The 72,089-nt window shown below is 37.5% G+C and overlaps 2 protein-coding genes across 2 annotated transcripts; one reads left to right on the forward strand and one right to left on the reverse strand.

Annotated features, from left to right (window-relative positions):
- The first annotated feature begins 19,038 nt into the window (after nt 1–19,038).
- On the forward strand, nt 19,039–57,194 carry LOC149829072 (tryptophan synthase alpha chain-like). The gene is made up of 9 exons (XM_090017889.1): nt 19,039–19,256; nt 43,990–44,136; nt 44,219–44,284; nt 45,314–45,422; nt 50,990–51,066; nt 53,465–53,542; nt 53,838–53,915; nt 55,319–55,378; nt 56,687–57,194. Exons 1-9 carry the CDS (start codon nt 19,062–19,064, stop codon nt 56,819–56,821), a joined length of 945 nt encoding a protein of 314 aa, XP_089874015.1. The 5' UTR covers nt 19,039–19,061; the 3' UTR covers nt 56,822–57,194.
- A 78-nt stretch (nt 57,195–57,272) lies between these two features.
- LOC149829073 (pentatricopeptide repeat-containing protein At4g02750-like) lies at nt 57,273–58,251 on the reverse strand. Its single transcript, XM_090017204.1, has 4 exons — nt 58,016–58,251; nt 57,803–57,926; nt 57,635–57,704; nt 57,273–57,541 (listed from the first exon to the last, which is right to left on the reverse strand). Exons 1-4 carry the CDS (start codon nt 58,249–58,251, stop codon nt 57,273–57,275), a joined length of 699 nt encoding a protein of 232 aa, XP_089873330.1.
- Between the last annotated feature and the right edge of the window lie 13,838 nt (nt 58,252–72,089).

The following is a 72,089-nucleotide window of genomic DNA, read 5'->3' on the forward strand; positions in this document are numbered from 1 at the left end:
AAACATGCCTATAACTTTTCTAATTTTTTTAATTTATAATAAGATTTTTCTCTCACTGAGAAAATCCTGATAACGAGATCTCTGACTGGATAGAAGTCGAACTTCAAGTTTTCTTTTTTCACAATTGACAGAAAAGAAGGTGAGCCTTATTGTAAATTCTAAAAACCTTTTCATGATCTGAAAATAAGGATAAAAGTGTTGTACTTGATATGATTTTTTTTTTCGACCTCTAACTCCTGTCATTCGCACAAAACTGCCAACCAAAAACAAAAATAAAAATAAAAATAAAAATATAAATATAAATAAAAATAAAAAGCGTGAAACCATGGGCACTCGTAACGTACGCGTCCTCCATCATGTCTACTATATGCTTCTAGAAGACACTGGCCACGCGCAAAGTAATCAAACCAACGGTCCAACGGGGTTTTGTCACTTTTGTACCCACGCCACTGTATTTTGTCCAGGGCCGTTGCACTGTCACTGTCCTTCCCTGTCCCACAACGGACAACGGAAACCCGGACAGGTATGATGTACCTTTAGAACGAAGGGATGAAGAGAATGGATCAGGTCGGGAAGCTTAGGACCATTCACCTCCAAAAAGAACAGTTCTTATTGATGAACCGAAGGTGGCCAGGCTATAGATGAAAATGGAGATGAGGTGGTACCCACACCTCAACAAGATTTCAAAAGGATGGGATTAGGTTAGGATTTAAGCATCACTGGATCTGACCTAATTGGATCTAGCATAATCTGGGTCGGATGGAGATCAGCTATTCGGAATCCGGGTCCAACTAGCTTAAAATAGACGGTTGCATCCCCAAATGTAAAATTTTAATTTTAATCCCGTTTTATTTACGTAACATTTTTTAGTATTTTTTATTATGGTAATTATGATTTTTGAAGTTATTATTGATCGAGTGTCTCTTGCAATGTTGTCAGTATCGGTATCAGCCCTGAATTGTTTCGCTCGCCACCGATTCAGTTGTATCGGCCCCCGATACCAATCCTCAAGTGAATCGTTTCTGTACCGGCCAAAAAATAACAAAAAACATTGTGTTAATAATAATGTGGAACATGTTAAAACCATTAAAATAATATTAAAAACTATTTTTTAATATTTTTTGCGTTTATTAAAAAATGTTCAATTCAAGAGTAAAGCGCATAGTTTGAAAGGGTTAGTGAAAAGGCAAGGGCGGATTTGCAAAAATGGCATAAGGCAGAAAGTATTTTGCATATTGGTCATAAGGCAGCGACCGATTTGCAAAAAACTTTTTGTTTTTCAGCGAAATGTTGGTTGGGTGTGAACTAATAAAAAAAAAAAAGCGGTCACCTGTTAATTTCCAACCATCAACCATATAATTGAAAAAACTATCAGAAAACCTAATTTTTTCTCTCTGTTTTCGATTTGGGCTGGGAAGGAGTCCGAATCAGGTGCAATATGATTGCACAAATATTTGTGCATTAATTTCTTATGCGGCGTCGCTACATGCTTAGCATGCAGCTCCACTTGTGCTAACCATCCATCACAGCATTTCTAGAGATCGACCCCAAACCCATCTCAAGAAATGTAGAAATGGGTGGCTGCCAGATACGTCACTGCGACGCTGCATGTAATGTGATGGCATGTTGGGAAATCAAAACGACCATTGCATGAAAGCTGAGATTCCATAATGGAAATATGGTATTCAATGGGATGGATGTTGTGACACTTGAATGATAGCGATCAAGTGAGTTTCACAAAGATTGTTGTAGGTGTCTACAATTTTGGATCCACTCCCATTCATGACCTGGCCCAAAATATTCCGGTGACCTTACAATGTGGATTTTCAATGAGGGTTTGTGGTGATGCCGAGGGACTCTGAGACCTGACTAGTTTTATAATTTTTTCTTCTTGTATCGACTAGGGTTTTATGCCCTTTGTTATGTTTATAGCCACCTACTTTTGAGAGTTGTGTATGAGAGTTTTGGGTGTATTAGGGATTAGGGATTTGAGACATGCATCTCCTCGCATTTGCTAGTGAATTTTGTGCTCCTCTTTCGCCTATGGACATAGGACTTAGTGCCAAATCATGTAAATCTTGTGTTTTATTTTTATTCTTTTTCTCTTTTATCTTGTGGTTTACTTCGTTTTCGTTGTGGTTTGTATAACAAAATGACGTTAGGGTGGTTTTACGATTAGGGATTCAACAATGAACACAACGAAGTATGATATTGAGAAATTTGATGGTGTCATCAGCTTCAGCTTATGGCAAGTGAGGATGCCTGTTGTTCTGACTCGAACGGGTTTGAAGAATGCGGTGTTTGGAAAGGCGAAAAAGATTTCCACCATGAGCTATGATGACCGAAATGAGTTGGATGACAAAGCCCTAACCGTTATTCAGCTTTGTTGATCTTTGAAAGAGGTTAGCAAAACTTTATTTAACGAAATCTCTCACAAATGATTGGTCTTGAAGCAGCCATTGTATATACTTTGTATGATTGAAGGTACACCTGTTAAATCTCACATCAATGAGTTTATCTCTATTATTATGGAAATAAAGAATATAGATGTTAAGATTTATGATGATGACCAAACTCTTTTTGTTGTTGTGTTTCATACATAAGAACTTTAAAGACACTATGATTTATGGAAGAGAATCCAGAATGATGGAGTAAAAGCCAAAATGACTAAAGTGAGGATCGTTCGATAGGCTTGGTTGTTAGGAGTACTAAGGAGAGTGATGTGAATACTAACAAACATAAGTCAAGACCAAAGTTGAAGCATAAGAAATTAACTATTGTCACAATAAAGGCCACATCAAGTCTAAATGCTCTAAGTTGAAGAATAAGAGTAGAAAGGATGATAGCAAATTTCAAAAAAAGAATGACATAACTGCATAAGCTAGTATTGCACAACAAGAGGATGAGGTTGGTGTTCTCTTAGTGACAAGAGATAAAAGTGGGTCTAAGGATGAGTGTATTCTCAATTCTGGTTGTTCATTTCATGTGTCCCAATAGTGGTTGGTTCTCTACATATGAATGTTGATTGTGAAGCTGTATTGATGAGCAACAATGCATCTTGTAAAGTTGCTAGTAAAGGATCAATTCGGATTAAGATGCATATAGTAAGAACTCTAATTGATGTTAGATATGTTTCGAATTTAAGGAAGAATATTTTCTTTATGCACTCTTGATGCAAATGGGTGTAAGCATTCAGCTTAAAGTAGAGTAATGAAAATCAATAAAGGTATTCTGGTTGTGATGAAAGGTAGAAAGCTTGGGAGCCTGTATGTATTGCAAGGTACTACTATTGCAGGTTCAATTACAATTTATTTATCAACTTTGTGTGATTTAAATGTTACCAAGTTATGTCATATGAGACTAGGTCATATGAGCTAGAGAGACTTGACTATCCTAAATAAGAGAATTTTTTTTTTGCTAGAGTACATGAAAGATGGAGTTTTTTGAACATTGTTTTTTCAAAGTAGAAAAGGGTTAATTTTAGTATTGCAATTCACAAGACAAGGGCACTTTAGATTATATTCATACAAACCTGTGGAGGCCTGCACAGGTTACCTCTAAAGGTGGTGCTCTTTATTTGACTACCCTTATTGATGATTATTCTAAAAAGGTTTGGGTTTCACTTTTTGAAGTATAAAAGTGAAGTATTTAAGACCTTTAAACAGTAAATCTTTGCTGAAAAGAAAATCGAAAAGTAAATCAAGAGGCTCATAATGGATAATGATTTGGAATTCTGTAATGAAAATTTTAATAGGTTTTGCAAGAATGAAGGGATTTTAAGGCACTACACAATTTGAAGACACCACAACATAATGTGGTTGCAAAACACATTGAACATAACCCTATTAGAGAGAGTTAGACAAAGAGTTTTGGGAAGAAGCAATTAATATGACATGTCATTTGGTGAATCGATATGCATCAACAGCCATACAATGCAAAACTGCAAAAGAGGTATGATATGGTAGCCCTGTTGACTATTCAAATATAAAAATATTTGGTTATCAAGCATATTCTCATATAAATGAGGGTAAACTTGAACCTAGTTGGTTATCAAGCATATTCTCATATAAATGAGGGTAAACTTGAACCTAGAGCTAAGAAATGTATCATCTTTGCTTATGCATAAGTGTAAAGGATTATAGATTGTGGTGTTCTGATTTGAAGTTTTATAGTTAGTAGAGATGTGACTTTTGATGAGACTTTTATGTTACACCCAAAAGGAGAATTCTCTTTTTGCTTTTAGAAAATGCGCAAAACATACAAAATTCAGTAGAAAAGCTGGAGTTGGAGATTGGTGATAGTAGACCCAAGCATGTTACTCCACCATATCACTTGTCTTCAATCCAATTGCCCTTGGACATTAAAGTAGAAGAAACTCCTCAAGAGGAGTAGGTGGAGCAATATACTATTGCCAAAGAGACAGATGAGAGATATTAGACCACCTCAAAGATATCGTTATACAGATATAGTTACCTATTCCTTATCAATTACAAAAACAATTGATATTGGTAAGACATCATCATATTCAAAGGCTATTTCTTATGAAGAGGCTGAATCTTTTCATAAGAATAAAATCTAAGAGCTTGTGAAGCCTCCTAAAGGAAAGAAAATTGTTTGTTGCAAATGGGTTTAAAAAAAAAAGAAGGTATCTCTTGATTTGAAGATGCAAGATATAAAGCATGATTAGTTGTGAAGGGCTATAGTCAAGTGAAAGGAGTTGATTTTAATGATGTATTCTCTCATGTTGTGAAGCATAGTTGTATTCATATTTTGCTTGCTCAAGTCGCTATGTATGACTTGGAATTAAAGTAACTTGATGTTAAAATAACTTTCTTTCATGGTGACTTGAAAAAATAGATTTATATAAATCAACCTGAGGGTTTTGAGGTTGAGGGTAAAGAAGAAGTCCTTGTATGGCTTAAAGCGGTTATAAGAAGTTTGACTCCTCTATGACTAGTTTTGGTTATTACAAAAGCAATAATGATAATTGTGTCTACTGTTGAAAGTTTCATTATGGTTCCTTTATTTATTAGTTTCTTTATGTCACTGACATATTGATTGCAATGAATGCCATTTGAAATTAAGAAATTGAAGACAGTTGAGCAATAAGTTTCAAAGGAAGGATTTTGGACTAGCCAATGAGATCCTTGGTATGTCAATTGAGAGGGATCAAAAAGCAGAAAGATGCCAAGCCTGTGAGTACCACTTTTGCTTCTCATTTCAAGCTTTCAATTGCTTTATCACTCCAGACATATGAAGAGGTAGAATATATGTCAAATGTGCCCTATTGTAGTGCAGTTGATAGTATTATGTATATTATGATTTGCAACATTTTACATGCGGTTAGTATAGTGAGTAGATACTTCATGTCAAGGAAAGACTCATTGGCAAGCAGTGAAATGGATTCTCAAGTGTTTTGAAGGGTACTTTATACGGTTGTTTGGAGTTTTGGAGGACTGATGATGGTCTGGATAGATATGTTGACTCAGATTATGCTAGAAGGAGATACTTACTGGTTATGTGTTTTCTCTTAGTGGTTTGTGCAGTTAGTTGAAAAGTCACTTTGCAGTTTACATGCTGTCTACTGAAGTGGCTGCTACAGTGGCTGAATATATATAGCAGTAACTAAGGCAGTGAAACAGGCTATTTGGTTGAGAAGTATATTTGGTGAGCTTAGCTTAGGTCAAGGGTTTATTGTTGTTTATTGTGATAGTCAGGGTGCTATTCACTTGACTAAGGATCAGTACCATGAGAGGACAAAACATATCAAATGCAAACAATTCAGCTGATATGTTGACAAAGACTCTCCCAATTACCAAGTTCAAGCATTGCTTTGAGTTGATTGGTGTTTGCTGCTCTTGGAGTGTTGAGTCATTTATGAGTGTGGAGTAACTTTGTTGACTGTGTGAGAATTTGATGAAATTCAAGCCCAGGTTGAGATTTGTTGTGGGTGTCTTGAGTTTTGGACCCGGTCCCAAATATTTTGGTGACTGTACAATATGGGTTTCTAATGAGAGTTTGTAGTGGTGCGAGGGACCGAGCCGTTATGCCTGTCACCGGAGTAGTTTTGTAATTTACTCTTCTTGTACTTACTAGAGTTTTATGCCTTTCGTTATGTTTATAGCCACTTACTTTTGATAGTTGGGTACGAGAGTTTTGGGTGTATTGGGGATTAGGGTTTTGAGAGCTTTGTGTCGCCTTTGCATTTGTTAGTGCATTTTTTTTTCATCCTGCCCATGGACGTAGACCTGAGGGACGAACCAAGTAAATCCTGAGTTTTATCTTGTTCTTTTTCTTGTGGTTTGCTTCATTTTCTTTGTGGTTTGCACAACCAAGTTGAAATCATCACGGCACCTCAATTAATACAGATGCAATTGATTATACAACTCATGTGGGAAGAACCTATCACACTTCAAAGTGGGCATGGGGCCAGGTACCTGGGAAGAACTCATCATACTTAAGCATGGGCATAGGGTCGGGTAAGGGTTACCCAGCCCAGGATGAGCCAGGTTTAGGCTCCATTGTGCAGCCTGAGGCATGATGAGCCAACCATCTTGGCTAGTAAATAGACTGGCTACTGAGAAGAGATAGCCCAACCTGTTTTATTGAGTTTAAACAGGTCGGCCTGGACCAACTGACTTGGAACCCAACTCAATGAGACTTGTCCCTGGTCCAAACCCAACAAGAGTTGGGTCGGGCTCTCCATGAGTCTGGACTTGGGTCAGGCCCATCAGGCCCTAACAGACCCCAGGTCAGTCCGGGCCGACCCAAAGTGGCAAAAATTCTATTTAGATATTCAGAGATGAACAAGAGAGAGCAAAGTATGATCAAACTCAAGGGCAGGGCTGAAAACAAGAGGTAGAGAATGATCTAGAGACTCTAAAGTTTTAACTTGTAATTATTAATGTAAACTATAATTTAGTATTTTTAATTTGCTACAGATTGAACAGGACACAGACATAGAGGGTAGGAGATAGATGTTAGGCTCCAAGTTTTTTCATTGTAATTAAGATTCAAGAAGCATTGTTGGTGATTTAGGAATTATTATTGACATCATCCCTTATTTGGTAAGAATTCTATTTAAATGCTGTTTTGATGCCGTATTGCACTATCAGAAGAAATACAATACAACTTGCTATTATTGGATTTTCATCTCTCTCTCTCTCTCTCTCTCTCTCTCTCTCTCTCTCTCTCTCTCTCTCTCTCTCTCTCTCTCTCTCTCTCTCTCTCTCTCTCGGGGCAAAAAGGAAAACCGGTAAGCTTCAATCTCCTGGGGTACTCTTTTGGTAGCATTTTGGAAAAATTCAGATATTTGAAAATTGATTTTGGACAAAGCACCTTGAGGGTGGAGGATTGAAGAAAGATGATTAAGGTGGTTTTGGAATTTTGAAGAGAGGATTTTTCTTCTTCACCACTGAAAACAAATCATTGCAAACTTCCCTTTGATTGGAAAGAAACCAGCCAATTTTTTGTTTCCATATCCATGTGCTCCCAAGCTCTGGACTATCCACACAAGGCCTTCTAAAATCCACCAACATTAAGCGTGTATGCACACACACACACACACACAGGATAATGAAGACTATACAAAAGCTAGCAGAAGGCTTCCACCTTGAATCCCATAATCTAACCACCTGTGTGTTACGCCCATATCACTGAGTTAAATTTGACCATGATCCTGATCGTGAGATTCCTCTAGAGCAAGAAAGATCATGCATTTGATCTGCCACATGCACTGGTACAAACATAATTAGAACTGAGACAGATAAGAGCTTATAAACTTGGGTAGAGTCCCCTCAATACACAAACCTCTCAAAATCTTATATATGGTTAGTTTGTGCACCACGGACAGCCTGCCACTCTTAAGCTCGAAGAAAGAACCAGTCAGAAATTGAGAGGGGGGGAGGAGAGAAGAACCTATGCAATCCATTCCCAATCCTTATAAAGAATTTCTTCATAGAATAGGTCTAGTGAAATAACAGTACCATTTGTTTAGACAAGGCCCTAGCATCAACAGCTAACAACAATACATATTAAAAAAATTCCAGCGAAAATACTAGATCAATCAACCAAAAAATGCAACAAGAGATGACATAAAGAGGCAGAGAATAGACAAAAGGGATGGCTGAAAGCAAACCATTCAAAGTGAAACCATATTTGCGATCCAGATCAAATAAATATAACTGCAGCTTGATGGATTAGAGAGCTCAGGAAAACCAAAAAAAACAGATGATAAACGAAGATAGATAAGATTCATATATTAGCAAAATTCTTTAGTATGATCTTTTTATAGCACATTGAAGACACGAACTGATTACCATTTTGTGATGCAAATAATGGACCCAAAGGAACCATGTAATGTATCAACTTACATCTTTGCAAAAGGAACTTTATGACCACAGAGCATTTCACACATGGCACGTTTAAACATGATACATAACTTCACAAGTATTGGTAGCTGGGCATCAGGTTGCAGCCTAATGGGTTAAGGCAATCTGGCTCATGTAGAACTGAGCTCAAGCCATATTTTTAGACCCAAGTACAATAAGATCCAGGCCAAAAGTCAGTGTGTTTATTAGACCAAACAAGTTAACAGTCAAACCCAGCCTCACTACCCTTTAGTAAGTCAAACAAGTGGGTCACGGGCCTTGCTTTTTCAACCCAAAACCCAGCATTAAACCTGACCTATTAACAAACTCAAATAACCTAACATGGAACAAACTATGCATTCTACAAGTGTATTTAGAATTGTAATGATAAACACTTATATTTTAATACTTATAGTGATATGCACCAGCAATTATGATAAAATAAGTAGTATTTCTCTTAAACATGAACCAGAATGCACGTTAGGAGGTTTGAATGGATAATCACTTGGAAATGTGATGTCCAAGAAAAACACACCACCTTCATATGGTGAGCCTACAAATGGAAAAATGGAGCCAATAAGCTATAGCAATATACACAATTTTGTAATATGGCCCTCGGAAGAATAATACTCCGATTCCAATTTAAGTAATTCTTTAGAACACGAAAAGTACTAAAAAACCTCTCAAGTTTTTATTATAGTTTAATATATAACGTTCCAAGAGAAGTACCAGCAAATAAAAGACCACAGTTTCCACGACTATCCCATTACAGTACTGTTATAGTGATGGACGATTTATGAACAAAACATGAAAAATTACTGGATGTTGCTCTTTAGAGTACCAACAAGGTCCAAAAGATCATTAAGAATAAAGCAAGATACAAATCATGTATATCACCAAATTAACCAACCCAAGCCTGATACTACCACCACAATCCATGTTCAAAGTAAGTGTATTTAAGCAGCTAAATAATTTTTGCTGAAAGTAGAAGTAAACATGAATTAACAATGCATCGAATATTTTAAGCAGCCAAATCTTTCTTGATGTGCATACAGGTTTCAAAAGGAATCTAAGAATCTTCAGCCTACAATGCACAAAAACTTCATGACAAAAAAAAAAGATTTTTACATCTACACCATTTGATCAAATCCATGTTTCTGACTAGACCAGCCATTACAAACACATCTATAGGGTCTAATTGACTAAATAAAACATTCAACCATGACTCTCTACAGAGAGTGTGAATCGCACAAGAGAACCAGAGTAAGTACCCTCCCCCCGCCACACACACACGTGTATATTTATTTATATTTATATTTATATCAGAACCAATTAAATTCATTTGAAGCCTGCCTGAAAAAACCATCCAATCATGTTTGCCTTATAATTTATTGAATAGATTTCCTAACACCAAAACAGTCATCATTCCAAACTTCTGATTTGGTTCTCCTGGAACAATATGGATTTTCATGTTAATCTAATCCTTTATGGTTTGGCATCCATATCTGATTCATGTGATGGTAACATGGGCTGGCCCCAAGCATTCCTAACTATTGGGCTCTTCCCACATTTCATGTCTTGGACATCACAAGAGAGAACCTACAACCCATGGAGTCAACCAGTCTCTGGCAACTTAATGGCATGTCCTTTACTCAAGGGAGGGGAGGGGGTGGAGGAGAGGGATAGCGACCATGTGGTTCGAACCCAAGGCCCCTCGAATATGACAATGCTGACTTAACCATCCAGCTATATCATTCGATCCCATGACCTATATACTGTACTTATTTTCCGCCAACCACATGTAGTTGGGATGCTTGATGATAGATGATATTAATGATGATGATACTCATGGACTATGCTATTAGCCCAGGTTAGCCTTGGGCTCAGCTTATTGTTATCTACACCAATCTTCATGAACCTATAGCATTATATAAGTTATACATACGATTATATTCTTGTAAAGTATGCACTACAACCAACCAAAGCAGTAAAACATAATTTGGTAAGCAATGTGGTCGCTGCGCAAAGGGGAACTATGTGATTGCCTACAAAGGAAAGACACCATTGTGCGATGGCAAATGAGCAAGAGAGCAGTGCAAATCTTGGATGCCACTCGATGAACATGGAGGATACATCCAACAGACACGAGGCTTGGTGTCATCTTTAACAAACATGATTGAGCATGATGCCAGATACCATTTGAAGTTGAAATATACTACTATCTACCATTCAAGAGCCAAAGAAAGAGGACCCAGAACAGCCCAAGTGGGCAATCAGTACTAATTGGCAAAATTGATTGACAATCATCAGTTTTTTTCATACTTCTTATTGGGAGAGGAGAATTGAGGGGAGAATGGTTATATGGCTTACCCTGAGGGCCTAGAATGATGGAGACCCACTGGTAGAGGTTGTCGCCCTTGGGTCCTGAGCAAATCGAGAGGAGGGTCGGCGTTGAACTCGAACATCTCCTTCTGTATCCTCTTCCCCGACGCGGAAACCGACGTCGTCGACGGCCACGACCGAACTCCGCCTCCCCCTCATCCTCATCCTCCCGCTCCCCTTGAGCCACAACTGTTGGTTGGCCCCACCATTCTCTCTCTCTCTCTCTCTTGAACCTGTTTCGTAATGTTGGTTATAGTTCGGCTCTCTCTCTCTCTCTCTCTCTCTCTCTCTCTCTATATATATATATATATATATATATATATATATATATATATATACCGTATTTGCTGAATATTATCAGTATCAGTGCGTATCGTCCTGAATCAGACGATATGTATCGTATCCTTAGATTTTCAATACGATACAAGCTCTTGAATTGGACCATTCAAAAATCGGCCGATTCGGTCCTGCTGAATCGGCCTCTTTCACAGTTTTCATTTTCGTTCGCGGTTCGCCCTTTCAGTTCCGCTTCCGCCGCGGCGCCGCCCCCTACTCGCTACCGCCTACCCCTCCTCCACTGCTGATTCATGCCGATACACCATCGATCGTCAGTAACCTCTCTCTCTCTCTTTCTCTCTCTTTGCTTCAAACTTTCAAACTGTTGGAACAGGGCAGGATGGCCCTTTTCCGACCAGTTAGAGAAGGGCTTGTACTGACCCTTATGTTATTTACCTGGTAAGGGTGGATTAGGGGTGTCAACGGGCTGGACCGACCCAAACCAAATCCTATAGGTTCCAGGTACGGTGATAAATAAGAAGACCCGATTAAGACCCGGGTTTGGACCCAAAAGTCCGATTAATACATGGGCCCGAGTATAGTTTATGAAATTTTATACTAGATCTGAACCTGACCGAGTTCTGATTAAGAGCCACAAATTTTAAATGTAAAAATGATAAAAAATATGATTTTACCCAGTATGGCCTGGGTCTGGTTTACGCAGTTCTTATCAGATTCAGGTATGGTTTTTCTTATAGTAGACCCGATACCATACTCAAAAATCAGGTTCAAGTCGATTCTACCTAGAACCAAGCCCAACCTGATGATAACCATAGGGTAAATGTTATCAGCATGATTGCAATGAACATTAATGGCATTGGCTTGTTGACTTACTCGCACATTCTCTACATAGATCCTCTGATCATTTACAATATTCATTGTTTGTGTAAGTTGATTATTGCCTTCATGTACAACATCTATATCCCTAATTGGTCGGGACAACTGCATGTCCCCTACATGCATATTAAGAACAACCATATTGTCAACTGTTTAGGAGAATTGAATGTTTGTCACATGATTGTTCTCAACAAATATTGTCTGAGATAAATGTTGATTCTTTATGTGTTTAGGAGAATTGAATGTTCGTCGCATTATTGCTTTCAATAAATATTGTCTGAGATAAATGCATATTCTTTCTGTGTTCTTCATTATCGTTTGATGCATTGCTTATTCAGTGGCTATTTTGTTCATCAACTATTTCTTGAAAATCACTTTCAACTGTTTTTTATTTAACTTTATCATATAGTATGGTGAAGACAATTAAATAAACATCACTACTACATAACATATTATCAACATCATCATCCATAATGAGTATCAATCTTTGTTGTCTTTCTACATCTACATAATAACTATATCAAAAATTAAATACTTTTCGTTATATCCAGTTTTACAAGACACCAAAACCATAAATTCTTTAAAGCTAATATTTTTTAACACCATTATAGATATCCAATGAAGGTCGGTTGTAATACGGTAGTATATTTTAACTATTTATGATGCCATCATTAAGTACTTACATCAACCACACAACATATTATGCATCAAATAAAAACAGTACGTAGCAAAAAACTATTTATCTAACCTTAATATATTCAATTAACACAACTGCATATACCAACTATAGTTGTTGTCTCACAATAAAAAACATTTAGTTCAACCATAACCTCATTACCCAAATTGAATGCTTGTGCATAGTTAACTTTAACCCCATTACCCCCAAAACAAATAAACCATAAACACACAAACGAGTGGCAAATATTAAATAAAATATAAGCAAGCAAACATAAATTATCAACGATAACAACCAAACACAAGTACTATAATACCAACAAATTTATATATCTATAAAAGAACCTTAATCCAACAATAAAACATATGAAACTCACTTTAAGTCATAAGTTTTTGGGGGTTGAAAGACGAAAAATGTAACAACCCTAAATTGACCCTTGAAAATATTATAATTTTTTTAAACAAATAAATAATTTTAAAACATTGTGAAAAGATATCCAAAAGATCTGGAGTACAATATAGATTTAATTTACACAACCCAACATACATTCCACACATAGAATAAATCAAACCATAAATTTAAATTAAATTAAATTAAATATAATAGTCATCATTTAAGTTCAACAAGTTTTCCCAAAACAATAACCTCTCAACTATATCAGAATCTGGGCTACCGTATCATAAGCTTCGCTCTCTTCAACAAATTGATCCCTTCATCACTGAGCCTCAGTACCTAAAGAAGGTTTTTAAAAATGAAATTAGAGCCAAAGTTCTCGTACGAGATCCTTTCAAAATTCAACAGTAAGAAAATTAACATAAATAAAATAAAAAATAAGTTTAAGAGGACTCATCAAACATCACATATTTAGAACAAACTTTCAACATGAGCGGTTCAATTCAATTAACCAACAATCTCATGCTAAATTAACCATTTAGAGATGTATGAATGACTTTTTAACTTTAATTAACAGCATTAATTTTGCATGCATGTGCTACTTAAATGCAACACAATTAAATTTTTACTTATATAAAACCCATGAATATTCAAAATGAGCCAAATTCTCGAGGTTCAAGGCAGTTTTCAGTGGTATCTTAATACATAATTTATATTTTATTAACTGGGTCTCACATATGTCTCTCAACTGATGTTAAGAATCAACACTATCAATCAGAACATTAAGAATCAACACCTAATGTCGAGATGACAAAAAAATCAGCATTCATTGATACAACTTTCTCGGTAATCCAATAACTGCAGTTGAGTCTAACACCACCACCCTCAGGCAAAGTGACAGGAGTTCCCTACAACCGTGGTTGAGAACATGAACTACACATCAAGTTATTAGGAAAATTGTTTAGTGGTTCACACAAAACCACTAAACAATTTAATAAAATTTAAATAGCATTGCAAATATGCTATGACAATCACACATAGATATTCAAATGTGTGTTTACGGTACAACAACAATGCATATTCATAGCAATCAAATTTGTGTTCACTGTATAACAACAATGCATATTCATAGCAAATAAATGAATGCACATTGAACCAAACAATTCAGTTTTACCGTACCATCCGAAAATCCAAAACTTTTATAACCATTCTAATTCAGCATCTATTAACTTCATATTTGACTAACCATCTAAAATCGGTCAGATTTCACAATTTCAATAGAAATCAGATTTTTATAGATTAAGTTTTGGCATAGGTTTAATAAAATTTCAAATTTTGTTTAATTTTGACATGGTTCCATGTTTATCAAATATAAAAACAGTTTATGTTCCCAAATCGAAAGCCCTGATTGTGTACCAAATGACCAGGATTTTTAGGTCAAGGTAAAAACTCAAATTTGCAAAACAGAAATTCAGATTTACAGATTTAAATAGACCCCTGTTTGAAAGTTTGGGATTCAACTCCCAATGCATAGATCTAAATGCTTAAATGTGTAATCATAGCTTATAAATCATATTTGTATATCTAGAATCTAAAATTAGCAATCAATTAACTCAGACTTATGTAACATTGACCATGCTACAAATCTGAGTACGATATAACCTTACATGATATTAAAATATCAGCCAAGAAAAAGTTAGGTCCTACCATGATACTACACACTTAAATTTGTACACGAATTAATGTATGAAAAGTAACCATCAATGCACAGAAAATAAAATCAAAGTATGAGAAACTCTAAGCATACGAAGAATTTTAATATGTGTGACCCTGGACATGGAAGACAACCTATTCAAGATTTTGAATAAAATCAAACTGATTCATATTGATCAACACTAAGAACGCAAGAAACTTTTTTCTATATTTAACGCTATGGTCTGAATTATACTTGAGTTAGCTTTTAGAAACGTGACAATACAAGAAATATATTCAGAAGTTCACGATCCAACGAAAATCATACCTGAACCCATTTTAAATCACTGATCAAACCCCAAAATAGTTATAGATTTAGAAACCAAAATTCTTTTAATAGGTTCAAGAACCCATTGTGCATTCAAATCACTGAAAAAATGCAAAATAACGATGAGCCAAATAAATCAAACCTAACATAAACAAAAAATTTTTAATGCCCAACGTGAAACCAATCCAAGAAACATGGAGACCCAGATTTATGCACACAAGCATTGATCCATAGGTCGAATAAAAATTTCGGTGTAATAGTAGATTGAAAGAATATATATCTTAATCTAATCAACAATAACTTCTGATTTTTAAACCCAACGTGAATCAAATTCTTGAGAGACATGCAGATAAGGATATATATAACCCCCCAAAAAATCCATTCTAAACATAATACAACCAATCCCTAAGTTTGAATCTCATGAAAACTAAAATATGGAAAACTGATACACAAATCAGCAATGATGACAAATTAAAAAAATTGTGCATCAACAACAAAAATATGCAGTTTTAATTAATTGTAACACAAATGAAGATATGCAGACTCAATTTGTTAAATCAAACATATCCCAAAGCATCACATCTACCATCAAAGTTCAAATCAAAATCGATTATTGAAACAACCAAAAAAAAATTCAGATAAAAAATCTGTGTATGGAAACATAGATTTAGTCTTCTTCTAACCCATGCTTGATTCAACATAAAACTAAATCCCTTCCTATTGATTTAGGAGAGAAACTTGTACCTTGCGGGCTGAATCACAAGAAAGAAGAGGAAGAAGGAGACGATGCAACCTTCCTCTCTCTCTCTCTCTCTCTCAAAGTGGATAGAGAGGCGAACACACCCTATTATAAAACCAATAGTACTCCTTATGGAAGGACGTCCCTTTTTGTTTTAGAAATAGAAAGTCTTTTATTTCCTTATGAAACTAAACCAAACTCTTATATATATATATATTATCTTTTTTACTATTTTTATCACTAATATAATTTAGTTTTAAAACTAATTTATCTTATTATAAATTGGTCATGGATCTTGGCCATCAAGTCCAAGATCCATATCGGATTCAAAGTAGTGTCAACCACCTTTATGAATACTTTATATAGTATATTAATTCAAGACATCAAAAACATAATTATTTTAGTAAAAAAATATTTTTAAACTTATTTATCCACACTCATATGGATCATGGATCTTGGCAATGTGTCCAAGATCCATATCATGATTAAATTTAACATCAACCACTATATATTACAATATATATTATATATATTATATGTATTATATTAATTCCAAGTATCAAAAATATAATTATTTAAATAAAATTATATTTATTGAATTTAAAACTAAACTCAAACTTGTGAGATATTACAGGAAAGGTTGACAAAAAAAGTTGCCACAACCTCAAAAAAATGCTAGAAGATGAAATGCATAGGAATCACTGCAATGAAAGAGGAAAAAGGATTAGGGTTCTAATGAGAAACAAAAAAGATGAAAATAAGAACCACCAATGACTTTATATATGAATAAAAAAGCATGTGAATGTAAGAAACATTCACAACTTTAAAATAGATTGACATTACATTAACAAGGGGTTCATATACAGTATTTACAAAATTCAAGTCATTGCATTAAGAGAAGGTTAACATTCATTATTTGTGAATGTACATTCACACTTTATGTGAGTTTTTAGTTAAAGTAGGTTCACATGATATTTGTATGAAGGTTGTGACATCTACAAATGTGTTATGCGAACTTGCAATCAAAAGACATGCCAAGGTAACAACATTCACAACACATGTTTGTGAATGTCAAACACACGTATTTCTCAACTTTATGTGGGTTTTTAGTTAAAGGATGTTTATATGGTATTTGTGTGAAGGTTGTGATATTTACAAATGTGTGACATGAACCTGCCGAAATTGAATCAGAAAACATTCCAAGGTAAGAACATTCATAACAAATATTTGTGAAGGTCAGTTATACATTTATGGAATAGGTATTGACTTTATGCAAGTTTTTAATTAAAGGAGGCTAATGTCATGATTGCCGCAAATATATAGAGCAAATCAGCTGAATTGAAACTTTTAAATTCTAGAAGGTTCACATCAAGACTTACAAATCTCAGAAGATTTGTGCATTTCATATACAAATCTTCTGTATTGAGATTCAAGTTATCCATGTTAAAAAATACTTGATGCTAATTTCATGAAGTTCACGAAATGTTCATGTGAAACTCTTTTTTTTTTTTTTAGATGTTGCGACCTTTGGACGATGTACGCATCTATCACATAAACATTAACAAGTTCTTTTATTTGAAGAGTAAAAATGTTCTTAAAAAGTGGAGAATCAAAATTTTTGGCATGGAAAGGATTTCATTATGAGACATTTATCAAATTGTGTCATTTTACAAGGACAATAAATCCATTTTTATTTCATCTTATTTTTTGCTAGGTCAATAAAAACCCTTCACTGACCACACATTGGCAGGCCTTTTGATCGGTAAAACCCTTGAGGTTCTTTTATCCATTTGAGAGTACACCCAACTTCAACCTTATGGTGAGGGACTCTCCTCCGTAGGATTCAAACTCTTGGCGTCCCATGAACTTGGTGACATTCACAAGTTGCCTCTACCTGATGATATTATCTGATATTGTAGAGCCCTTGTGGGCTTATACATGACAAGTTTCATGTGTCAACTCAAAAGTTTTGTGTTATTTATTGGTGTTAATTTCGAGAAGCCCTCTATTTGTTTTATGACTTTAATTTAGCCTTGTGTCTAATAAGATACACTAGGACCGGATAGTGTTGCACAATCTTAACCAATCGAATCCCACATGGCTCTATCCCCTTTGTTTACCTATCAAAAAGGCTTCATTATATCCTTGAAATAGCTCACTTCTAATGCATCCATTTGATCAATAATACACAAGTTTAAGGCTATTAAAAACTTATAAACGAAAGGGTAAAACTTGGTTTCAACCTGTGTCCCTCCTACTCAGTTTTAGTGTTAGGGTTGCACTTCCTGCAGATAAGCAAAATGAAGAATCTTTATGAAAGCTCAAAGAAGCCTGAAGGCATGTCTTTCATTCTGCTAAAGGGCTTTGTTTTAAAACCACCTCACTCACCCGTGAGCTCATTGGTGTAAAAGCTCCATGACCTCCTTGTCCACCAAAGAATACAAGAGGACATCCAGCGTCGGCCTCACACACATTGCTAAAGGGCAGTTCTTAGACCTATGACCCAACCCAACCCATTTACAATCCTAAGCTAGCTTACCAACCTTCTCTAAATGGATTCAGGCAATCAGGCAGTCGATCCAAATCAAGTACCAAAATAGGCATCTTCTTTTGGGCCATACCCACAAAATAGTTTGGATTAATTTGGGTCACATTTACACCCACATATACTGCTTTTTTGTTTGACGATGGGTCAACCCTTAATTGGACCAACCTAATGGTAGTAAACCCCAATAGAGTGGACTGACCCCCACTTTTTGCAGGTTTGATCACAGGAAAAACTGTACTCACGTTGTTTAATATCTCTCAATTCTCCATGTTTGCCTAAACCAATTGAGGGACGCTGCAAGAGAGTAAGAACCCTATCATCTTACATGTAATAGATTCATCCTGCATTCAATCCTACTTTAGCATTCCAACCAACGGCTAAGATTACTTCACATTCTTATATACAGACCGATCGTAACCCCTCAAATGCATAATTGGATGGCTAGGATCGACATAGGATCATTTGTATCATATGTCACAGAATATGATCCTTTTTCCCGGGGGTAGCATACATGTACTTCATTTTGACAATTGAGGAACGAATGAAGATATGGACATCGCACTGAGCCCATTTGTGTGTGTGTTTGTGTGTGTGTGTGTGGGGGGGGGGGGGGGAGGGGGATTGGGCGATAATACCAACAGTTTTAAGGTTTTAAACTTTAAAATTTGTAATCATGTCACAAGTTGACAAACATGGCAAAATGCTAAAAACTTCATATGCTTTCTATGTGAGTGTGTGTGAGAGAGAGAGAGGGCTATGGTATGGCGCTTGTTGTGAAGACCACCATCACCTTTCTGCCCTTCAAGCCTGTTAGGCTCAACCCTTCTCTCTCTACATCCACCCAGAGGTTCATAGCATTTTCTTTCTCCTCCCCAACTATGGCTTCCTTGAAGGCCTCTTCTGCTTCTGCTTTGAGCATCTCAGAGACCTTCAGTAGATTGAGGAAACAGGGCAAGGTGGGTTATTTTTATTTTCTTATTCATGGTTTCCCTTTTCTTTGTTGGTTTTTCCCCCTTTAGTTCATTTCTTACTTGATTCACCTGTCTATTTGCTTTTCCTTGTGTTCTTGGGCTCCCATTGCATGGTTTGCATTTGCTTTTCTGTAGCTTCTGGAGTTTTAGCTTACACATGTTCATGGTTGTTAATTTATTCCCGATTTATGTATCTTTAGTTCATCTATTTCTCGATTTAGCCGTGTTATTTCATTTTGTTTTTTCTTTAGTTCATATATGTTTGGTTAAACCATGCTGATGTTTTTTTCCTTTTTAGATCTATCTGTAAATATTTGTTTTGATTACAGTTTTTCTTTAGTTGCACTTTGTGTGGGCTTTCCTCTCTTTCTTTTTGTTTTTGTGCTGGGGTCTGGATCTATATAAGTTATGTAGGTCTGCCCCCCCTTGAAAAATAAAAAAAAACTTTCCCCTTTAAAATATGATATTTTGAGAAAGATGGGATAGGCTTCCGTTGAGTTGTCTATCTTATTTTCTTCTTGTTCTTGGCTTCCTAAATTTAGTTTCCTAAAACTAGCGTGAGTTGAGGTGAAGGTGTTTATGGTATGCTCTGCAGTCTTCACCTTAGTTTTCTTTGCCCCTCCAAGGCTGTGAGTTAAACTCAGAGGTGCAAGTCAGATCTATTATTTGTACCTCATGATCTTAAACAGTGAGGACCAGAGGCAATGTTGCTTATGCATTGACTTGAGGGTTGTGCTTCCTCAAGAGCATAAAGATTCACTGAAGGTACTAAACTTCTCTCTGTGTCTTTTTTCTAGCATAAAAGATTAATGGCTAATGCATGCACACTCTTGGTTAGAATTGAAAAATGAAATGTAGTATGGTAGGAGAAGGAGAAAAAGGAGGTTACTTCATGATTGTTGATATGGGACGTGCTCTACAATGATCAGAAATAAGTATTACATTGATAAACTGAATCTGATTAAAAAAAGTATCTTGTTTTGGTTACTTGATCTTCATTCATCAATGGTTTCTGTAAATAAAATGCTCGTTCATATCATATAACAATATCCTTTTATTCTCAATGGTTTGGCTACCTGATCATTTATACTTTCCTTAATCAAATGCTGGTTCGTATCAATATGCTACAATTCTCATTGGTTTGTGGGACTCAATACAACAACAACAACAACTACGCCTTCATCCCAAAACAATTGGGGTCGGCAATATGAACCAACAAAGAAAATCATTCTGGGTCTTCCACATGAATCCTTCTCCTCCAATCATTTCTATCCAATGTCATGTCCTCGGTGAGGTTCAAAGCATTCATATCCTTTCCTATCATCTCCATCCAAGTCTTCCTAGGCCTACCTCGACCTCTTTTAACTAATACACTTTCCCATTTCTCCATCCTTCTAACTGGAGCATCATTAGGCCTTCGCCGAATATGTCCAAACCACCGTAAACGATTCTCTCTCATCTTATTTTCAATGGGTGCAATGCCTACCTTCTTACGTATCTCCTCGTTCTGAATCTTATCTTTTATTGTATTTCCACACATCCATCTAAGCATACGCATCTCAGCTACACTCATTTTTTGAATATGATGTCTCTTGGCAGCCCAACATTTCGTACCATATAGTAAAGCGGGCCTAATAGTCGTCCTATAAAACTTTCCCTTCAACCGCAATGGCATTCTATGATCGCACAACACTCCAGTTGCACTTTTCCATTTCATCCACCCAACCTTTATCCTATGATTTACATCTCCATCAATTTCTCCATACTTTTGAATGATAGATCCCAAATATTTGAAACACTCATCCACCGGTATTTCTTGCTCACCAAGCTTCACTACACTCCCATCACTACTTTGTGGGACTCAATCAAATAAATTAATATTTTTCTATTGTCAAATAGGATTTTGGAACTGTTTGATTCAATATAGCCAATGTAAGTTTTTATGTTGTGCTTTTTATAAGTGTGGACATTAGTCCTCAAACATGCTTAATGCATTAGCCAATGTTTATAAGAACGATGGGAATGGGATTTTATATTTGTCTTAAATGGCATTTTTGAGATTGCTGAAATCCCAGTAGTTTCTAGAGAACATTCCAAAGTCCATTAACCCATATTGGTGTATATTTTACCTATACTCAGACCCTAATTCAATCCCAAAACAAATTGAGTGATGAGATTTGCTTAGAGCTTGGGTTGGCTCGTTAAGTCGATGAGCCTAATTAAGTCTCAACTTTGACTTTGCTCAGTTATGTAAATGAGTCCAAGCGAAGCCTTAACCTGCCCAAATTTAGGTTAATCCCGATAGAGAGAGAGAGTGTGTGTGTGGCTGCCCCCTCTAATATAAATTTTTTGGTTCCGCCCCTGGATGTAGCACATTGTGCATGTGATTTTCTAGCTTGATGAACATGTGTTGTTGGTATTCCTAGTTGTTTCTTTATGGAATCTTTCATCCTTTTGTAAATTGATTGTGTATATTCGATATTTTAGGGATTTAATGATATAGCACATTGTGCATGTGGTTTCTAGCTTGATGAACATGTAGTGTTGGTATTCCTAGTAGTTTCTTTGTTTATTGGATGAAAATCTATGCAAGGTGTTTTGGGGATCACATGGATCAAAAAATATAATCTTGTTGCTACGAGGAAAGCAGTATAACCAAGAAATATAAGTTTCAACTGTTTGCATCAATGCTGGTAGCACCATTAACAGTTGGCAGAAACATTACTGTGTGGGTTTAAGACAGACACTAACTTTATAACAGAACATGCTCAGTGTTATTTTCTTGAATAATTGGCCGTCAATTACAGCGAAACTGGTAGAAATTGTGTAGTGATAACAATGCTGCCCGTGTCAAACTGATCATCACACGTGATTAGTTCTGATGTGCATCTGGTTGAAAGTAGTGTATTAGGATTCATGAATGATTGAGATATCCCTATGCTGCAAATATTTTCTGTTTGGATTATAACTGTACATGATAAAGCCTCCAACTCTTGCAACAGGCTTCTAACAAATAACCTTTAAGGGACTGCTTGTCCGGTAACCACATAGTGAACCAAATTTTACCACACTTTTTGCAATGTTTTTGGAAACAAGGTTGAGTCAAACACTCATGTTTCAAGGCCATATACTGTAAAAAAGCAAGCAGACTCATATTATATTAGGTATCATGGACAATTTCTTTTTCTGTGTCTTCTACACTTCTGTACAAATGCCATCCATGTGGAGTGTGTGAGAGATGTGAGTGAATGATAAGCAGTCTGCTGCAAGTATATAATGCACATTACATACTTCTGAGTAAGTGTGAGGGTTGTGAATTCCTAATTGAGAGTTTTGGTTGGAGAGCACTGTGGAAAGCGGAAACAGCGCCAGGGACATGGATCAAGGAAGGAAAAACATGGTGGAAGGTTTGTCAATGATTGTTTAAGTCTGGTTGGTGGTCACTATGTTAGATTAGGAAGTATACAAATCTTTCATGCCATTCTTTCTCATAGTCAAATGGAAGTTAGGGATTGTGCACAGATTTGAAGTTACTGTAATGAATTAAGCGGAAATACAAATATCGAGTGTAGAACACTTACAAGTCCAACAATGGACAAGAAACAAAGAGATAATCCAAGCATTTTAAGTGCACACACATAAATCCTCAAAGGGATAATGCCAAAAGGCAAAAAGATAAATATTATTGAGAATGAGTGAGAGAGAATGTTATCAGATTTGTATATAGGAAATAAGGAGAGAGAGAGTGAGAAAGAGAGAGAGAGAGAGAAATTCACAATGGCTGGGGCGGCACAACGATGCTCAACCTCCAAAACCCTAAACATTATAAAGTAAAAACATATACATATTACAAGAATGCCATTAATGAGATCCTATTTAACATGTGTTTCATATAATATGCGTATGGATCTGGATCCAGATCCATACGCATATGCAAACTGTATTCTAACACCCTCCCTCAAGTTGTACGTGATTTTGGAGCATGTACAACTTGCTCTTCAATAGCCAAAATTGACGTTCTGTTAATCCCTTGGTAAACAGGTCTGCCACTTGATCTTCTGTTCGAACATGACGTAGTTCTATCTCCTTCATCTCAACTTTCTGCCGTATGAAATGTTGATCAATCTCAATGTGCTTCGTTTTGCTATGCTGGATAGGATTACATGCAATGTTTATTGCGCTTTGATTGTCACATAAAAGAAATGATCGAATAATTGTCTCCCCAAGATCACTCAATAAGTGTCTAATCCATGTGGTTTCTGCCGTGCCTGCAGCCATCGATCTGTATTCAGCCTCTGTACTCGATCGTGCCACTGCCTTTTGTTTTCTGCTGCTCCAGGACACTAAATTGTGCCCAATATAAACATAATATCCAGAGACAGATCGTCTCTCATCTGGATCCCTTGCCCAATCTGCGTCTGTATAAGTGATGAGTGCATGTCCTCTATGCAGATTATCGTTCTTGCGATAAACAAGTCCGTCTCCTATAGTTCCTTTTAAATAGCGTAGAATGCGCTTCACAGCTTCCATATGACCCTCCGTTGGAGCATGCATAAACTGGGATACCTGATTGACAGCATAAACTATATCAGGTCTGGTAAATGTCAAGTACTGTAACATCCCCACGAGACTTCTATACGTTGTAGGGTTGACACAAAGATGACCATCTTCAGAGCTCAGCCTTTGATGTAATACACTAGGAGTGCTGACTGGTTTGCAATTCGTCATCCCGGCTCTTTCCAGAAGGTCAAGAGTGTATTTTTGTTGCATGAGTGTCAATGTGTCTTGTTGTCTGTCAACTTCCACACCAAGAAAGTACCGCAACTCTCCTAAATCTTTCATCTTGAAAGTTTTCATTAAAAACTGTTTCACGTCTTGCACATGACTATCTGAGCTCCCAGTGATCACAATGTCATCAACATATATAAGAAGAAGTATAACAATGTCCGCCTTTTGGTAAATAAAAAGTGAGTGATCTAGAGAGCATCTTCTAAAACCATAACTCTGAATCTACATAGAGAAACTTTCAAACCAGGAACGGGACGCCTGTTTCAACCCATACAGAGATTTCCTTAGTTTGCACACCCAGGCAATAGGATCCTTCTCGGCATAACCAGGTGGTTGTTCCATATACACTTCTTCCTTTAAAGTTCCATGCAAAAATGCATTTTTAACATCCATCTGGCTAAGGCTCCAACCTTGATCGACTGCTAGGGATATGATGATACGAATAGTACCCATTTTGACTACGGGACTAAAGTTTTCGTCGTAGTCTTCACCATATTGTTGTGTGAATCCTCGAGCAACAAGTCGCGCCTTATATCTGTCAATACTTCCTTCAGGCTTATATTTTATTTTATAAACCCATTTTGAGCCAACTATATTCTTTCCTTCTGGCCGAGGGACTATTTCCCAAGTCTGGCATTCATGAAGAGCTTTCATTTCTTTATTCATAGCTTCAGTTCAATGACGGGATTGAAGAGCTTGATTAAAACAAGTGGGTTCATCCTGTTTTGTGAGCTGAGACATAAACAACTGGAAATCAAGGGAGAAGGTCTCATAACTCACCCATCGTTGAATAGGATGCTTAATGCGTGACGGCCTTTGAGCCGAATCATTGGCGATGCTTTCCTCCACATTCCTCGGCTCTGTATTTTTGTCCCGTCTAGTGTATATATGTCCAGAGAAACGTTCTACGGGGGGTGGCTCAACTGGAGATAATTCACCATGCATTTGTGAGTCATTCAACTCCCTACTCGAGCCGAAGGAAGGACAATTTGTTTGACATGTTTCTCCTGTATTAGCAAAAAGATCTGCGCTCATCCATGGATCATATACTTCTAATTCTCGAGGTGGAAACACGGCAGAGTCATTGACCTGGAAATTTTGTTCATCAAAAACAACATTTCTGGAGGTCTTAATACGTTTTGTAGTAGGGTCATAGCATCGATAACCTTTATATTCATCTGCATACCCAACAAATATGCACTTGACAGCCTTGTCCTGAAACTTATTTCGCAGAGATGAATCAATATGTACATAACATACACAACAAAAAATACGCATTTCATCGTAAGAGGGATGTTGCCCAAATAAAGTATAATAGGGAGATTTTCGATCCAAGAGTGCCATAGGAAGACGATTTATGATATGAACAGATGTGTGAAAAACTTCTGTCCAGAGACTAACAGGCACATTGCTATCATGTAACATGCTCATCGCGCTCTCGACAATGTGCCTGTGTTTCCTCTCCGCAACTCCATTTTGTTGAGGAGTATGAGGGCAAGAAACCTGTCGACTTATTCCTTTATCCCGAAGAAAGGCAATAAACTCGTTCGACGAATACTCTCCTCCACCATCACATTGTAAATGCACAATATCACAAGCAAACTTTGTTTTGACCATCGAATGAAATTCCCGAAATATTTGAAAAACTTCATGCTTGTGTTTTAAGAAATATATCCAAGTATAACGGGAATAGGAATCAATAAAGACAACATAGTAACGACTGCCAGAAAGAGAAGGAATAGGTGCGGGTCCCCAAACATTGAAACAAATAATCTCAAATGGCTTTGAAGCTCTTTTATTTATAATATGAAAAGGAAGAACATTGCTTTTGCAGAGTTCGCATGAAGAACATTTATTATTATTATCAAAAAATGAACTTAAACTAGACTCTAGAAGAAGACCATCAGATACAAGATTTTCAACGAAACCTCGACTATAATGTCCCAAACGACTATGCCAAATATCTGGCTTATTACAATGAGATGAATTAAAAACTTCCAATGAAGGAAAAAACAAAGACTCTGAAGGCGAAGACACTGAAGAATGCTTGGACGACTTCAACTGGAGGACTGGGACTGAGGGCGAAGACACTAGAGGAATCTCCTTGAAGACGTACATGTTTCCTTGTCGCTCCCCCTTAGCGAACGTCTCCTTCGTTCGTAGATCCTTAACATAAATAGAAGAGGGAGTAAATTCGACGGAAGAATTCATATCGTCAACAAGTTTAGCTACAGAAACAATGTTCTTTTTAATATTAGGAGCAAGAAGGACATTTGACAAATGAAGTGAGGACTTTGACATAGGGATATGTGCATTGCCAGTATGACTAATGGAGTGATAAGTTTCATCTCCCATAACTATACTACCTTTTTCAAAATAAGGCAATAAGTGAGATAACTTACCCGCATTACCCGTAACATGTGTGGCGACACCTGAATCAACATACCATTCGCCTTGTTCATTTTGCTTGATCGTCATCTGTGACAATGCTGATAACAAAAGTTGTTGCACATCTGTGGATGACACTTTTGTGTCCATAGCAGTAGTTGATTTATTCTCAATTTTGTTTAGTTTTCCTCTATTCTGTAGATTGAACCAACAATCAACTTTCACATGTCCTCTTTTGTTACATAAGAAACAAGTGGGCACTCTCCTCTGATTCCCTGTATTAAAAACCCCCGAAATATTAGGTGTAGGCAAAATACCACGTCCTCCTTGCCCGAAACGTCCGCGGCCTCTGCCTCCTTGATGCCCTCCATTTTCTCGTCCAAAACCTACAGAAGTGTCCATGGCCAAAACTGAATGAGGACGAGCTGATTCATTTTCTGCTGCCCTTTGCTTCATAATCATCTCATGCTGGAGAAGTTTCGCTTGGAGGTCGTCAAAAGTGGGCAAGTGAGGAAGGCATGATAAAGCTGTGGTAAACATGTCAAAATTAGGGCCCAATCCATTGAGAAGTTGTTGAACTTTATCTTTATCTGCAATAACACTTCCAACAACAGCCAATTGATCTGTAATACTCTTCAAGCGGCCTATGTATTCCATGACGGTCATGCAGCCTTTCTTCAAACTTTGAAATTCATTTTTTAAGTACGTAACTCGGGCTTCTGATATCTGAGAGTATGTCTGAGACAGCTTACTCCACAGATCTGCCGCAGTGCAATCATCTGAAAGAGTAACCAACACTTCTTGAGAGAGTGTTGACGTAATATAAGCAACCAAAGACTGATCCCGCTTCCTCCAAGCTGTATACTCTGGATTATTAATAGAAATGGTAATTGTGTCACCCTTCTCGTCCTTGGTTTCCTGCAAAATAAACCGTGGTGGTATAGGAACTAAACCACCCAAATGTTCATCGAGATCCTGACTCCGTATAAAAGGAAGGATTTGCCTCTTCCAGGTCAAAAAATTAGAATGAGTAAGTTTTTCAGTAACGAGCTGACTCAAGAAATTGGCAGAGGGACTGGATGACGAAGAGTAATCTATAGCAGTGAAACAATGAATAAGCAAACAAGATGAATGGGAAGAAATAAACAGATTTGAGATCACTTAATCAATCAGTAAACCTTGAATAAGGCATATACCTGTACTACCAAAAGTGTTGCACAAAGAACACTTAAACAACAATAAAGGAAAGGAAAAACAGGTCTGAAAACCAGTCGTTGGTGTTTAAGAGAAAAAAATATGGAACCAACACAGGTCTCAAAACCAGTCGTTGATGTTGAGGAAAAGAGGAAATCAACACAGACGATGGAATGAAGATAGACAAATACCAATGAACGAGAGTAACAAAAATGAGTAACAGAAAAGAAAAAAAAAGGTACCAACTTTCAGAAGATGAGATTTCAGATAAAGAGAAGATGATCACGCTGGGACCTGTCCACGCTGGGGTTGCCGTTCACGATGAAGAACCACGATCTGCACGGCTGGAACTGTCCACGCTGGGGTTGCTGTTCACGCTGACGAACCACGAGATGATCACGCTGGGACCTGTCCACGCTGGGTTGCTGTTCACGATGAAGAACCACGATCTGCACGCTGCTCAGGGACTTTTTCAGATCTGTTGTTCACGCTGGAACTTCTTCACGCACAGGATTAACCTAATGCTCTGATACCATATCAAATTTGTACACAGGAAATAAGGAGAGAGAGAGAGAGAGAGAGAGAGAGAGAGAGAGAGAGAGAGAGAGAGAGAGATTCACAATGGCTGGGGCGGCACAACGATGCTCGACCTCCAAAACCCTAAACATTATAAAGTAAAAACATATACATATTATAAGAATGCCATTAATGAGATCCTATTTAACATGTGTTTCATATAATATGCGTATGGATCTCGATCCAGATCCATACGCATATGCAAACTGTATTCTAACAAATGTAACACCCCAAAATCTCGACTTGTGATTTCGAAAACATTATCGAAAAACCTTTCAAAGATTTAAAGTTTTTACTTTAAAAAAAAATGACAGCGGAAGACATTTAGAAAGGAGCACAAGTCAACAATCCTGGGTACATTAGCGGAAAAAAAAACCATCATTCACATGAACAACAACTTAAAGGAATTGAGGAAATAAGGCAATAGATTAAGAATCTGCAGTTTATTACAAAATGAGCATTTTCCCAAAGTTAATAATCTAAAGAAAAACTCAAAAAGACTCAGAGTCAAGCTGCCAGTAGAAAGAAGATAAATCTTGAGCCATATTGCACCACGCCATCGGCCGCCTGTGAAGTCCTACTCCCCACCTGCCCATGAAATGGGTCAGTTTCATAACAAACCAGTAGGTGCACGAATATATAAGTAGAATGAAAATAAAGCAGGACATTCATGAGATAAGCAGTTATGATATTAAAACAATCAATACAGTTGTAATCTATTCTAACAAGTGTAACATGTGCAAAGAGCTATTGTTTGAATCATTTCAAGCAACGTAAGTCTCAAACAGCTACAACTATTCAAAAAGATATTCTTTAATTTCTGATATTAACTGGCCTGTGGGTACGCACAGACGCGAAACGTAGAAACAGTCGAGACCGATCCGAGGGTATATTATGTCAGGTGTCTTTTTATTAACCCGGATGACTGACTGAGTCCGCTCCTAAGGGGACGGTCAGTGACCAAGAGAGTAAATCCCCAAAGGCATTTGTGGCCCATGGATGCATCCAACTTCTGTAGAAGTACCTGGGAGTTACCACCTAGGATAATTTATGGTAATCTCAATTCTCCTAACTCCGATGACTGGGGAAGCCGAGTCTTTTGCCCGTAGGGTGGTTGTTAACAACCTGTCCATCGGAGTTTTTGTACCATCCATCCTCTTCCTTGATGAACCGTGAAGGTCGAATGGGCACGATGGGGGTTTCTTAACCGCCGCCCCATCCTACATGCTCTGGTCTATTAGACCCACTCGAGCATCTTGCCTGTGAAGACGAGTTGTCACTATTTATGTGATCTCAACATTGTGCTAAATGCACGCATCGAGGTTGCTACAACCAAGGTTTTAAAACCCGTGACTCGTAACTCGACTCGTTCTTTATTGACTCGTGATTCGGCGGGTCAACTCGGTGACTCGGACCGAGTTTTGTTAACTTTTGATTTTAAAAGAAAAACAATATATAATTTGTCTGAAACCATGTTTTTGAGTAAACATAGTCTCCAAATGTCTGTAAGAATATAAAAACAACTGCAAAGAGCTATAGAGGTTTGCTTGAATAATTAAATTTGATATCTATACAAGCACTTTAACTAATTCATGACTTGAAGTAGAGGATTTGGTCACCATGAGTTCAGTCTGCTACTACCTAAGGTTCCTAAAATGGCCAATCATATATGCTAGCTTGTTTTAAAAGTTTTAATTTCCTCTCTAACAAATCCATAAATGTAAAACAGGGATATATGTGCATATTGAAAGTTTACAGAATGCCCAATATCAACATAAATAAGCAATTTTCTCTCATGTATAAAACTATGCAGGAAATATATTAATGGCACAACTATAAAAAGACTACTAATATTTGAATATGTACAATGCTTGTTCACATAACAAATGGATGTTGAAACCTAAATGTGACTTCCCATAGGCACAGTTGACCTGCCATATATAGTGAGAATCATTTCTTTAAAATATTTTGCTAGAATAAGTTGATAACACAGGGTGAACAATAGTTCGAACAACATGGCGATTTTATTCTATGGATTTAAATGCTTTTTTATCTTTAAATGCTTTTTATTTTCTTTTTTATACAAAATCTGGGGGTAACCCTTATTAAAATATATGTACTTATATATTTCGAAACTGTAATTTGAAACTCAAAAAACAAATTTCAAACATCCCAAAACTCGCTCGAGTCAGGCCGAGTCAAGCCCGAGTTTTGGCAAACCGAGTTTGCCTTGCCGGGTTGACTCACTGGAGGGGCGAGCCGAGTCAACGAGTTGACTCGGCGAGTTTTAAAACACTAGCTACAACCTCGTCATCCAACCATCGTAACCCACCTGGGACGTACTTGTCCAACAAGTACGATCATACCTTCCTAGAGGTACGACTACGATGAAATGCAACATATAATGTTTTATGACATGTATTGCTCTCTTAGCAATTGGCCTGTGGAGGCCGGTATTATCTCATTGAAATAAAGTGTTGATGGTTCACTTCGAGGTATTCAATGACCTCCCGTACTATTTGTATCATACCTGCCTTAAGGTCTGATCACTATAGTAAGTTCGTGGGTTTCTCGATAGATAATCCATCATAGTGTTTCATAAAATCAGTATTATACTTGGCATGCTCGAATACTAAGAAGCAAGAAGTCTCATACAAGATTCATCAGGCAATAATCAATAAGGCATCTACAGTAACTTACAACAGTGAGCAAGGCGAAAATACAATAATAAGATCTTTTTAGCAACAAGTCTACTCGTAGAGCTCACAATAAGCATGTAATTTCAAAAGAATACGGATACGGAAACACAACACAGACAATCACCAGTTAAGTAATCCTATAGGTAAGCATGTATACCAATTAACCTACTCGATTCTCTCTAGAATGAGTCTACCCATAGAGTTTACTCTAAGCATGTAGTTTCAAAAAAATCAGAATGTAAAATAACTATTTTATCTCAGGAGTCTTATTTTATTTTATTCATCCAAAATCCTCGCGCGACTTTCCCCTACCTTGGGATGTCGTGCAACTGTGTGCGTCTACGGGTGTAGATGATACGAGGCTCAGGCCGCGGAGCTAGAGCGGGGTTCAATGTGATGTCTGCAAAAGTATGAATATTCAATGTTACATTATTTATCATGCGGAGAAATAGAAAGTCAGGCCTGTCGATCGAAAAAGAGAGAGGCAGCAGGGGTGTGCCCCTGTTTGCCGAAATCAGAAAAGCGACAACAGCGGGGCGACAGGGGCTGAGCCCCTGTCGAAAGCACTGAGGCGGCAGGGGGCCAGCCCCTGCCGACAGCAACGAAGCGGCAGGGGGGCGAGCCCCTGCCGACAACGCGAGACGGCAGGGGGCCAGCCCCTGCCGACAGCATCAAAGCGGCAGGGGGGCCAGCCCCTGCCGACAATATTGAAGCGGCAGTGGCTGAGCCCCTGCCGACAGCAACAAGAAGGCAGGGGCCAGCCCCTGCCGACAGTCGAGAGGCGGCAGGGGGCCAACCCCTGCCGACAGAGAGAGGGAGGAAGCTCGGGACGGGGGTGACAGGGGGACAAGCCCCTGCGTGCCGAGAATCAAGGGGCAGCAGGGGGATATCCCCTGCCCTCCCAGAAGCCAAGAGGCGGCAGGGGGCTCGCCCCTGCCAGCCCATCGAAACAATGGGCGACAGGGGCATTGCCCCTGCCAGCCGAGACAGGAAGGCGGCAGGGGCACTACCCCTGCGCGCCAAAGCCCTAGAGGCAGCGGGGCGAGCCCCTGCCTGCCGGGAAACAGGAAGCGGCAGGGGCATTGCCCCTGCCTACCGGTGATCGAGAGGTGGCAGGGGGACTAACCCCTGCCAGAGAGAGAGATCGGGGCGGCAGGAGCCACCAACCTCCTGCCGACCCCTTCGCATGCCACAGAGGAGAGGGGGGGGGGGGCAGGGGCCGTGCGTCGCCTGTCGGCCTCCCGGCGATGTGATAGAGAAAGGGGGGGGGGGGGGGGGGGGAAGAGAGAGAAGAAGAGGGAGGAGAAGAGGCGTACCTGGGAGGCGGTGGCCGGCGTCGGCGAGGGTCGCAGCGACGACGCTGGTGGCGAGCGCAGCAACGGAGGAGGGGGGTCGTCGCGAGGGAATCGAAGGCTTCGAGAGGGAGGCATGCCTCCCCTCGCCCTCCCTACAGTGCTCTTAAAGAGCTCGAAGGCGAAAAATCGGGGAAGCCTAGATTGGCTTCCCTTATTGGGTCGCAGGCACGGGAAGGGTTGCGGCGCACAGGGGAAAGGGTTTTCACAAAACCCTTTCTCCTGTGTCGGGTTATTAAAACCCTAAACAAAAGGGGCCCGGGTCGGGTCCAGACCCGACCCGACCCGACCCGGCCCGGGTCCAATACAATTTTTTTTCATTGCGGGTTTTACAAAGAACTATTTACAAAATGAAGGGGGACCACCCCTATATATACACAGCCAAGAGGAGGAGGCGCCATTGAGAGCTCCCCACACATGGAGTCGTTGGGGCCCCAACAAGTCTAAGGTGGGGGCCCCAATGCTCAAAAGGTGAAAGAAAGAAAAGATAAAAAAAGAAAAAAGAAAATAAGAAGTAAAAAGAATACATTGTTTCTAATAAACAACTTATTATACAAGTGAAAAGACCAAAATGCCTCTATCGGGCAATACAAAGAAATTACAGTTTATATATATATTTTTTAACACTCCCCCTAAAACTTTATGGGGAAAAAACTGAAAGTTTGCTAAGAAAAAAGAGAAAATGAAGAGTAGGAAGAGTTTTGGTGAAGTCAGCCAACTGGTACTCCGAGGTGACATATGACAATGTAATAGTTCTTAAATATTCATCACGAACATAATGGCAATTCAACTCAATATGTTTGGTGCGCTCATAAAAGGTATGATTGCTTGCAATATAGATTGCACTTTTGTTGTCACAATACATCTTTGATGGAGTTGAGATGATGATACCCATATTACTGAAAAGACTTTTAAGCTACACAATCTCCATTGTTGTAGTGGTCATGGCACGATATTCGGCTTCAATTGAGGATAAAGATACTTTTTGTTGTTTTTTGCACCTTTAAGAAATTAGCGAATCTCTTAAAAAAATACAAAAATCAATAGTTGAGATTCTATCATTTGGATTACCTCTTCAATCAGCATCAATATAAGCAGTTAAATCAAAATATGAGGAAAATGATAAGAAAAGCCCTTTTGAGATTATGTTTTTAATATAACGCACAATCCTCATTATTGTTGCCATGTGCATTGTAGTAGGAGCATGTTGAAACTGACTTGTCTCATGAACAACATGAGCAATATCAGATCAGGTGATGGAGAGATAAGTAAGATATCCAATTAATTGATGATATAGAGTAGGATCTTCAAGTAGAACACTATCTTTGAGTCTTAATTTGACATTTATAACTTCTGGGGTTTCCACCTTCCTTTTATCTAAGATTCTCGACTTAGCATAAATATTAGCAGTTAATTTTATTTGAGAGAGAATATATCTTCTAGGTGAGTAGGCTACTTCAATGCCTAAAAAGTATCTCAAGAAACCCAAGTCAAACATATCAAAAGTTTTCTTTAAAATTGTTTTAATTTCAATCACTCATTCTTTGTCGTTTCCCGTGATGATCATATCATCAACATATAGAAGGAGAATCACAATCATTTCACCTGTTTTCTTGACAAAAAGAGCAGTGTCAGTATAGCAAGAGATAAAATCCAAATTAATCAACACATTGCTGAATTTGTTATACCAAGCCTTAGGACCTTGTTTAAGACCATACAAGGCCTTTTTTAATTTTAAAACTTTTTCATTTAAATTCACCCCAGGAGGAGGTTCCATATAAACTTCCTCACCAAGATCGCCATTCAAAAAAGCATTTTTAAGATCTAATTGATAAATATGTTATTTTTATTATATGTCTATGTTTCTATTATATATCTATGTTTTCTTTCCGCTAAACCATTTTGTTGTGGAGTTTTAGGAGAAAACCTTTGATAACAAATTTAATTTTATTTTAAGTAGTTTTGAAAATCATTAGACATATATTCTCCTCCCGAATCCGATCTTAGAATAGAAAGATTGCTTAAGAATTGTTTTTAAATTATTATATGAAATTCTTTAAAGAAAAAGAACACATCAAATTTATGATTTAGAAAATAAATCCATGTGTACCTAGTGAAATCATCAACAAAAATCACATAATATGAGTAACCTCCTTTTGATATGATAGGGGAGGGACCTCATACATCCGAATGTACTAATTCAAAAGGCTGTGTGGACACAAAAGTTCTTTGAGGAAAGGGAATTGCATTCATTTTTTCAAAAATGCAATCTTTACAAGCTATGTCTTTTTCATTACATGTATTTCTCAAAAAGGAGAAAAAAGACATCTTTAAAAAGCTAGGGTGTCCAAGTCTCTTATGTCAAACATCAATACTTTTGACATTTACAAAATTACAAAATGACTTGGGTGGAAGAGATAAAAAATCCATAAAATAAAGATCGCCTCTCCTATGGCCTTGCCCAATCAGCGTCCCTGACTGAAGATCTTGCATGGTGCAATTTTTAGGTGAAAAAACGACTTTGCAACCATGATCGAAAATTTGAGAGATGGAAAATATATTTAAATTTATTTTTGAAACCACCCTTATTTTTTAAACTAAAACATTTTGAGAATGTTTTGAATCAAGTGTTCCAATACTTTCTATTGTCAAAGAAGTTTCATCGTCCGTTGAAACATAAGATGAGGAAGAATTAGAATAAACTTTAGAACAAACATTCTTATGATGTGTCATATGAAAAGAGGCACCCAAGTCAAGAATCCACATACTTGGAGGAGATGAGGACGATGCAATGGTGGCACCCTAAGTTGAAGATGATTTGAAAAGTTGTTGAAGTGCCTCCAATATTTGATTAAGTGTATCTTTAATATCTTTCATTTTTGCTTGCTTCTTCTTTTTTAGGTGTAATTTAACTAATGAAAGCAACTTTACCGTTAAGCTTAAGACATACTGGTCTAATATGTCCTGGTTTATTACAATAATGGCAAGTAACACCCTTCCTATTGATAGAAGTTGAGTTTGTGTTAGATCTGGTCTTCAACAAGAAAGAAAGGGAAGAAGAAGAAGAAGAAGAAGAAGAGGGAAAACACAAAGTTGTGTGGCTGCACAGGTGCACGATTTTTCTCAAACATAATCGTGGCCTGTTTTGTGTATATAAACATTAGGTTACAAGGCAATACATTTGTGGACATGATTGTCTTACAACAAAAGGCAATATTACATCCATGCCCCAGTAAGCACGTCAATGAGATGCACAATCCCACCAGCTACACGACACTTAATACCCTCCCTCAAGTTGTGCATGGTCTTGAACCATGGACAACTTGTTCTTTAGAAACCAAAATCTCTTTTGCGTCAAACCCTTTGTAAACAAATCTGCCACCTAGTCTTCCGTAGGAATGAAATGAGTCTCAATCTCTTTGTCTTCAACCTTCTGTCGAATGAAATGTTGATCTATCTCAATATGTTTTGTCTTATTGTGGAAAATGGGATTAAAGGATATTTTAATGACACTTTGATTATCACACAATAAGATAGATTTGGAGATTTGTTCCTCCAATTCATTCAACAAATGCCTTGTCCAAGTAGCTTCAGCAGTTGCAGCCGCCATTGATCGATATTCAGCCTCAGTACTTGATCTAGCAACTGCCTTTTGTTTTCTACTGCTCCAGGATACTAGGTTTTCCCCAAGAAAGATGCAATATCTGGAAACCGATCTTCTTTCATTAGGATCTCCTGCCCAGTTTGCATCACTGTAGATCGTAACATCATGCATGCTTCCTCTTTCCAAACTTTTCTTATATACCAACCCATCTCCAATGGTACCTTTTAAATACCTCAACAGTCTCTTGATTGCATCCATATGTCCTGTTCGCGGCTCATGCATGAACTGCGACACTTGATTGACAGAATAAACAATATCATGGCGAGTAAAGGTAAGATATTGAAGCATACCGACTACACTTCGATATCTTGTAGGATCTAGGTGAAAATCTCCATCTTGTGAACTGAGCTTTTGATGTAAGACACTCGGTGTAGACAAAGGCTTGCAATCTTGCATGCCAAATTTCTTTAATAAATCAAGTGTGTATTTATGTTGTGTCAAGGTCAGGTAACCATCATTCCTGTCTACCTTGACGTCAAGGAAATAACGCAAATCTCCCAAATCTTTCATCTTAAACCTCTGACTTAATAGTCCTTTTATTTCTTCAATGTGATTCATTGAATTCCCTGTAACTATAATATTATCAACGTATATTAACAACATGGTGATTATTCCTTTACCCTTGAATATAAACAATGAGTGGTCTAAGAAAGATCTACAGAATCCATGCCTCTGTATTTCCAAGGAGAAACTCTCAAACCACGAGCGTGAGGCCTGCTTCAAACCATATATGGCTTTTTTTAGTCTGCATACATATGTGCTTGGGTCTCCCTCAGCATATCTTGGAGGTTGTTCCATGTAAACTTCTTCCTTCAAGTCTCCATGAAGAAATGCATTTTTTACATCTAACTGACTTAATGTCCATCCATGTTTGACAGCTTAAGACAATATAATTCTTATTGTGACCATTTTGACCATGGGACTGAAAGTCTCATCATAATCCTGACCATATTCTTGTGTAAACCCCTTTGCAACAAGTCTTGCTTTGTATCATTCTATGGTACCATCAGGTTTGTACTTGATTTTATAAACCCACTTGGAATCAACAACATTTTTGTTAGGAGGTCTGGCCACAATTTCCCATGTTTGACGCTCATGAAGCATTTCCACTTCTTCATTCATTGCCTCAATCCATTTGTTTGATTTCACAGCTTGATGAAACCCTACGGGTTCATCATACTTATCAACCTGAGACAGAAAAAAGTTGAAAATCCATAGAAAACTTATTGTAGCTGACCCACCTGTCAATAGGATGTCTGACTATATTCGAACTCCTCAGGTTACCAACTGGCACACAAGTATCTGATCCAATGTGAGGAGTAGGAGGGGCACCTTTTTCTCTCCACACATACACATACCCTTTAAATTTATCAATAAGGTGAGATTGTGAGTCTGCCCCTTCTTCAGTGTGTGAAGTTCCACCGACCTGATCACCAGATTGAGGTAAGCATGCTTGACCTAAGTCAATATCATTTGGGTCTACTGGATGTGTTTCTTGAGTACACTGAGGTGAGCAAACACCATAAGCATCTGCAAATAATTCTGTATTCATCCACGGATGATAAACCTCTTCTCTGGGGATCCTCTGACAGGTATTAAATGCTACATCTCCAGGATCATTCTCATCAAACACAACATTCCTAAAAATCTTGACACGCTTAGTCATAGAGTGATAACACTGATAACCTTTATAATCATCTGCATATCCCACAAATTTGCACCTGGTAGCCTTTGGTTGGAATTTATTCCTGAGTGAGTCATCAATATGAACATAACAAATGCATCCAAACACACGCAAAGCATCATAATCGGGTTGGATGCCGAAAGGAGACAAGAACAGTGAATTATTTTACAAAACTGTCATAGGCAAACGATTTATAATATAGACAGCTGAATGGAATGCTTCTGTCCACAGACTAATGGGAAGATTACTGTCGTGCATCATGCTCATGGCCGTTTCAACAATATGTCTATGCTTTCTCTCAGCAACCCCATTTTGTTGTGGCGTATGTGGGCAAGACACTCTACGCTTTATTCCATTACTCTGGAGAAAATCAATAAATTCCTTTGATGTATACTCACCACCTCCATCACAATGAAAATACAGAATATTAGAAGAAAAATGGTTTCGAACAAAGGCATGAAAGTTGCGAAATATGGGAAGGGTTTCAGACTTATGCTTCATAAAAAATATCAAAGTATAACGAGATTAGTTGTCAATAAAGATGAGATAGTATTTGCTACCAGAAGATGAGCATACGGGCGCAGGACCCCAAACATCTGAATAGACAATTTCAAAGGGTCTTGAAGCTCTTTTATTTATAGAATCAAAAGGGAGTACATGACTCTTACGCATCTGACAACTGGGACACTTTTTATTACTGTCCTCAAGAGTTAAACTTGATTTAGGAATTAATTTGCTTGATACAAGTTTCTCAAGAAAAGAATAATCGTAATGACCAAGTCGATCGTGCCAAAGACTTGGCTTATTACATTTAGAAAGACTAAAAACAGACTCAGGACCTGACTTAGATGACTCAGACTGAAAGGACTTAGACTTCAATAAGGGCTTCAAGACGGAACTAGTACGTGCAAATGGATCTTCCTTGAAGATGTACATATTTCCTTTTCGCTCCCCTTCAGCGAATGTCGCCCTCGTTTGAAGATCCTTGACATACACAAAAGAGAGAGTGAATTTAACATAAGAATGGGTATCATCAACAAGTTTGGACATAGAGACAATATTATTTTTTATGTTAGGAGCATGAGCAACATTTGACAAATCGAGAGATGAATTTGACAGAGGAATGATTGCATTACCAATGTGATGGTGAGATCCATCTCTAGTAACAATATTATTTTTACCAAAGTAAGGAACTGAGTCCAAGAGCTTACCAACATCGTCGGTAACATGGGTTGCTGCTCCTGAATCAACATACCATGATCCTTGATCATTCTGCTTCAAGTGCAAACCAGACAATGCTGCTAACAAAAGTTGTTTCACCTCCCCATCAGACTTGATGGCATTATCTTCTTTCTTACTCTCAGTGTTTTGCAATTTGCCTTTATTTTGAGGATTAAACCAGCAATTTGCCTTAATATGCCCTTTTTTATTGCACAGGTAACATGTTGGGATAACTCTTTGATTTTGATTCTTCGCATTAGAGATAAACGACATATTGGGTGTAGGAAGCAAACCTGGACCTGCAAATCTGCCACGACCTCTTCCTCCTCTGAAGCTATTTCCTCCATGACCACGACCGAAAGAGAACCCAGTGGCTAAAACATCTTGGGAGTTTGAGTACCAGAATCTTCAGCAATGCCTTTCAGTGACATTTCATATTGTAGAAGTTTTGCTCGGAGGCCCTCAAATATGGTAAGCGTGGGCAAGCATAACAGTGATGTCACTAATACATGATAATTTGGGCCTAAGCCATTCAGTGTTTGTTGCACTTTATCCTTGTCTGACACTTCACTTCCAACAATGGCTAGATGATCTGTAATAATTTTCATCTTATTCTAATCCATGATAGATAGACCGCATTTCTTGAGAAGCTAGAATTTACGCTTGAGAAATAAAACTCTTGCTTCAGATATCTGAGAGTACGTCTTTGTCAATTTGTTCCACAATTCCATCGTTGTGCAGTCGTCGGGAATAACAACAAGTACTTCCTGAGATAGGGTAGATGTTATGTAGGCAATTAATGCTTGATCCTTTCTCATCCAAGAGACATAATCCGAGTTGCGAACAAGCTTGGTAGATGCAGCCCCTTGTGCGTCTGGTTCCTCCTTTGCAATGAATTCTGGTGGGGCAGGTATTGATCCATCTAGATGACCAAAGAGGTCTTGGCTCCTGATAAAAGGAACTATCTGTCTCTTCCAAGTCAAGAAATTGAAATTATTTAATTTTTTAGAAACGAGTTGGCTAAGGAAGTTTGATGACAAACCGGATTGGGTTGAAGAGGAATCCATGACTATGAGACACGGGAATATAAAATGGAAAATACTCTAAGTGGAATTCAATGATTGTGGGACACTGTGAGAATTCAGTCCAGAAGAAAACTGATTCTGACAGAATTCGGATCTGCCTTTCTTTTTTTTTTGACAGATATCAGATCATGTAAAAGTTTAAAAATATCAATCCGATATTACTGAATCAAGTCACCAGATCATGCCGTGTTCGATTAGCATTAATGGGCTAAGAAATTTGGCCGTGTTCGATTAGCATTAATGGGCTAAGAAATTTGGCCGTGTTCGATTAGTGTGGACCAAGATCACGATGAATCGTGATTTCAGATGAATCAACGATGAGTTTTGAGATGAGCTGACAGGAAACACGAGTTTTAGTTGGAACGAATTCTAAGATGGGTTACGTAGGGTTTCAAAGGAGAACCCAAAACTTACAAGCTTCAAAATGAGTCACGAATAGGGTTTCAATCAGCCTTTTTTTTTAAGGCAAAACACGTGTTTCAGATGAAAACACGAGAAACAATTTTAAGAAGGGATAGAGATGAGAAAGAAAGAGTGCGTTCTTTAGAAGAAAACATGATAGGAGAATCGGGGATTGTCTTTTGGAAGAAAACACGATAGAATAGGTTGCGGAAGAGAGAAGAAATCAAACAGAGAGAGAAATAAGAACACTTTCTTGACCGGAATCATATTACCTCTATGGTCGTACCTTTTTTATTTTTTTTGAAACAACACCGAGCCCTAGAACCAGCCTTGCTTTGATACCATGATAGAAGTTGAGTTTGCGTCAGATCTGGTCTTCAACAAGAAAGAAAGAGAAGAAGAAAGGTAGAAGAAGAAGAAGAGGGAAAACACAAAGTCGTGTGGCTGCACAGGTGCACGATTTTTCTTAAACATAATCGTGACCTGTTTTGTGTTTTGTGTATATAAACATTAGGTTACAAGACAATACATTTGTGGACATGATTGTCCTACAACAAAAGGCAATATTACATCCATGCCCCAGTAAGCACGTCAATGAGATGCGTAATCCTAGTTTGGGTTTGGGTTAGACCCAAACTGGGTCCAGCTACACGGCACTTAATACCTATAACCACTATTATAGTTGGGTCCATTTTCATAGTTATTAGTTTTGGCAAAGTGAGGTGGCTTATAAGTTTTTACATTGGAACTCGGCCTAGTAACGGCCAAAATATCATCACTATTTTGAGTCATGCGAAGACAAGTTTTTTCTTGGCATACTTCTGTAAGATCATCTTCAATAGGCATTAGTCTTGCTTCTATGAAGAATAGATGCCCTCACTTGTTCAAATTCCGGTCTTAGACCATGATGGAATTGAAAAAAGTGATATTTTTTAATTTGCTCTCTTCTCATTTCAATGTCGTCGGGAGTTACCCATTTAGGCTCAAGAAGAACTAATTCATCCCAAAGAAAGGATAAAGTACTAAAATAATCACGAACACACATGCCCTCTTGCTTAGTGGATCTAATTTTATCTTAACAAAAATATTGTCTAGCAAAATCCTTTTGGGTATACATACTCTTAAGGAAGAACCAAGTTTCATTGGCTCTTCTAAACTTAGCAATGTTGGCACAAATTCTTATGTCAACATTGTTCATAAACCTCACAAAAATCTTAGCGTGGTTACTTTCCCAATCTTCTACCTTTACTTGATGATCATGAATGAGTTTAAGGCGATCCTCTCGAATGAGAGTTTTTTCAACAATTTTTTCGATTTTTGTGAGCTTCAATGATGGTTCAAGAAAAATTCCCATCACAAAGCCCCAAAGTTTCTTTCCTCTAAGGTGATTCTCCATAGTTGATACCCACATCAAGTAGTTTGATCCATTAAGCTTGAAGGAGAGCTTCACCCTTGATTCATGCTCTATGACGATAAGTGATAGATTGAGACAAGGAGAATGATACTACATTTGTCACGATCTTTAAATATCACAAGAGAGGCTTCTAAGATCAAGAGAACCCAAATGGCTTTGATACCATGTAATGAAGTAAGCAAAAATACAAATATCGAGTGTAGAATACTTACAAGTCCAACAATGGACAAGAAACAAAGAGAGAATACAAGCACTTTAAGTGTACACACATAAATCCACAAAGGGATAATGCCAAAAGGCAAAAAGATAAATATTATTGAGAATGAGTGAGAGAAAACTATTTACAAAATGAAGGGGGGACACCCCTATATATACACAGCCAAGAGGAGGAGCCATTGGGAGCTCTCCACACATGGAGTCATTGGGGAGCTCCCAACGGTCATATTTATGACCGTTGGGGCCCCAACGACTCTAAGGTGGGGGCCTCAATGCTCAAAAGGTGAAAGAAAGAAAAGATAAAAAAAGAAAGTAAGAAATAAAAAAATTAAGTTGTTTCTAATAAACAACTTATTATGCAAGTGAAAAGACCAAAATGCCTCTATCGGGCAATACAAAGAAATTACAGTTTATATCTATGTCACATGGGTGCGGGGGTGCGGCAAAAAACTATTATATATATAATTTGCGCTCCCTGTTGGCAGGGGAGGGGCTGAGCCCCCTCCCTGCGCCCTCTTTGTGCTGGGGAGGGGCTGAGCCCCCTCCCTGTGCTCTCTGTTGGCACGGGAGGAGTTGAGCCCCTCCCTGCGCTCTCTATGTGCAGGGGAGGGGCCGAGCCCCCTCCCTGCACCCTCTTTATGCTGGGGAGGGGCCGAGCCTCCCTACGCCCTCTTTGTGCTGGGGAGGGGTCGAAGAGGAGAGCAGAGGGAGTCAGAGAGGAGAGAGCGTACCTGAGGAGGAGAGCAGAGACAGAGCGGTCAGCGGCGGCGGGGTCCGGCGGAGGCTTCAGGAGGAGAGGTCGGGAGGAGAGGAAGGGAGGATTAGGCCAAAAAAAAAAATGCCCTAATCCTCCCTCAGCAACAAAGTTCATCGGGCGTAAAAAAAAATTTAAGTCTAAAAATTAGACACAAATGACCTTGGGTGTGTTGACCGTACCCAGCATCGGGTTGACTGCACCGGCGTCGCATTGCGTCGATGCGAGTGCGGCACCTGGTTTGCCGAGTCCCTGTGACATATATATATATATATATTATTTAACAGTTACAACTGGCCGGCCAGGCATTTCTTGTCTTGGAATGGACAATATTTTATCACACCTTTCTCCTTGTCTCTTTCTTATGGGAGTGAACTCATCACCTTTCCTCTATCTTTGTAGTTCTTTTTTCTCTATTGAAGTTGTGATTTTCTTCAGAATGAGAAAAAAGTTCATGTCTTGGCTTTTTAAAATAGGTTCCCCTTACCATGCGTATGTTGTCACTTCTTTTGTTTGTAACATTTATATTTGATTGGAGAACTATTTAAGTTGTCTTTTTGTTCTATTCTGCTGCATTTTGACTTTTTCCTACTTTATGTCTTTGGAGATGATAGTTCAGTTATTGAGTTTGTGTTTGTAGAAGGAATATGGCAGCATCTTTACTGTTTCTTTTCTTAGATCATTGATCCTCATTCTCTTATTCTTTTCTGCTGTTCGAATTCCATTACCTTGGAGACTTTCTTGAAAAAACTATCTTGTTAGTTGATGCTAAGTTATGTTCACTTGTGAAACAGTGCTGGATGATATCTCATGGATGTTAAATCCATACTTGTATCATGTGTTTTATGTTGAAACCATAGTCACCTATATCGTTCAAGGTATTTTCTCGATGAGGGTATTTCGCGAAGAGATTTTCAAAAGTTGGAAAATCTCGGGAAAATCTTGAGAGTTTACAAAAATATGAAAATAATAAGAAATATAAGAAAATAATAGGTATTCTTGAAAAAATAAGGAAATAACTTTGAAAAGATTTTAAAATACAAAAATAAACCAAAAAATACAAAAAATGGGCTTAAAATATATAAAATAAGATTTTTTCAAAAATGTCGCTTTAATATCTTGATGTTTTTGTTCCTGGTGATATTTTGAAAATGTCACGATATTTTGCTGATATTATCGCGATATTTTCAAAATATCAGCAATATTGGTGACAGTGGTTGAAAATTTCAAGGTCGGTAGCAGTGCATGATGCTTTTTTAATTTATATCCCACCATGTGCAGGTAGCCTTTATACCTTACATTACTGCAGGTGACCCTGATCTTTCAACAACAGCAGAGGCACTGAAAGTTCTTGATTCTTGTGGTTCTGACATAATTGAATTGGGTGTACCATTCTCCGACCCTTTGGCAGATGGACCAGTTATCCAGGTTTGCCATTGCTTTAGTTTTTGTGAATTATTCTTATTTTAGTTTTTTTAGTGAAATTCCTTGGTGTTGAACATTTTCTCAGGCAGCTGCTACGCGGGCTCTGGCTAAAGGTGCAAATTTTGATGCAATTATTTCCATGCTAAGAGAGGTATCTTCTTCAAGATATCATGAACACATACTTGATGTATCTACATCTTGAATAGCTAAATGCAATGCAAGAATTTGATCAGCCTAGGATCTTTTGTTTGTCTGCCTATTCTTGAGAGCATGAGTTGCATTGTATGTTTGCCCTCTTGCAACATTGTATGAAGTGTGAATAGCTGTACTTTAACATTCATTCTGGAACATGAGTTATAGACATTCAAGAGTATATCGTAGTCAGGCTATTTTGCTTGCTTTATTGGCTTGTATTGTTCCTTGATGTTTTTGCAAGGTTGTTTCTGAGTTGCATGTCATTTATATAAATAAAAGAAAATACAGTTTAATGTGAGTACTCAAATTTATACATCTCAGTTTGTCTGATTCTTGATTGTCAACTGCTTAGTGTCCTCATAGTGGGGCCTAATTTGTATGCAGAGCATTGTTTTGAGCCTAAATATGCATCTGTTCACTTTTCTATTTTTGCTTGAAAGATGGCTTTCTTGATGCTGGTGGAACACGATTGGAAGATCATAAAAACTCTAAACATGTGATATCTTGTAACAAAGTATAAATTTATAGGTCTGTGATTTGTGGGTTTTCACAATTTTGTTTTATTCTTGTGTGCATGCTTAGGCTAGTTAGATACATTACCTAGGCCAAACTTCAGCATCACTTAGCACTTTCTTCTACATAGATTGCAGTAATAACTTCAGGAAATCATCTTGTAATCCAATAAGTTCGAGTACTATTGGGACCACAATGTTGATCTCTATTCAAAGCGTTGTGTGTTTGAAAACCAGGTGGTACTTTTTATTCTCATATAGTTAACCATCTGTCAGGTTTTCCATTAAAAAAAATCATCTCTTGTATCTTGTATCTGATATGTTTTGCCTATGATACTGCATTAAATTCTTATATTGAAGACTTATGGTTTCAATTTATCCTATCATTATTCTGTCTTCCATGTTTTGAGATAAACTTCATCAGAATGATGTGGAACTGATGCTAATCTGTCTTGATGAAACTTTCTGAGCAGGTCATCCCTCAAATATCTTGTCCTATTGCTTTATTTACTTATTACAACCCTATTCTGAGGCGTGGAGTTGATAAATTTATGCATATCATAGAAGATGTTGGTGTCCATGGTAATGTGAACTTAACTTAAGAATACTTGTTTCTTTTTTTAATGATGATGCGCTACAGCCTTCTTCCTCTTGTTTGAAGCTATTATATGCTAAATGAGTTGGAAATAAGTATCAGACTTTGATTCTGGTGCTTAATTAAATAGTAGTTTTGGGAATCAGAAATTCATAGCCCATTTTGCTTCTTGTGTTGCTTCCTTATTTTGCCTAATTAGTTGTGTGTTTGTGGCACTACGTTAATGTCTTATTGGTTGCAACATTGTCCAAAGAAGTTCATAGATTGCTTCATTCACATGATAACTTTGATATATAGTTATACTTCATGTGTCATTGGGCAAGCGAATGCAATTATGAATTTGTGTTTCTTTTTCTTAGGAACTGTTGCAAATTCATGTAAACATCAAAATAGTGCCTACCCTGGTTTGGTTTACCTTCTGCATTTATGTTTCGTTATTTTCTGTTACTATAAGGGACTATAACACAGAACATGTTACTTTAGCTTCCAATATCCATCTCCTCTGTTACAAAAGGTGGGCCTCTGATGCAGTGATCAGGAGGATCCGAATCTGTTCCTAAGGATAGGATAAACATGTAAGAAAATTGATATGTAAATGTTTTGGATCAGGTCTGGACAGACACAGTTCATTCTGTAAAACATTTTGTAAGATGTGTTTGTATTAAGGGTATTCTGGTAAAATACTGAACCCTAATGTTTTATATAAATACTAATGAAATAGGAGGTAGCCACACACAGCAAAATCGTGGACTGCTGCTCCTTTATTCCAACTGTGTCTTCTTCATCCTCTTCTCACACCATACTGCAGGATTTCAGAAGGGTCCAGATTTCTCACATGGTATCAGATCAATCAGGTTCTTCATCTAGGTAAATCCTAATCAGATCTTATATTCCTTCTAATCCCCTTCTTCTCGATATCTCTCCTTTCTTTTGATCTTTATGAAAAAAGATCCACTCTTTTGATTTTTTTCCAAAAGCCCACGTTTTCTCCATTCTTGTTACCTTCTTCCGTAAAAGATCCATTCGTTTGGGTCTTTGTCTATTTGATCTCTCTATCCTTTAACCTATCTCTTTAGATCTTTCTGAAAAAGATTCATTCTTTTAGACCTCTTTGTTCTCCCCTTTTTTTACATCCTTTCAAAATTATCTTTTCCTTGGAACTTCCAGATCCACATTCCCTTTCTTTTTCTAAAATTCATTCTTATTTCCCTTATTATTCTCCTTTGTAACAAGAAATAGGCATACATATTTTCTAAAATCACGCAAAACGTGATCTTGAGAATCACGCCCTCTCTCGGATATCTGGTGTAGCTCGGGTGTTGTTCATCTTCTGAATCTCGTTTTACGACCCTAGCTGTTTTCATAAAAAAAATTTTGTAAGCCTGATTTCATCTTTTTTTTTCTGTTCATCTGATTCCTGCACCCAACTCCTACAAATGGCTCAAATCCCTGCATCTTTTCCCATGAATCCTTCTCTTCTTTCCCAACTTTTTCTGGAAAAACTAATTTCTTCGAACTTTCTCATATGGAAGCATCAAATCACTCCTTTGAGAGTTTGGATTTGATGGGACACCTGGATGACTCATCCAAAACCTACTGAATTCCTAACAGGGAAAAAGGATGAAGGGAATACTGGAATTAGTCTCTCACGAAACCCTACCTATGGCCAGTGGATTCGACTAGATAAAATGTTGGTGGCATGTATTTTGTCTACTCTTTCACAAGATGTTCTTATCAGCATGGATGATAGGATGAGTTCAAAGAAGCTCTAGGATAAACTTTGTGAGGTTTATTCCTAAGTCTCTGAATCTGGAGCAATGCAGATGAAATCTCAGTTTCTGAACTTGAAGCGGAATTTGTCATCTATTATGGAATACATGAACAAGATGAAGACTGTGACTGATTGGGCAGCCGGTTTCTAACAAGGATAAGGTGCAGCAGATTCTTGCTGGACTTGGACCGGAGTATTCTATGCTTGTCATATCTTTGGAGTGTCAGGAGCATGTGTCAGGAGCATCTTCCCCCTTATAAAAAACTGCAACTCATATTACTGCAACTTGAAGCTTCACGTGTCAATAAAGGAGGTGATGATCATCAAAGCAAACCTGTTGAAGTTCTTAATGTTAATGTGGGGTCGGATAGAGGTCAATGGCGACCAAATAATTTCAGATCAAGGGGTTGTGGTAGGAACTATGGACAAGGGAGAAGAGGATTACTTCCTTTACTGCAACAACAACAAAATTTTCAACAGCAAGCCTTACCTGTCAATTGTGCAAGAAAAGAGGGCACACTGCAGCCAACTGCTGGGATTTGCCTAGTTATGGAGTAGCAACTGAAGCAAAAAAGGTAGAATATAATACCAATTACGCTCAAATTCAGCAGGGTAATGAGCAACAACGAAACCATGAAGCTTTAGATACCGCGTTTCAGCAAATACAGGTGGATCCAGTGGCAAAAGGATCTTAGGGTAAAGCATGGATTTTAGATTCAGGAGCCAGCAATCATGTTACAGGTGATGAGGGTAAGATATCTAAACACAATCTATACTGGCCATGGTAAAATTATTACAGGATAGAACTGTTCACCCCATCACTCATGTAAGAAAAGCTTATCTCTCTAGTAGTCCCAAACCTCTAACCTTGTCTAACATGTTTCTTGTCCTGGGCTTCAAACGTAAACTTGTGTCAGTTTCTCAACTTTGTCAACAAAATAATTCTTTTGTTATTTTTACTTCTGTTTGTATGAAGGACTGAATTTGAAGGAAATGTACGCTAAAGGGGGAAAAGATGGGAACTTATATGTGATAAAAGAAGCCTCAAAGTTCCCACTTCTCCTTTCTAAGTCTCGGTCTACTTCCGAACCGTCAGTTGATCATTGGCATCTTCATTTGGCCTATTGTGGCCAACCTTTTTTGCAATTCTTCTTTGGCATAGTTGGCAACCCCAACGAGTCAACTCGGGAATCACCCGAGTTGACCCGGATCGAACCCCAATTGGGTCACGATTCAGGACTATCGATCCAACCAATTAAATATATTTTTTCTCATGTATTTTATTATTTTAATGCATAATTCTTATGTAAAGTTATATTTTATGAAGAATCTAATATTGATCAATGAAAAAGTTAATAATCATGTATAATTATATGTTTTTGTAACTTATCTATTGACATATTAGCTTGAAGTTTAGTTATTTTCATGTCTTAGACATGTGCTTACACTATAAAATATAGAGTCCTCACTCGTCTGAGTCATCGAGTCAACCTGCTGACTCGGTGACCCAGTAGGGGTCGGATCTGAGCTCGAGTCACAAGTTTGCCAACTATGGTGTCTGGTTCTCTTTGTAATAAAGAGTTAGTGACAAATAGTCTATGTCTTAGTTGTCAAGTATATAAAAGTCATCAACTCTTTTTTCAAGTTATTAATAAAATGGCTTCTTTTCCTTTCGAAATCGTTTATTTCGATGTTTGGGGCCCAACTCCTGTCTTCTCTTATTCATCGAGTAAGTATTATGACATTCCTAGATGGTTATAGTCGTTATATGTGGATCTTTTTCATGAAGCAAAAAATTGAAGTGTTTGGCTTATTTTGTCGTTTTCATGCCTTTGCAAAAAATCAGTTTAGGCAAAACATTACAACATGCTTGTGCAAACATTGAATTAAATGCTGACACAGACCAACAAAAATCACAGGCTGAAATGTGTAGATCTGCCCGAGAGCGACGTCCCCATTGACAGGTGGGTGAGTTATGATGTCTTTAGTGCTGATTATCAGGTATATTTTCGCACAATGATGGAAATCCAAGAACTTAAATATTACTTAGAGGTAGCAAAAGATTATCGTTGGATCGAGGCCATGAACAAAGAAATATGTGCACTACATGCATGCCGAACATGGAGGATAGTTGACAGACCTATTGGCAAAAATGTGGTTGGCAACAAATGGGTGTACAAGGTGAAGCAGAAGGCAAATGAAAGTATAGAAAGATATAAAGCTCTGCTTGTAGCGAAAGGGTATGCACAGGAACACGGTTTAGACTCTAATGAAACTTTCCATCCTGTGATCAAAATGGGAACCATACGATTGGTGTTTTGTCTCGCTATGATGTATAATTAGAGAATGCATCAGATGGATGTAAAGAACGCGTTTCTTCACAGATAGCTTAAGGAAGAGGTTTATATGGAACAACCTCTGGGCTTTGCAGAAGGGGATCTGAAGAGAAAAGTATGCCTTTTACAATGATCGCTATATGGAATGAAACAAGCTTCAAGAGCCTGGTTCTAGAGATTTTCCGATGAAATCCAAATGTGTAGTTTCCAGAGAAGTTATGTAGATTATTTTCTCTTTACTTGCATTGGAAAACATGGAATTACTATCTTGTTAAATTATGTGGATGATATTGTGATTACTGGAAGTTTTGATCAACATGTGGCAAAATTAAAGAAATATTTAAAAGGGAGTTTTCATATGAAGGATTTGGGGAACCTGAAATATTTTCTAGGAGTAGAGATTGATGGAACTATAAACCGAGTGTTCCTCTCCCAACAAAAATATGCCATATATCTGCTCAACAAAACCGGAATGAAGGATTGTAAACTGATCTCTATGCTTGTGCTTGTTAATAAGAAGTTGAGAATTGATGAGGGTCGGACCATTCAAGATGTGATGTCTTATAGGAACATAGTGGAAGTGCTGCAATATCTGAGTTTCACTTATCCAGATATTGCTTATGCAGTCAGCTAAGTGTCACAATTTATGCATGATCTTAGAGAAGGGCATATGAAAGTTGTAAAACGTATTCTAAGATATATTAAGGGCACACTCAATGATGGTTTGTGATATCTCCCAAACAATTGAGATCCTTTAATTATTTTTGGCTTCACGGACGTAGATTGTGCAGGAGATCCCGATATGAGGAGGTCAGTATCAGGATAATGCGTTTTCTTGGGAGGTAATCTAATATCTTGAAGTAGCAAGAAGCAACGCACTGTGGCCAGATCAAGTGCAGAAACGAAATATCATTGTATGGCATCTCTCGCTGCTGAAATCACTTGGATTCGTCATAGTTTGACTATTTTAAATCAGAAAGTTGGATGCTCCATAATATATTGCGATAATCAGAGTGCCATTAAAATTTCGCTGAATCATATTCTCTTGGCAGAACAAAGCACATCCAGTTAGATCAACATTTCATTCGGGAGAAAATTGAGGATGGAGAGATTGAGGCAAAGTATTTTGATTCTAATAATCAAGTGGCTGATATTCTCACCAAGGGGCTTACGAGAGCAAGGTTCTTGTTCCTAAATAGCAAGTTGTCCATGATCCAATCTGCATGTACTTAAATTCGTAGTATTTCAGTTATAATGCTAAAGCAGTATCTTTCTTTTCATTAATGGCAAATATTAGAGTTTATTTATTATGTGATTATGCTTTGGAATGTCGGTTATGATGCCAAAGCATTATCTTTCTTTTCATTAATGGCAAATATTATGATCTATGTTAAATTACTGATAACTTATACGTGATCTGATCTACTTAAATTTGGTTACTTTGCAGGCTTAGTTGTGCCAGATGTTCCTCTAGAAGAGACTGAAATTTTGAGAAAAGAAGCCACTAAAAATAATATTGAATTAGTAAGTATTTTATCCATAAAAAAAACTTTTTTTTGATCCTCTTCATTTGTATTTCTTATTGGTGAATTAACTCATGGTTGAATGAAGGATAGATATTAGATGATTTGAAACTACAAAAAAGTTAGGCATAGTTCTTATTTGGATTGATAGAGTTGACTGCATTTGTAATAAACTAGTTAAAAAATAGAAATGAGCCTGATTATGAAAAGTGAAAACCTATTCCTGGTTAAGAGAATGAAATGCTTAGCAAAAGGCTAGTTGATCTCTTTGGTCATTTTGAAAGCAACATAGAAATACCCATGAGGCCCTGCTAATCTGGTCGGAGGGGCTTGTGAACATCACCAGGTGCTGGGATGCCATGACTTCAATACCCATGGGTATATAGCTTGTTGTATAACTGCTAGGCTATGTCACAGGGACTCGGCCAACTGGGTGCCGCACCCGCGTCGACACGACGCGGGTGCATGTGCGGGTGCGGCACCCGGTGCGGTCAACCTGACCCTGGGTGTGGTCAACGCACCCAGGGTCATTTATGTCCAACTTTTGGACTTTATATATATATATATATATATTATTTTTTTGCCGCACCCCCGCACCAACACCCACACCCATGTGACATAGCTGGTAGGGATCTACCTAACCCGAGCTTCAATATTGAAAAAAAAGCAACATACAAATGAATAAATGACAAATGTTGCTGCTAGTCAGTCTATTTGGTCATTTTAAAAGCAAAGACTAAAAATGTAGTCCTCTCTGAAATCAGATCTATGCACTTTTTTAAAAGTTGAGGTCATGAGCATTTGTTATAAGAATCATGTGGGTCTCAAAAAGTTGTGATAATGAATATTTAATGAATATCAGGCATTTCTAAAGACAAATTCATGTAGGGCATCAGGCAAGTCCATGTGTAGCATGAAACTTCTCCCAGTTTGTGATGTTCTGTGTGGTAGTATATATGTTTTATCTTTTTCACTTTGTCAAAAAAAATTCCTTTTTTGGATGTTTTATTATTTTTTGCTATTTGTGTACATGTTTTTTTAGGTGCACTGTGGTATTTGAGATTCATGTACACTTCTTAAATGGAGCTAAATTTTTTGCTTCAAATAATTCTGTTATTGCAAATCTAACATCTCCAACTCAAGATATTCAAATGCTAAACTATCTGTCCTTTCTATTTTTTTGACAATTTTTTTATCTCTTTGGTGGTAAGTGACATAAGTTTGATAGAATCTAAAATCTATGTTACAAAGATACAGGTGAGACCCCATACATGACTCGAGTTTGACACATAAAAACTATTTTTTGTGTTTTAATATATAAAAATGTATTTTGAATTGAAATGTTATTAAAAAGTAATAAAATAATATTAAAATATTAAACTAATGGTCGTACGTGTTATGGTTGTGTTGGCATGTCATAATGTGTCTGACTCAAGGTTGTCTTACGAGGATGAGGAATCGGAAGCGGGAAACGATACGGGAAGAGGAAGCGATGCATTTTAAAATGTATAGGAAGCGGGAAGTGAATAAAACAAAAAAGCAATATAAGAATTGAATGACAATTGAAATGGAACACAAATAAAAACTAAAATAAGTGACTTCTTAAATTTCATGATTTTTTAGTGTAAGAATTAAATTTTTAACAAAATCTATAAATGATGACCGCCAATTTAGATATAGCACATGAAAGTGAGTGAGAAGCGTGGGAGGAAACACATAAAAAACATGAAAAGTAGAGTGAGAAAAACATAGAAGAAGAACAAATGAAGTGTGAGGAAAGCATAGAAAGCGTGGGGAATCGAGATTCTCATCAAGTTTCGGAAGTGACAAGTATCGCGCTTCTGAAGTGAGTTTCAGGGAAGCGGGCTTCCCACCTATCTAAGAAGCTTTTGGTAACTTTGGTGTGACTCGTGTCACCCATGACATGCCCCCTAAATGGTGTCATTGTTTTGTTTTTTTTGGGGGCTAGGCCAAGGGAAGACAAACCACCCCCCATCCCAAATCACTGTCCCCACATTGGCTGACCTCTGGTTAGTAAAAGCCTTGAGGTTCCCCCTGCCCACCGAGGAGTACACCCAGCTTTGATCTTGAGCCAAGGGATAGCCCCCGTGGGTTTTAAACTCGTGACATTCTGTCAACTTGGTGATGCTTACATGTCGCCCCTACTAGATGAGCGTAGCCCTTGTGGGCAAATGGTGTGCCATTGTGACATAGTCTAAAACTGTATGCAATGAACCACTTCAGCATATTGTGCACTCATTCTTCATTTAATCAGTTTCTTTAGTTTCACGGAATAAAATTGATTAATGCATAGCATGGACCAAGATTGGTCATAGAGTCATAGACATACTTTTATAATGATGAATTGTAACTAGCTCTAGCTCAACTGTGTCATCCAGGTGCTATTGACAACACCTACTACACCGACGCATCGAATGAAAGCCATTGCTGATGCTTCACAGGGGTTCATCTACCTCGTAAGTTCTCTTTTTGTGGCCATACATAAAAAAGAATCCCCTTTGGGATGGATTCTTCACTAGATTTTAACTTTCTTCTCTTCTACCTTGTGCTCTGACTTGAAGAATATTTCATTTTTGGTCTACTTAATGTATAAATATTTTTCTTTTTTGTGAATCTTATCCCATTTTTAGCCTCTTCATTCTTTCTAATGAGCTGCTATTACGCCACTTTGCTCTTCAAATTTATTGTGTGTGTTTTGGGTGTATGAATGTGCATCTATTTGTGTCTGCGACTTTGAGTTTAATCATGCAGGTGAGTTCAACAGGTGTCACTGGTGCTCGCACTTCTGTAAGCTTGTCTGTTCAAACTCTTCTGCATGACATAAAAGAGGTATATTCTTTTTTCTCTTGTTATTGGAAAGCCCTGCTTCACTTGTTCTGCTTTTGCTTTCAGAAAGAGTTGGTTGTAAACATGGCCACCAATATCAGTGATATTTGAAAATCTTGTGTTTTAAAATGCTTTTCATTGAAAAAAAAAATATCATGATATTTTAAAAATATCGGCATATTGAACAGATTGCAATATATCACTATTTAACAAATTTTATTTTTCTTGTATGTGTAATTTAAATGTTTTTTCATTATTTGCTTTAAATTTGAGAATATTTCTGCTTTTCTATGTTCATTTCTGTTTTTTGCATGCCAAGATTTTTTCCAACATTTTCCTGAGAAAAAACACTTTTTTTACAACCTCCCAAGAAACACCTGAGATTAATGCTGGTGCCCATGGTCACAAATTTTGTAATAATGGTATTATAAGCAGTTTTTCTCGTCATGAAGCTGTTTCATTTCATACTGGTTCTTATTTTGTGGATGCTACCAAAAACTTTTTCTGGACTTTACATTCTTTACCATTTTTTTCTGGATGTCCTCATTCATATAATAGAAATCTACTGGAATTTATCAGTTTAGTGCATTACTATATGAATCTTGTATTATTATCAATTATCTTAAAAGTTTTGCAACCATTTTAGTGTTCTTTCTTTAATAGTTCAATGTTTGCTTGAACTGTACCCTTACTTGCTGTCAATGCTGGACAACGAGTTAGTTGAACTGTGTGGCTAATTGTTGAAATAGCCAGGGATCATGATTGTGCATCTCACACTTCATAACTTGTTTTGCATAAATTTAAACGAACAATAAATATACTGATGGAAGCCAGTATCAACATTATTTGAACTCATAGATCAGGGCGCATTAAGCCCATTGCCCACCTCTATTCATGTGGAGGATGCAAGTGCCTGGAGAGGAAGGTTGATTTTTCCTTGCAAAATCAGTTTTTTATAATATCTGAGGTCTTGGTGTCAGATGCTCTTAGAGCAGAATCTGTTGAATCTGAAGCACCAGAAGGATCAGTTTCAGCTAGATTCTGCCATTGGCTTACATGGTATGGCTTATACTTGAATCTAAAAGTAAACTATTGAAGGTTCTCAGTCCAAACCAACATAATTTTTGTTTGTTTGTTTGAAATAGTATTCTCATGTAAGAATGTTAGATTTTTGTGTTCATGTTGGATTTTTTTTTTGTTTCTTACTATGTTTGATGTGGATATTGAAACTGTGTGCTTTTTAATTCTTCATCCCAGGATGGATGAATGGTAATCTCCACATGTCCATCCTGCTACATCTCAACAAAATCCAATGCACTTAACATCTAAACTTCTAAAATCATCTATCCTTGTTAGTTTCCATCGTGAATTTATGAAATTTAAGCTTCTTCTCTACTCATTTGCAGGCAACAAATAAACCTGTGGCTGTTGGTTTTGGTATCTCAAAACCAGAGCATGTATCTCAGGTTAGTATCCTATTATATAAAGGATAAACTCTCTCTCTCATGTGTCTAATTGTTAGTATCCTTGCTCTTTTTATGGATGTTAACAAGGTCAATTTTGTTGGTTCATACTGTGCAAAGTATAGCTTAATGCATTTACTAAAACATTAGAAATTTGCCAATGAATAAATTTCATAGTTTCGGGTGTGCTTAAATGCGCTTGTTGCCAATATAAGGCACAATTATGGCTGTTCAGGAATTCTTAGAGAAAAAACAAATTGATGAATTTCATATATCTTAGATAGACAGTACCAAGGTGCTCCGTGTGTGTGTGTGCACACATGCATGACGTACACAGTTTCTTTTAGGAGCGGAAAAATCTTTTCCCGAGGATACACAATTAAATTCTCCTTTTATGCATTTTTCCTCACCATAAGTTGGAAAATGCCATGGATGATTCTGCCATCTTGATTGTGTTCTGATGATCATCAGCAGGAAAAGGGCACTATAACACCCGTATTTAAGGCTTCTGCCCTAATGCCATCAATATCTCTCTCTTTATATATATATATATATATATGTGTGTGTGTGTGTGTGTGTGTGTGTGTGTGTGTGTGTGTGTGTGTGTGTGTGTCTTTGATTGCATAGTTCAAAATTGCTGCGAACTCTTGTATCCATTGTGAATTTACCATTTAGATGTCTACCTTTTATGTGAAATTCCAAAAAGTACCATCCAATTTCCAAAAAGACAATTTAGTGCCTAAAATTTGTAAAAAACGGTGAACTAGATTTAAGAAAAGACAGTTCTGCCTCATATGCAAAATAGCAGTTCTCATTATACAGAGGATGGCCTGATGAAACTTAAAAGCTATTTGAGTAAAGAAGACATGGCTAGATGAAGGCAACTACGTATTCAATGGTAAGGTTTATGCCATTTGCACAAAGGTTTAGGTACAAACAATTAAAAGTATAGTACTCTTATGTAATAAAGATGTATTTAACTTGGAAATTTTCTTTACAAATGAACTAAAATGCTCTTGCAACAGATACAGTATGTGCCCACATGCATGTGATTTTTTTCATGTAACAATTGATAAGATACATGGGCATTTTGTATCGATAAACACAAGTGTACTTGCCATTTGCATTAAGCATAAATCACACCACTGGAACAGATCTATTAATCCAAGTGAAACTTTCTAGAGATTTGTGTATCTTACACTCCATGTATCTATCACCCAAAGGCCTCAGGAATGATAGGGCAAATGAACTTGGTGAACTTCTAAAACCTTCGAGAGATTATCAATCATCTGTATGTTTATTTTGTTGCAGATATCAGCATGGGGTGCTGATGGCGTTATTGTGGGAAGTGCTATGGTGAAGGTGTTGGCTGAAGCAAAGTCTCCTGAGGAAGGACTGAAGAATCTTGAGACCTTCGCCAAGTCTTTAAAGGCTGCCCTTCCATAGTCTAATACAATTTTGAATGCCCCTACCCAAAAGATCAGGTTATTCATAAATCTTAAATTTTTTTCAGAAATATATGATCAGGAACATTGGACAGGAAGATTAGTGTCAAATGCCGTAAGATGATTCAATTATGCATGTGAAATTGTGTACGTTACAATTTTTGCTTTCATTATGGATCTTCCAACTCCCTCTCGAGTAAACCTTATCATGCTTAGCATCTCACTTTGTTGCCATACAAGTCTTGAAAAGATGTAGGGCTATAAATGGATAGAATTAGCCTGACTTCAAAATTTATATCATGTAAAATGTGCATAACATACTGTCATGAAAATATGTTGGTGCATACATTTGTTTATCAATTATTTCCAGCAAACAGTGTATTTCTTGAAGCTGAGGATGTGAATTGTCCCCGACTAGAAATTCATGAACTATGCCATCCACCTCTATTAAGCTACACTGGTATTTTTCTTTTCCCTCTTGCTTTCTGCTCTTTCCTCGGCTTGATTACACCATCCCACTTGGAGGCTTCTGCATAAATATTTGATAATAAAACATGAATCCCTGAATCAGTGAGATCGAACTCGAGCAGTTTCTCTGCAGCTATCTCACCTAGCTCAACATTATTATGAACTCTACTTGCACTAAGCAAAGCGCCCCATATCACTGCAATGGGTTTAAAAAGCATTCCCAATATCAGCCTATGTGCTTCCCGTAATCGCCCTGCCCGACCAAAGATATCCACCATACATCCATAGTGTTCAATTTTTGGTCTGATCTTGTAGACTTTTTCCATTGAACCGAAAATTCAACAACCTTTGGCAGTCAGGCCTGTTGCACTTAGATGTCCAAGAATAGTAACATCATCTGGCTTTACACCTGATTGCTGCATACAAGAGAAGAGATGTAGGGCATGTTCACCGCGACCATGCTGTCCACAGATAATAGATGCTCATGGCAACAGATCCCTTCTACAAACCTTACTGAAAACTTGTGCTCTATGCTACCACACTTGGAATACATGTCAACACGCATGCCGTCCAGAAAACCATCTAAAATCATGTTCTTCTCTAGAAGGCATGAACCCACATGCCCATAGCCAAAGCTCCTAGTCCAGCACATTAAGAAAGCACACGGAGCATGGTTACTCTGTTGGGTGTTGTACCAGACGACCCCATTTCATGAAACAGTGCTAGCCTCCTTGCATTGTCCTGTGGAGCAAGACCAGCTATCAATTTGTTCCAAGAAACATCTTTTTTTGCCATCTTACTGAACAAATCACAGGCACTCTTGATGGCGCTGCATTTGATGCACTGGTAAACCATGGCGTTCACATCCTTGTGTGGCATCTCAGCAAAAACTTGGTAATAAGAATCTAAATCCTCATAATCAGCATATGCACTCAACAATCCAATGGCAACAAAAGAATCCATTTCCAATCCCTATATCCGTATATAGCTATGCAGCTTCCTAACCACGCTAAATTCCTTTAGCTCCCCACATGCCGGAAGCACAGTAACTGTTGTCACTGCATCAGACCCCACTCCTGCTGCCTCCATGTCAGAGAAAAGATCCAAAGCCTTCAGGGACTGATTCTCACATATAGCCTCTGATCATCGATGTCCACAGACCTACCCCTCGATGATGAATTTCATCAAACAGGCGACATGCAGGTTCAACAAGACTGCAGTGAACATAAAAACTGATGATCCCACTGACCACAAACTCACTTGATCCGAACCCAAATTTCAAAACATTGCAATGAACCTGCTCAAGGGCGGCTCAAGAGAAGTTGAGGCCGTAGGCATATTTCATTGGAGGCCCTCAGCATGTGCCATATTTTATTGGAGCCCTCAACATGTAAAATATAAGCGTTACATTTTTTTTTTCATGTGAGGCCCTAGGCGGTGGCCTCAAATCTCAAAGAGACCAGCCAGCCCTGCAAGTAGGGCTGGGAAAAGCTAAGCCACTCGTGTCATGGCTCTCGTAAAGTGCTTGTTCAAACTCGTAAGATAGGCTCGGGAAGCTGAATATAAACAATAGGTACTTGGCTCGGCTCGACTCGACTCAACTCATATAAGTTTGTTAGGTTGTAAAAGATATATTTTACATGTATTTTTTGGTAATCCTATTTCTTCCAGCTCGAACTTGGCTCATTTAACTAGGACTGATTATGAGCTCGAACTTGGCTTGGCTCTCTACAAGAATGAGCCAACCTTGAACGCTTCAAGCTCATCTCGTTCGTGTTCACCTAATGTCATGGTCAAGTGGACACCGTGACTTACATCACCGGGACACGCCATTTAGCTCTCTATGTTAAAGGGCGATAACCCAACATTCAACGACACCGCTATAGACATTATTTTGTTATTTTTAAAATACTTTTTAACAATTAAAAAAACTTTAAAAATAATTAAATTATCAAAAAGCATTTTTGTTAACAAAAATATAAAAAAGCCAGTGCGTGGTGTCCATTTTCTTCAAAAAAAATTATGAGCTCGTGTCAAGTGTTGGAAACTCATGTCTTTGTGATATAAATCTTTATTCAAATTTCCACCTTTAGAATCTGTGGGGTCTATTTGTATTACGTAAGCCATTGATGGAGTCGTTCCGGATGAGCTGTGGGCAGGGGTGGCAAAACCTGACATGACCCGCCAACCCGCCTCTTAGGCGGGTTCAGGTTTGGCTTTGGCTTAAACTAACCAGTTTAATAAACGGGTCGACCTGCCTAACCCGTTTATTAAACGGGTCAGGTTCGTGTTAGGGGTATGCCAACCCGGCTGACCCGTTTAATAAACAGGTTAGGCGGGTGGGTCAACCCGCCAACCCGTTTACCCGACCCAACCCGTTTATTAAACGGGTTGGCAGGTCGTGTCGGGTTACCGGTTTAATAAATGGGTTGGGTTCGTGTTTGCCACAGCCAACCCGTTTAATAAACAGTCGGGTTCGGGTTGAGGTATGCTGACCCGCCAACCCTTGCCACCCCTAGCTATGGGTTACATGTGAACATGGATAATTCTCTCTCTCTCTCTCTCTCATATAACATGCGGGTCAGTTTAAAAAGATCCAAAGTGTCTTGAAACTTTAGATCCCAAAAAAAAAAACTGTGGTGCTCCCCAGTGAATCAATTGTGATCACCTTTTAGGCCCGGTTTGAAAACTTGGAGATGGGATAAGTTAATGCATTTGGCAAAAACATCAAACTAACTTGTGGTGGTCGTTTGGATACTGGCAGCTGGGATGGGTGTTTATGCATTTGGGATGGGAAGTGAGGTCCTCTCACCTTTGAATTTACACTAAAGAATGGAATCCACGGCTACCGAGAGGTGGTAGCTGTCAAATCCAGGATTTGGGATTTGGCAGTTCTCACTTCCTCAAATGGGACTTCCTATCCCAGCTACTAGTTTCCAAAGAGGGCCATAATTACTATTCTAGCAGTCGCAGTTGAACCAATTGAGTGAGCAAACAATCAAAGCAAGGTTTTAGGTTTTGACACTGAAAAGCCTCTTTAAATTTCACCCTAGCCCACATGAATCTTCAAGCGTTACGGACTCACCAAACAATCAAGCTGCCCCATTTTGTATATTAAGAGCTACAACCCTTAACCAGCTGCCACCCTAAGTGGCACACAGGCCAAATTGATTCAGGCCTTCAAACGATGAACTCGCCAGGGTCAAACCCTAACTAGCCCACACTATATTGGTAAACCCGAGCGATTGGACGAGGCCCTCAATGCAGCCTGCCACATACTTCTTGCATGTTTAATCCCAGCAAGAATTGAACTCGTGACATCCAGGGCTTCCGGACAACCAGACTCACCCTAACCACCCGGTCGACCATCAAGGCGCCAAGACGTACATTAGTATTGATAGCGTTCCAAGTTTGTTATCAGGAGGAGGAGGAGAATACTTCCACTACTTTAGCACTACAGTAGAATAGCAGATAATTAACAATTGAGTTTTACACCAAGCATTTGACAATTTTCCTATATACATTCCAAGAACTAAGCACTCTAAACCAATATGTGGCATTCTTGCATAACACTAACTCATCCAAACTACCATCCAAGAAGTTATTTCTTCTCGTCACACCAAACTCATCCACCTTTTCTTAGTTATATCTACTCGATCTCTTTTATTATGCCCAAGGATAATGAAAGGTTTTCCAACACAAAGACCACAAAGTCATTAAAATTAGTAAAATGATCTCTAAACCAACTTAGGCCCAAGCCAAATAAAGATAAACAAGATGACAAGAAGGAAAAAATGACGTAACTCAAAACTTCATAAACCATCGGATAAAGTCAAGATATTCGTAAATGTATTATGACGTAACTTTTGCACATGTTTTCTGATTCATATATAAAGTCATTCGCAGTTTTTTTTCTTTTCTTTTTTTTCTTGCTAGGACCCTAACCCTTTTTCCTTTAGAACCCTAACCATTTGTTCATTCTCCTTGTGATGATTTTTGGGCATTTCATTTTCTAGCATTTAGGTTGCAACAACTTTTTGGTGAACCTTCCTCGTCTTTCGACCTTCAAAACTTAGGACGAAAAGTGAGTTGCATATATTATCTTATATTCTTAAGGGATTATATATATATATATATATATATTTGTTGGCCTTATAGTGTTCGTGTATGATTTATGTTTATTTGTTTATGTTTCATTTTATATTTGACATTGAATTATAAATTTTAAAAAAAATCATTGATGAATAGACTAAATGTAATGACCCCAACTCATACGCCTTAAAAAGTACAATTTTTTCTTTTAAAGCAAGTACGGAAACAATCCCAGAGACCCAAGGCCTTTACAGTTAAACACAATCACCACCACAAAAGATCTTATACTTATCTTTCATATCAAACCATGATCAAACCAAACTTTATTTATTTAAATGTAAAGAGTCTGAGACATAATTAAATGAAAGTAAAGAAAGCAAAAGGAAAGACAAAAGTAAAAAGCCACACCATCCAAAGAATCTGTCATATGGTCCCCTCGTGACTATTCTCAGAAGCAAGGCACCCCACTAGGCATCTGAGGCTGCGAAAAACATAAAAAGTAGGGTGTCAAAATCTAAAGAATCATGCGTACAGGTTTCTCTAATAAATCAAATAAGTAAAAAGAACATAAATAAGATTCATGTAATGTTTTAGAGGTACTTAAATATAGCACATTCATAGATAAAATAATCATTCATGCAACAGAGAATATTTATTAAGCATGAGAAAACATTTAATAACAATAGAGCTCACAATCTAAGCATTAAAGATATTTAATATGCATTAAGGAACAACATCATACATTTATCAATATATCACAATTAAGAAAACAAGTAATTAAGCATGATCTAATGCATAGCAAGAATATGCATGATTTCAATGCAATGCATGCATAATTTATTATCTTCAATCAAGTTTTTCTTTATATGCATGTCCCTATTAAGATACATACACATTTAAGTTCAACTTAATATTATCATTGCCCGCGGATATTCAAAACGAGTAAAATCCATAAAGTCAAGTTAGGTTCCCAGGATAACTTAGCATACAATTTTTTTTTATTACTGGATTCCAAACTTAGGCCTCGATCGATATCAGGAAACAACACCATCCATCGAAACATTGAAAATCAGCATCCAATGTTGGGGACATCATGAAAATCAGTATCCACTGTCGCCACCTTCTTGTTATACCAAAACAACAGTTGTGTCTACACACCACCCTCAGGCAAAGTGGCGAACTCTCCCTAAAATCATGGTCAGAAAGAAGAACCTAAATATTGGGTTCAGCGGCAACAACAACGCACATAGAGTTTTATTATCCTCACGGTTTTCCCAAAACCGCAATATCTAAGATTTCCATATTAAAGAAGGGACATCAAGGAAACATCAATTGCAGTTTTCTTTAATTTCTTTTATCATGTTATTAATTCATCTCTTTTATATTTGCAAATTAATATGCAGAATTAATAACACAAGCATGCAAATCAGCATGTCAAGCTCTTCACGAGACCACAACCCGTGGCATTATGGAACAATGCAATAAAAATAATAATATCACATTTGATTTTTGCAATACATATAACAACTAAAACAAAAGGCAACGCATGCTCGAGGCTCATACAACCCATGATGATCCATTTTGATCACTGATGCATTCATTTGCAAAAAATTATAAATATCATACCATGATGCATTACGTTTAAATGCTTCATGATGCACATTCATTTATGCCATTTAAAGATGTACATAACACAATAATACACCTATGTATGTGCATGAGTCACACTTCATATTCATTGTGTGTTTTCATTCAGTTTGCATGCTCATATCAAAATGCATGCTTAAGTTGACATGTTCACGTCTCATGCAATACTTTCGTGAAACATACACTTTAGTTAAATGTGTCAACATTTAAGTAATGGTGCATGTGCCAAATACATCGAGTTAGAGTATGCATACGCATAAGATGCAACCTTGCAATATTACCTTGATCCAAGATATTATATCAAGTCAAAAGTTTCCTTCTTTAGCATGAATAAGGCTAGACTAATACAAGGAAACAAATTATGGGAATTATCATGCAAAGCTGAGCCTCATTATTTTTTTCTAGATTCACATAGGCACATGAAATGAGTATAACGAGAGTTTGCATATTCTAGGTTGACCCTCATTTGAATATGCATTTAACATACAACCAACTCTAAAATCTGAGTGTTTCACACTTAAACAAATCAGCCATCTTGCTCAAACAAAACATAACCATTCATTTGTATATGTATCTACATATATACATATGTATGCCCTGCACAACGAGAATTGCCTTTGGGTACTTTGGTAGAACATGTTCAAGTTGAAATGAAAAAGGCAAGGTGATAGCTATAAGTATCATAAACCTTTTAGTTGTTTTGATTTGTTTTGAAAGAAATTTGATCAAACAGTTCTAAGTCTTACGTGTTTTAGTCAAGTACATAGGATTTGTATATTATTTCAACAAATGACTAGATTATCTTTTCTGTTGATAAAAAGCTTATATGCAATAACATTATATTTGTAGAATACAAGTTAGGAGGAAAGATAGAAATTTCTGGATGTAACGAGTGAGATCCTTCATGAAACAGTTGTTAGTGCAGCTAGTGTATGTCTATCACACTGCCAGACCCCCCAAGCTCAGCCTGTCAGTCCAGCCGAATTCGGTTGGTCTGACAACCAGCCTACACAAGAAAAGAACACCTTTCTTTACGCATCAATTCAGCATACAGTCACATGTGGATCTTGTAAGTATTCTTAACACATATTTGGAACACATACTAACAAAACTTTCAAAAATCTAAAATACACAACACATAAAACTTTTTTTCCTGAGGAGAACCAACTACATCCAGCCGACCAAGTGGACCCAACCAGCTGGGTCCGATCTGGACAGACCTGACAGGGGACTATGAGGTTTGCCAAGTCTAGCCGCAGGCTGGTCTGGGCTCGGCAAGGTCTAGCATGCCCAGCCAAGCCACTCGGTTGGGCTGCCAGGTGCCCAGCCTGCACCCTGCTGGGTCTGATTCAACCTAACCAGACCCAGCCACACCTGGCAGGACCTGGCACGTCAGGCTAGATTCGGCTGGCCTGACCACCAACCCACCAAGGGTCAAAAAAATATATACTTATATTATTTTCTTTTTCTTTTTTTGAAAACATAGAAACCTTTTTTTCTATAATACCATGAAATAATAGGCCACCAACACAAAAAAAAATTTATGAACATGCATGAAGATAAAATATTATAACATGGGTTTTTGGTGCATCCAATGATCCAAAAACATGGATCATCCATGGAGATCGATCATACCATAATATCAACCCTTAACAAATTATTTGTACCATTAAACTCGTGCATTTTTTGCATAAAAATACACATGTACATAAATTTTTTTGTTGCTACATGTATAAAATCAGAAATACCTCCATAAAAGAGGATCTACAAAACCTCATCCATGTATTTTAGAGTAAATAACTAGATTAACTTTTCTCCCATAGATTTTTTTTCAAAAACATCACATGGAAATCCAATCTATGTTCTTCTTCTTACTCAAAACAAAAGAGAAAACTCGTATACTTGCGTGGATTGAGAAAAGAACAAGGTTGAATGGTGGAAATTTATTGGATGATAGAAGAAGATGGCATTTTTCTTCTCCTTTCTCCTTTCTCCTTTCTCCTCTTTTCCCTCTTTCTCTCTTTTTTTTTTTCTATCTCCCTTTTTTTCTTTAAATAGTGAGTCGGAGAGGGGGTGACACCCTCCCTTCTCTAGTCCTCTCTAAGAGGGTTTTCAAAAAGATGAAAACTCTCTCTCTCTCCCCCTCTAGTTTCTTAATTTTTTAAAACTCTACAAAAGTTGACTTTTCTTTTTCTTAAAACTCCCAACCCTTCTAAAACCCTCTTTTAACCTCTCTTAGGTAAGAATAGGGACTCTTTTAGCGAGTCCCACTCATCCCTAAAATAAAAAATCTGAAATTAATATTATTTATTTATTTAATTAATAATTATTAATTAATTAAAAATTATCTAAAGGTACCCAAAAATAACTAAATTAACCCAAAAGGCTCCCTAACCTTATTGAACCCCAAATTAAAGTTTTATATTCAATTTAAAGCTGGAAAAAATGTAGAACTTAGATTTGGATCCAGATCTAGATCCAAAAATCCAAATCCATGCCCAAAATGAAAATAGATCCAGATTTGGATTAAATCCAGATTAAAGTGGGTTTCATATCTTATGCAATTAATCTAATCTGATCCAACTCCGGATCCGTTCTGACAACCTGCTTAATTTTTAGAAAAACATGATTTTCGAGTCAGTCGGAATCCGAATTCAGAAAAGTAAAACATTGTTGTGCTCAAAATTCTGAGACCCATCCAATGACATACAACCCTAATAACAATTTATATTTTTTGCCCAAAAATAACCTGAATTTTGCTTGAATTTAAAGGTAAAAAATAAAACTTTTTCTCATATTTCGATTGACTCGTTTAGACCTACAAAATGAGACATGGGTCAAACCTAGACTCAAAAGCATCGATCTAAAATCGAGGCTCAGACAATTTTTCTCCCAGACTTAGCCAAATTTTTGAGAAATCTCAAATTTAACTAAGTATAAAAATACACGACATTACATCTCTACCCCCTTAAAAGAATTTCGTCCTCAAAATTAGAACGTATCGAACCGGTGTAGGTAGCACCAGAATCAAATATCACACGAGCCAAATAATCAACAATTAAGACGATATCTTTGATCAGAGTAGTCTGATCATCTTGCTTGGTAGTCGTAACAGCATAAACTCTCTCGTTTGTCTTTCGTTGACCTTGCTGCTATTGAGGCCTCTGCGGTTGTGGCTGTTGTTGTTGTCCTCCTTGAGCCATTGGCTAGTTCGGACAACAGGGGGTGATGTGCTCAGGCTGCTGGCACTAGTAGCAAACCCCCTTGAACATCAAACAAAAACACTGAGGATGGCTTTCGTTACACCTGCGACACATCGATTGGGCCTTCCTCTGTTGCTGCCTCTGCTGGCCTTCCCCCTGGGTCCGCTGCCTCTTGCCTCCCTGCTCCTTCCCACCAGTGGGTGAGTTCTTCCTTGCATTACTAGCCGAACTAGCTTCATTGTTGCCTTTCTTTTTGTGAGTCACTTCTGAATCTTTCTCATTCCTCGTTCAGGAATGCATCAGTCTCAATCGCTTCTGCCAATGTAGTGAGTCGGCCTCCCAATACCCAAACTCGGAGTCTGTCCTTCAGCCCACGCACATACTTCATCGCCCTCGCCTTCTCATTCTTGAATAGGTTTGGGTTGTACCTCTTAAGACTCTGAAACCTAGTGGTGTAGTCCACCAAACTCATGTTCCTTTGAGTCAAGTCGAGAAACCTTTGTTGCATCTGCTCCTCGGTGTAGGAGGAAAAATAGGTGTTGAAGAACTCCTCTTTGAACACCTCACAGAGAATCTCATCCATGTCGACGAACTTCACCCTTTGCTGGGTGTCCCACTACCTTTTGGCATCACCCTTCAGACGGTACATGTCAAATGCGATCTTTTTATACTCGAAGACTGGTAGGATGTCAAACGGTCGCTCATTCTCCACGACCCAGCTCTCGGCTACCTTTGAGTCGGCCTTTCTCAAAAAAATTGGCGGACCCAACTTCATGAACCTCTTAAAAGAAACACTACTTGTGTTCGGAACAACCTCAACAGAAGGGTCACGCGCAGTTGCCTGTGCAGCTTGCGCAGCCTGTGTCGCCTGCATGGCCTGCACCGCCTGTGTTGTCTGCATCATCTGTGTCGTCATGGTCTTGGTCATGGTGTGGATGACGTCCATCATGAAATCTCTCTGCTCTTATCAGTTTGCGGGTGCACCAGAGGAAGACGAAGCACCCCTGCATCAGTACATCTACACATGCAAGTTTTTCATAAAAATTAAGACCCTTATCGATTGTACTCCCTTAGGATTGGTTCTGTACGTTCACCATAATTATAATTATTGCACATACAACAATATTTCTTAATTTATATCTCAAGATTATGAATTAAATCATGAATACATAAGAAATTTACATACTTTCATAAAAGTACCTCATAGCCTTACCAGTGAAGGAGACTGCTCTAGAGTATGAGGCACGACTTGCTGACATTCTTGGACATGGCTCACTTACCAAAACATAAATTTTAGTATAAAAAATGCTAGAATATAAGATTTTGTGGTAGGCTTTGATACTAAACCTGTAGCGACCCAACTCATACCCCTTAAAAAGTGCAAAAAAAAAAATTAAAGCAAGTGCGGAAACAATCTCAGAGACCCGAGGCCTTTACAATTAAACACAACCACCACCACAAGGGATCTTATACTCATCTTTCATACCAAACCATGATCAAACCAAACTTTATTTATTCAAATGTAAAGAGTCTGAGACATAATTAAATGAAAGTAAAGAAAGCAAAAGAAAAGACAAAAGTAAAGAGTCACGCCGTCCAAATAATCTGTTGTGTAGTCGTGTGGTCCCCTCATGACTATTCTCAGACGCATCAGTATAAGCTAGGCATCTGAGGCTGCGAAAAACACAAATAGTATGGTGTCAAAATCCTAAGAATCTTGCATACAGGTTCCTCTAATGAATTAAATAAGTAAAAAGAACATAAATAAGATTCATGTAATATTTTAGAGGTACTTAAATATAGCACATTCATAGATAAAATAACCATTCATGCAACAGAGATACATTTATTAAGCATGAGAGAATATTTAATAACAATAGAGCTCACAATCTAAGCATTAAATATATATAACATACATTAAGGAACAACATCATGCATTCATCAATATATCACAATTAAGAAAACAAGTAAATATGCATGATCTAATGCATAATAGGAATATACATAATTTCAATGCAATGCATGCATAATTTATTATCTTCAATCAAGTTTTTCTTTATATGCACGTCCCTATTAGGATGCACACACATTTAAGTTTCACTTTATATTACCATTGTCCGCGGATACTCAAAACGGGTAAATTTCTTGAGGTCAAGTTAGGTTCCTAGAGTAACTTAGCATACAATTTGTATTTTATTACTGGATTTCAAACTTAAGCCTCGACCGATATCAAGAAACAACACCATCTATTGGAACATTGAAAATCGCTATCCAATGTTGGGGACACCATGAAAATCAGCATCTACTGACGTCACTTTCTTGATATACCGAAACAACAGTTGTGTCTACACACCACCCATAGGCAAAGTGACGAACTCACCTTAAAACTGTGACTAGAAAGAAGAACATCAATATCGGATTCAGAGGCAACAACAACGCACACAGAGTTTTAGTATCCTCACGGTTTTTCCAAAACTACAATATTCAAGATTCTCACACTAAAGAAGAGACATCAAGGAAACATCAATTACACTATTTTTTAATTTTTTTTATCTTGTTAATAATTCATCTCTTTTATATTTGCAAATCAACATGTAGAATTAATAACATAAGCTTGTAAATCAGCATGTCAAGCTTTTCACGGGATCACAGCCCGTGGCATCATGGAACAATACAATAAAAACAATAATATTACATTTGATTTTTGCAATGCATATAACAACTAAAACAAAGACGAACGCATGCTCGAGGCTCATACAACCCATGATGATCCATTTTGATCACTGATGCATTCATTTGCAAAAAATCATAAATATCATACCATAATGCATTATGTTTGAATGCTTCACGATACACATTCATTTACGCCATTTAAAGATGTGCATAACACAATAATACACCTATGTATGTGCATGAGTCACACTTCATATTCATTGTGTGTTTTCATTCAGTTCGCATGCTCATATCAAAATGCATGCTCAAGTTGACATGTTCACGTCTCATGCAATACTTTCGTGAAACATACACTTTAGTTAAATGTGTCAACATTTAAGTAATGGTGCATGTGCCAAATACATCGAGTTAGAGTATGCATACGCATAAGATGCAACCTTGCAATATTACCTTGATCGAAGATATTATATCAAGTCAAAAGTTTCCTTCTTTAGCATGAATAAGGCTAGACTAATACAAGGAAACAAATTATGGGAATTATCATGCAAGGCTGAGCCTCATTATTTTTTTCTAGATTCACATAGGCACATGAAATGAGTATAACGAGAGTTTGCATATTCTAGGTTGACATTCATTTGAATATGCATTTAACATACAACCAACTCTAAAATCTGAGTGTTTCACACTTAAACAAATCAATCATCTTGCTCGAACAAAACATAACCATTCATTTGTATATGTATCTACATATATACATATGTATGCCCTGCACAACAAGAATTGCCTTTGGGTACTTTGGTAGAACATGTTCAAGTTGAAATGAAAAAGGCAAGGTGATAGCTATAAGTATCATAAACCTTTTAGTTGTTTTGATTTGTTTTGAAAGAAATTTGATGAAACAGTTCTAAGTCTTACGTGTTTTAGTCGAGTATATAGGATTTGTATATTATTTCAACTAATGACTAGATTATCTTTTTTGTTGATAAAAAACTTATATGCAATAACATTATATTTGTAGAATACAAGTTAGGAGGAAAGATAGAAATTTTTGGATGTAACGAGTGAGATGCTTCATGAGACAGTTGTTAGTGTAGCTAGTGTATGTCTAGCACACTGCGAGACCCCTCAAGCTCGGCCTGTCAGTCTAGCCGAATTCGGTTGGTCTGACAGCCAACCTACACAGGAAAAGAAAACCTTTCTTTACGCATCAATTCAGCATACAGTCACGTGTGGATCTTGTAAGTATTCTTAACACATATTTGGAACACATACTTGCAAAACTTTCAAAAATCTAAAATACACAACACATAATTTTTTTTTCTGAGAAGAACCAACTATACCCAGCCGACCCAGTCGACTGGGGTTCAGTTCATGCCCAACTGGACCCAACCAGCTGAGTCCGATCTGGACAGACCTAACAGGGGACTACCAGGTCTGCCAAGTTCAACCGTAGGCTGGTCTGGGACCGGCACGGCCTAGCATGCCCCGCCAAGCCACTCGACTGGGCTGCCAGGTGTCCAACCAGCACCCTTCTGGGTCTGGGTCTGGTTCAGCCCGACCAGACCTAGCCACACTTGGCAGGACCTGGCACGTCAAGCCAGATTCAGCTGGCCTAACCGCCAGCCCACCAAGGGTCTGCAAAAATTATAGTTATATTATTTTCTTTTCTTTTCTTTTCTTTTGAAAACATAGAATCCCTTTTTTTCTATAATACCATGAACCAATAGGCCACCAACACAGATTTTTTTTTCATGAACACGCATGAAGATAAAATATTATAGCATAGGTTTTTGGTGCATCCAACGGTCCAAAAACATGGATCATCCATGGAGATCGATCATACCATAATATCAACCCTTAACAAATTATTTGTACTGTCAAAGCCATGCATTTTGGCATAAAAATACAGATGTACATAATTTTTTTGTTGCTACGTGTATAAAATAAAAAATACTTCTGTGAAATAGGATTTACAAAACCTCAACCATGTATTTTAGAGTAAATAACTAGATTAACTCTTCTCCCATGGATTTTTTTTCAAAAACATCACATGGAAATCCAATTCATGTTCTTATTACTCAAAACAAAAAAAGAAAACTCATACATTTGCGTTTATTGAGAAAAAAATAAGGTTGAATGATGAAAAATCCTTGGATGATAGAAGAAGATGGACTTCTTCTTCTCCTTCCTCCTTTTTTCCTCTTTCTTCTCTTTCCCTTTCTCTCTCTCTCTCTCCTCTTTTCTCTCTTTCTCTTTCTCTTTTTTTTCTCTCCCTTTTTTTCTTTAAATAGTGAGTGGGAGAGGGGGTGACCCCCCCCCCCCTTTCTCTGGCCCTTTCTAAGAGCGTTTCCAAAAAGATGGAAACTCTCTCTTTCCCTCTAGTTTCCTAATTTTTTAAAACTTTAGAAAAGTTGACTTTTCTTGTTCTTAAAACTCCCAGCCCTTCTAAAACTCTCTCTTAACCTCTCTTAGATTAGAATAAGGACTCTTTTAGCGAGTCCCACTCAGCCCTAAAATAAAAAATCCAAAATTAATATTATTTAATTAATTATTAATTAATTAAAAATTATCTAAAGGTACCCAAATTAACCCAAAAGGATCCCTAAGCTTATTGAACCAAAAATTAAAGATTTATATTCAATTTAACGATGGATAACATGTAGGGCTTGGATTTGGATCTGGATCCAAAATCCAAAACCATGCGCGAAACAAAAATGGATCTAGATCTAAATTAAATCCAGATTAAAGTGAGTCTTAATTAAGATCCAAATCCATAATAATTTGAATCTTATGCATTGGATCCAATCTGATCCAACTCCGGATCTGTTCAGACAACCTGCCCAATTTTTAGAAAATATGTGATTTTTGGGTCAACTGGAATCCGAATTCAGAAAAGTAAAACACAGTTGCGCTCAAAATTTTAAGACGCATCCAACAACATACAACATTAATATCAAATTCTAAATTTTGCAAAAAAATAACTCAAATTTTGCTTGAATTTTGCTTAAATTTAAAGATAAAAAATAAAATATTTTCTCATATTTTGATTGGCGCGTTTAGACCTAGAAAATGAGACATGGGTCAAACTCATACTCAAAAAGCATCGATCTAAAATTGAGGCTCAAACGATTCTTCTCCCAAACATAAGTTTGAAAATACACGACATTACACTAAAGGATAATAAAA

Source organism: Nuphar pumila, chromosome 9 (assembly GCF_984573655.1).
Source record: "Nuphar pumila chromosome 9, dmNupPumi1.hap1.1, whole genome shotgun sequence".
Lineage (NCBI taxonomy): Eukaryota > Viridiplantae > Streptophyta > Magnoliopsida > Nymphaeales > Nymphaeaceae > Nuphar > Nuphar pumila.

What these genes read in the sequence shown, in the direction of transcription:
- LOC149829072 (XM_090017889.1), top strand. Translation starts at nt 19,062, where the DNA reads ATGGCGCTTGTTGTGAAGACCACCATCACCTTTCTGCCCTTCAAGCCT. An exon ending in GATTGAGGAAACAGGGCAAG is followed by an intron (nt 19,257 to 43,989) that starts GTGGGTTATTTT and finishes CACCATGTGCAG; the next exon opens with GTAGCCTTTATACCTTACAT. An exon ending in CACAGGGGTTCATCTACCTC is followed by an intron (nt 53,543 to 53,837) that starts GTAAGTTCTCTT and finishes TTAATCATGCAG; the next exon opens with GTGAGTTCAACAGGTGTCAC.
- LOC149829073 (XM_090017204.1), bottom strand. Translation starts at nt 58,251, where the DNA reads ATGGATTCTTTTGTTGCCATTGGATTGTTGAGTGCATATGCTGATTAT. An exon ending in CCACAGGACAATGCAAGGAG is followed by an intron (nt 57,927 to 58,015) that starts GCTAGCACTGTT and finishes GTGCTGGACTAG; the next exon opens with GAGCTTTGGCTATGGGCATG. An exon ending in AACAGGCCTGACTGCCAAAG is followed by an intron (nt 57,542 to 57,634) that starts GTTGTTGAATTT and finishes TTGGTCGGGCAG; the next exon opens with GGCGATTACGGGAAGCACAT.